Source organism: Sinocyclocheilus grahami, unplaced genomic scaffold, assembly GCF_001515645.1.
Source record: "Sinocyclocheilus grahami isolate Dianchi unplaced genomic scaffold, SAMN03320097.WGS_v1.1 scaffold183.1, whole genome shotgun sequence".
Lineage (NCBI taxonomy): Eukaryota > Metazoa > Chordata > Actinopteri > Cypriniformes > Cyprinidae > Sinocyclocheilus > Sinocyclocheilus grahami.
The window spans coordinates 830,316-902,404 of record NW_015505362.1 but is presented as its reverse complement, the minus strand read 5'-3'; the positions used below and the strand labels follow the sequence as shown (position 1 = coordinate 902,404).

Genomic DNA, 72,089 nt, shown 5'->3' with positions numbered 1-72,089 from the left:
AGGTAAAATAAGGCAAATCAAGGGCCACAGATGGCCCCTATAGTGCAAACAAACGCCTCCGGGTTCTTGATGTCTTATTTGGGGGAAACGCCCCCATTCTCCCCGGGTGCACCTGCCTTATGTTAAGTACATCCACCGCAAACATGTCCGTGTATCTTCAGGTCCATATTAAAGTGTGTGTGTGTGTGTGTGTGTGTGTCTGGCCTCACAGGTGTACTTCCCAAGTGCTCTCAAAGGAGAAAAAGCTCTTATCAGATATACCATCTTGCTTTATTGCATATGGCCTCTAAATTTTTGCAATCATAAAAGTAGATGAACGTAATGGTATATAATGAAATCAAGCAAGTGACTGGCCTCAATGAAATTTGGCATCATTGCAGAAAGATCAAAGAGAAATGCTTCATTGATTGCTGCCTAGTCACTAGCCTCCTCGGAGATAGAAATCTATCTAAAGAAAGTCTATGTGCTTTGATGTGAGGGTGTCTGGGTCTTACATCAGAGCCAAGGTCGACAACCTTGAAAGGCAAGCCTATTAAGAGAAAAGTAACAAACACGTCTCCCCGCTTTTACGGCAACGGGAGCGAGGGCATATTTCCTCTGACAAATAAACTTTCACTGTAAACCCCATCATAAATGCTGCACACATATTTTCTTGGCTCAAAACAATTCGTCCGCACGTATGAGACACATCTCGGCATATCAATTCATATCAAGATCAATGTTCGCACACTTATGTGAATGTGCTTGTGTTTGTGATGGAGAGAAAGGCTTGTTCGCACATCAAAGCGGCGGTGAAGCCTGGTCTTGCCATCGGATAAGGCCGGTAAACTACTCTCTGCTTTTAAAGATCCCAGTCTAACTCCGTTATTTATCTTCATGGGTTTTAAGCTTCGCTCTAGACCTCTGAGTCGCAGAGGAGCGGCTCTTTTAAAAAATAAAAACTCATTACTGCCAAATCTGAGCAGGCCTTATCCATCGGATAAGGCCGGTAAACTACTCTCTGCTTTTAAAGATCCCAGTCTAACTCCGTTATTTATCTTCATGGGTTTTAAGCTTCGCTCTAGACCTCTGAGTCGCAGAGGAGCGGCTCTTTTAAAAAATAAAAACTCATTACTGCCAAATCTGAGCAGGCCTTATCCATCGGATAAGGCCGGTAAACTACTCTCTGCTTTTAAAGATCCCAGTCTAACTCCGTTATTTATCTTCATGGGTTTTAAGCTTCGCTCTAGACCTCTGAGTCGCAGAGGAGCGGCTCTTTTAAAAAATAAAAACTCATTACTGCCAAATCTGAGCAGGCCTTATCCATCGGATAAGGCCGGTAAACTACTCTCTGCTTTTAAAGATCCCAGTCTAACTCCGTTATTTATCTTCATGGGTTTTAAGCTTCGCTCTAGACCTCTGAGTCGCAGAGGAGCGGCTCTTTTAAAAAATAAAAACTCATTACTGCCAAATCTGAGCATGTCTCTTGAATCTGCCCGGGTTGTTTGCTTGCAATGGATTTATCGCTCTTAGAATAATTAGCTAGACTGGGATGGAAAACTATGTCAGATTTTAAAATGTATCATATTCATTAGCTTTAGTGTTAGTAGCTTTTTTGTGAAATTTTCCAGGTGCTTCTAAATTTTTTGACAATGAAAGGAAAAGGAGATGCATATGCAATTAGCACGTATGGACAAAAGAAAGCATTGTAGTATTTATTTTGCATGCATTTCTTACTTCTATTTGTTTTGATATTCACTGAATAATGGTTTCATCTTACATATTCCACTTCCTTAACTTTTACATTGATGATTCTTTTAGTAGGAATAAATCCATTTACACTCTTAAAAATAAAGGTGCTTCAAAAGGTTCTTCAAGCGATGCCATAGAAGAACCATTTTTGGTTCCACAAAGAACCATTCAGTCAAAGGGTCTTTAAAGAACCATCTCTTTCTTACCTTTTTATAATCTCAAGAACCTTCTTTCGCCCCAAAGAACCTTTTGTGAAACAGAAAGGTTCTTCAGATGTTAAAGGTTCTTTATGGAACCATTTAGACAAAAAGGTTATTTTATGGCATCGTGAAGCACCTTTATTTTTAAGAGTATATTTGAAAAAAATAAATGAAATTTAATTGCCAAATGCTGAGTTGTTTGTATAATTCATTAAAATATAATTTACACTGTAAAACATGGCGCATTAACAATTTTCACTGAAAAAAAATGCTAGTAAACTTCACAATTCATTTCAAAGAAGCAATAAGTAACACAATGAATTAAACCTGACATTTTGAAGTAGTAAAATAATAAAATAAATAGTTTTTTATTTAAAAAACATTTTGTACCCTGTATTTTATTATAGAATTTATAGATAAATTATATAATTTTAATAAAAAAAATTTTTTATAAAGGTATGTCTGCACTTACTTTTAATTACTTTTCACTTCAACAACAATACATAAAAATATGGAAAAATATTTCATCTGTTTATTTTTTTGAAGTACTGCTGACAAAACGCATAATGTGACTCTTTAACCACACATTCTAGATGAGCAAACAGTCAATAACCAAACTACAACAAAAGGTCATTTGTTCACGAGTCAGACTAGCCTGGCTGGTTGCGCTGTATGTTTTCGACTCACTAAAAAGAACCGACTCATAAGAATGGAATAAAACAGTAAAAAAAAAAATAATTGTTTGCACAAATTTTCTATCCCAATATTGCTAGCACATTTGAATAACATCACATGAAATCTGCAAATCTAACAAAATCTAAAGTTGTTCCATGCAAATAAGTTGCTATAAACAATTAGTGAGCTCTTTTTGAGCAGGGCCGGAGCATAAAGCGGGTCTCAAAGACGCTGGGGTTTCCCCTCCACCCATCTGTGTCTGAACATGACTTCCTATGCCTGTGAATACTGTATTAATGTATGGCTAAGAGCGCAAGCCGCATATCCTGTGTAGTTTCCATACAGATGGAAATCTTTTTTTATGACCTCACTGCTAGTTAAATGCTAGACACAAGAATGAAATATGCCTTTGATAGAGATGGAGAATTGATTTACGACCTGACTTTTATCATCGCTCCCTCATAACCTGTTCACCCTCGAGCGCAGCTCTCGGTGCAGACGTCTCACAGGAGAGGAAACCACCTGCTTTGATTTACTGACAGCAGAAACAGGCCATCAAGTCAGATCTTCCCGAACATCTCAACACTTAGCCAAAATGAGTGAGGCTACTTGTGACATACTTGACGCTAATATGGATGGGATAAGATGGCTAACTGACCTCCCAGAGGACATTTTGAGTGATTCTGTATTGGTTGTAGCACCACACTCTTAAAAATAAATATATTTTATTGGCATCCATGAAGAACCTTTGCCACCTATGGAACCTTTACAAGGTTCTTTAGATTTTTGAAAACGGTTCTTCTATGGCATCGCTGTGAAATCCCTCTTTTGGAATCTTTAAGAGTGTGTGGAGGAGAATGAAAAAGTTAACTGCTTTTGTACGGCTAATATTAAAACACCCTGATGGCGCCAAAGCTGGTGCAAGCTGCATTGGAACTGAACGTATAGAAGGCCCTGTGGGCACTGCTATTGTTTCACGGCTATCTGCACTCCTACTCACTAGAGTGTGGGGGCACGCCGCACTGCACCATGGGATCTCTGATCACACAGCTGATAGACATCGCAGCACAGATTCCATTCGATTCCAAATTAAAACAGGCACTTCAAAGAGCACAGAAAGAAAAAATAGAGAACGAAGGCACCAAGAAAAAAGCACACTTTTGCAAAGTTATGGTGCAAAGCCCAATTCAGAGCACAAAATGCGTCAACTTTCTTTCTTGTTACCATATTTGCCAGTTATCAGAATTTACATTGTATTAATTTGAAATGATCTAAATTTAGCCATCCAAAACACACTGTCAAATATAAAAAATAAATGCTTATTTATAAGAAATATTTAATATTTTATTACACAGGTCTCTGGAGTGCTTCATTCAGATGGGTCAATCACGGAATTAAAAATTTCACAAACATTCTAAACTGAAATTCATATATTTCCATGATGTTTGCCGTCATTTACACTACCATTCAAAAGTCTGCTGTTGGTAAGTTATTTTGTTTGTTTGTTTTTAAGAGAAGACTTACCAAAATATAGTAAACCCGCAATATTGTGAATTATTATTACAATGCACAAAATGCGTCAACTTTCTTTCTTGTTACCATATTTGCCAGTTATCAGAATTTACATTGTATTAATTTGAAATGATCTAAATTTAGCCATCCAAAACACACTGTCAAATATAAAAAATAAATGCTTATTTATAAGAAATATTTAATATTTTATTACACAGGTCTCTGGAGTGCTTCATTCAGATGGGTCAATCACGGAATTAAAAATTTCACAAACATTCTAAACTGAAATTCATATATTTCCATGATGTTTGCCGTCATTTACACTACCATTCAAAAGTCTGCTGTTGGTAAGTTATTTTGTTTATTTGTTTTTAAGAGAAGACTTACCAAAATATAGTAAACCCGCAATATTGTGAATTATTATTACAATAAAAAAAAAAATTGTTTTCTATTTGAATATATTTTAAAATGTAATAAATTCCTGTGATCAAAGCTGAATTTTCAGCATCATTACTCCAGTCTTCAGTGACCTTCAGAAATCATTCTAATATGCTGATTTGCAACATTTTGTATTCTTATCAATGTTTAAAACAGTTTTGCTGCTTAATACTTTTGTGGAGACCATGACACTATTTTTTTCAGGATCCTTTGATTAATGTAATTGTTCAAAACACAATTACATTTGTAACATTATAAATGCTTTTACTGTCACTGTTGTTTCATGCATCTTCGCTGAGAAAATTGCTGAATAATTTGTGTCAAAAACCTTACTGCCCCCAATTTATTTATATGACAGTATATCTAGTTGAAAAACATAGCATAACCAGAACAGAATACTTTAATAATTCCACTTCATTAACCATTCGCATTAAATTATCATTCTCATACTCTGTTCTCACTTTTGCAAAACCAGTCCAAAAAAAGAGGGAAAAAATTCTCATTAGATTAGGCTATTTATTTATTCTTCAGTCAAGGCTGGAAAATTCATGATTGGATCCCTGGAGTTTGGCTGACCAGGTTATCAGGAAAAGATTAGCAAAACATTTCTCAAAACTAGAGGTAGAAAAGCGCTACGTGACCTTGTTGCGATCGTCCGGTGTGATTCCCTGGCCTCTTCTACAGTAAAACACACTGAGAGAGGCTTCCGAGAGGATGCTGCTGTGGATGATGGGGCAGAGACCCTACAGCAGCTGGCTGATTACATCGCTACATGAGTGTGGCTTCAAAGACTCCCCTGCCGCCCAGTTTGACCAGATAAGGGCACTCGGGCCACGGTTCAGCTCCTGGACAGGAACACACAGAGGGGTCAATGATAGGACCATGAGGGCCCTTATGCACAGGAAGACATCAGGGACGACACTAAGGAAAACAGATTCGCTCGCCCATACCATCTGTCTGACTGTAAATTATCATTCTCATACTCTATTCTCACTCCTGCAAAACCAGTCCAAAAAAGAGGGAAACAATTCTCAGGGCGGTTGTTTTGATATTCTATTTCTTGTTAGATTGTGCTATTTATTTATTTTTCGGTCAAGGCTGGAAAATTCATGATTGGATCCCTTGGAGTTTGGCTGACCAGGTTATCAGGAAAAGATTAGCAAAACATTTCTCAAAACTAGAGGCAGAAAAGCACTACGTGACCTTGTTGCGATCATTGAGTGCGATTCTTCTACAGTAAAACCACATTCAGCGAGGCTGTCTGAAAGGGCTTCCGAGAGGATGCTGCTGTGGATGATGGGGCAGAGACCCTACAGCAGCTGGCTGATTACATCGCTACATGAGTGTGGCTTCAAAGACTCCCCCGCCGCCCAGTTTGACCAGATAAGGGCACTCGGGCCACGGTTCAGCTCCTGGACAGGAACACACAGAGGGGTCAATGATAGGACCATGAGGGCCCTTATGCACAGGAAGACATCAGGGACGGCACTAAGGAAAACAGATTCGCTCGCCCATGTTAGAGCATTCTGGGGCTCCAGAGTTTTTTTCTGATTTGAAGCACAGTGTGGATACAGCTTTTCTGACACACAAAGTGTGTAATATGTTGAATGTACAGCATACATATGCTTCTAGAAAATTTTACTGAAACTGCTAAAGAAGGCAAAGGCCTGGTCACACCTTTTCTACAATAAATAATACAAGAATCTTTGCTTCAAAATATTCATGCAGAACCCAGAGCTGACTTTTTGTCATTTCCTATTCTCTATGTTAATGATTTTGTTCAGCATTCTAAAACATCAATAATTTATTAAATTAAAATGATGCATAACAAAATATTAGCCTAGAAGGTTTTGCAGAAATTTGCATGATAACATTTCAGTAGTTCACAGAAATATCAGGAAAGACTTGACTTGACTTGACTTGACTTGACTTGACTTGACTTGACTTGACTTTTGACTTGACTTGACTTGACTTGACTCTTGACTTGACTCTTGACTTGACATGACTTGACTTGACTTGACTCTTGACTTGACTTGACTTGACTTTTGACTTGACTTGACTTGACTTGACTTGACTCTTGACTTGACTCTTGACTTGACATGACTTGACTTGACTTGACTTGACTTGACTCTTGACTTGACTTGACTTGACTTTTGACTTGACTTGACTTGACTTGACTTGACTTGACTTGACTTGACTTGACTTGACTTGACTTGACTTGACTCTTGACTTGACTCTTGACTTGACATGACTTGACTTGACTTGACTCTTGACTTGACTTTTGACTTGACTTGACTTGGCTTTTGACTTGACTTGACTTGACTTGACTTTTGACTTGACTTGACTTGACTTGACTTGACTTGACTTGACTTGACTCTTGACTTGACTTTTGACTTGACTTGACTTGACTTGACTTGACTTGACTTGACTTTTGACTTGACTTTTGACTTGACTTGACTTGACTTGACTTGACTTGACTTTTGACTTGACTTGACTTGACTTGACTTGTTTTACACAAATAAATATAAATTATCAAAATTTGATAATTTAACGTATAAAAGACAGACAGAGAGAGAGAGAGAGAGAGAGAGAGAGAGAGATCTGGTGTTTTTCACAACTGGGTATGTAGAGGGTTTAAGGAAATTAAATGAAATTATTAAACATAACAAATGCATTTACATTAAACGTGCATTTAAATTAAATTAAACTGGTGCATTTAAACAAACATTTAAATTAAACAAAAATAATTTTATTAATTTACAATTATTGTGTAACCGACAGACAGAGAAAGCTAGACAGACAGAGGGATTCATAGAGGCTTAGTAATCCAATGCTGTCATTCCGCGGGTGTGAATCACGGCGCTCATGGTAAAGTTGCACTATGTCTAAATAACCCCTGCACTTCTGCTTCAGGCTGAGTGTCAGCACCTGGTAGAGCTCATATATCACAGACCACAGCCGAACGGTCGCAACCCTCTAGGCCTGGAGTATGGAGATCATCCCTCCTACGCTGGCTGGAGTATAAGGCTTCAATCACAGCCTATCTATCAAGAGATAAGAACTCCAATACAGGCCCGAGGAAGGTGGGCTTCTCATCCTGCTTGGAAAGCTTTTGGCAGGTAGAGTCTAAGTACAAATGGTAAGATGATTTTCTGTGCAAACAAGCTTCAATTCACCTAATGACAAAGATGAGAGGCGCCCACTACAAGGAAGAACAGACAGATTATACTCAAGAAAATGACATAGAGTCTGCCTGCAACAATGTCTGACATATGACCCTTCGAAATGACCATATACCAGTTTTTGGTCAAGATGAGGAAAAACTTGACACACAAAGAGAAGATTAGCTGTCATAATATATATGCATATTAGAGTCTTTTAAATCACGTCTTACAAGTCAATCTGAAGCTGTTTCAATCTGGCTGCATTTATTTGATCAAAAATATAGTAAAAACAGTAATATTGAAAAATAATATTACAATTTAAAATAACTGTTTTCTATTTGAATGCATTTTAAAATGTCATTAATTCCTTTGATGCAAAGCTGAATTTTCAGCGTCATTTTACTCCAGTCTTCAGTGTCAAATGATCCTTCTAATATGCTGATTTGCTGCTCAAGAAACATTTATTATTATGATCAATGTTAAAAACATTTGTGCTGCTTAATATTTTTGTGTAAAGTATAGTACATTTCTTTCAGGATTCTTTGAAGAATAGAAAGTTCAAATAAATAGCATTTATTTAAAATAATTACCTCATTGGTTATGAATAATCTTGTCTTTTGATTTGCACCCAAGTTATAAATAAAAATAGACACTAATAATAATAAGAGATGAAGTACTTTTAATTTGTAATGTACCACATGGTTATTGAAAGCTATGAAAGCTGCTATAAAAATAAAGTTAATTATTATAAGTAGCCTAGTAGTATTATATCTAAATCATTTTTATATAAACTATAAACTATATTTTTATGCTGAATTTTCAACAAAAGTAACTAATCATTATAAATAATACATTTATATAGTGTTTCCATGATATAAAAGTTTGGTCATCCCACTTAACTCAACTTCAGGAAGTTGTTCTTGCTCAGAATATGAACCTTTTTTGACACTTACTCAAAACCAGGCTCACCCAGCAACACAAATCCATACAAACACTTTTCCTAAGAAAAAACGTATCCGTCCTTGCATTTCGCTTGTATCATTTTGTTATTGCCTCATTACACTGCATTCAAAGAAAACAATAACATCTGATGAATGTAGAAATTACGACTTGGCTAGATCCACACACTACTTAATGGGAGGTGAAAGGGCTCTGAGTGATTTATAGATGCCCTAAGGATCTAACGTTTAATGATTAATGTTCAGTGTCTTTTGCGACTTATCTTCCTGTTTAAATATGACTCAGAGTTTGGGAGAGAAGTCCTCAGATCTTGACTTTGCAGGCACCGACCAGAGGCCCGCTCAGCTGCCAGCAATCCTGTTTTGTTTGGAAGAAGTCGCCCTTACATTAAAATAATGGGAAACAAATTGCCTGAGCATGTCCCCCCTTCAACCACGGGATTCCCTAATCCAAATCCACCAACGTGAAGAGAACCAGGGAAAAAGTGAATCACATGGTGAGCAATACAGAACTCTGAATAAGGATATGCATTTAATTATATATATATATGTTTTTTTTTCTTTTCTTTTTTTTATGTAGGCTACACACCCAAAACAAGCTGGGAACTTTCTGAATTTCTGCATTTATTTGTTTCTGAATTTATTTATCACTGTTTCATACAACAGTAAATCAAGACAGTGACCAACTTCACGCTGGTCCTCTTGGCAGCATAAAAAGCAAAACTGTTATTCAAATTTTAAATCAATTACATTCAGAAATTGAGCAATGTGACAATACTAAACCACTTCCATCCCGTTATAATCAACAAAGCGGCCTACACTGCACAATAAATCTCTTATTTACACTCTGTCTACGCCTTGTTCTAGTTTTGCAGCGCCACTCTCTTGCAGTGTATACTGGGTGTTACACTGTCTACGGCGCAAATGATTGGCGCCACGTCTATCGAATCTAAAATAATTCCAAATTACAGCCAATTCTTTTTGATTTGGTTCCAAAGATACTAGGTGATGTTTCTTAAAGGGCCAGTTCACCCAAAAATAAAACATCTGTCATTATTTACGTACCTTCATGTCATTAAACCTGCAAACCTGCATGACTTTCTTTGTTCTGTGGAGTACAAAAGAAGATTTTAAAAAAGCCTATTTTTCCCCCGTCCATACTTTGAAAGCAATGTTGTTACTGCGATGTTGTTATTGTTCACTAAAACTATTATAAATAAAAATAAAAATAGCTGAAATAAAGTCAAAAGGGTATGTTCAACATACAATGTTCAGAAAAGTGCAGACTAAGGATGCTCAAATCAAAGAACGTGTCCCTATGATTAAATAATCTTTACTTACCCAAAAAGTGCTTAAAACAGTAGAACTAACAGTCATATGACAAACCAATGATCAGATCAGTATAACCAATTACAGTGAAGAAGACTTGAGTGACATTGATTTTTACTCAACTACAAGGTATAAATGTTCATGCATCCTTCTGTTCAGGGAGTCTCTCTTGGTTATTGTGACCAGTGGGCTCCCAGCCGTGAATAAAACTTTCATTCCTGCAAAGAGCAACTTGGGAGTGGTGTCTGGTATACTGTATGCTGCGCAGCTGAGGAATAGAAGTACTAAAGATTCTATGCTCAAAAGACCACCGCAAAGACAGTGATAGTGCTGGAAGACTACAGAGCCGTCCTCGGGCTGAGGAAACAGCGTACAGCTGAGAAGGACGGTGAGAGTGCTATAGATGCTAAAGACCTGTGTGCTTATGTGTGATTGAGCTAGTGATAGTTGCTTCTTGACGGGACGCCATCACCATACTTCAGGGAAGTATTGGATTATATTGTAAATATTCGAGGAATTCAGGGAATTAGCTCGATACTGTAATACTTTGGATTGTATTGTAAGTATTCAGGGAATTAGCCTGAGATACTGTAGTTACTATATTAACAACTGTAGTTGTTTGAGTTGTCCGGTTCTGAAGTCAGATTAATATTGGGAATTTCCACGACAAACACCTACATGAAAATTACAAATGTTGCTTTGGCAGCTACTGAAATAAAAAAGTTTAGGTTGAAAAAAAAAAGTAAACAATTAAATAAAAATATTTTTTAAATGACAAAAACTAATAAAAATGACAAAAGCACATAGCAAAATGACTTAAAACTTGAAACTGAATATATAAAAATAAAAGATGATTCAAAATATTAATAAATACTATAATAGTATATACTGTAAATAATCCTAAAATACTGGCTCCCATGTGACCCTACAGAAGGGATGGATGGATGGATGATACTAATATAACACTGAATGTACTGTAAATCATTTGGGTGCAGTGTTTTTTGGGGCCCCATTTACTTTCATTATATAGACAAAAACAGTTACATGCATACATCTTCAGAACAACTTTTATTTTTTATTTTATTTTGAATTTTTTTGGTTGTTTTCGATTCAATTGTTTTTTTTTATTTTCGATTCCACACATCTGTGGATTAGACTGGGTTCTTATCATTATTGAAAGGCTTATATACTATTAACCTTTGAGTTACAGTTAACCATGATTAAAATTGTGTTTATTTTTCTGATGAATTGTGCATACCTACTTAGTGCTAGTTTGGCTGGTCATAGCCATACTGTTTACTGATAAACCTTTAGATTGCTGACCAGCATAGAGTTTGTGGTGAAGCAGGTTGACACAGAAGTTTTGCAGGTTAAGCTAGTTAAAAATCCTGGTAAGTTCACCAGCATCTGAAACGCAACATATGCCTCTGCTGGTCTCCTCAGCAGGGAAGTGGGGGAGATAGCGAAGGCTCCTGGCATGGGAACCCCAACATGAATAAATCACATCATAATCCCAGGCACCACAAAGAAAATAAAATGGGAAAGGAAAAATCAGGCCAAACATATGGCTCAAAGAGAGAGAAAGAGAGCAAGAGAGACCACAGTCACGCTGCTGGGGAACAATAGAAGCCTTTCACATGAACTCATACACGCATTGATGAGGAGAGTGACTATGGCAGAAGAGGAGATCCGCGTTCATCGGGGAGGTCTCGTCTTGTGAAGGGAGTCAGGAGTGTGTGTGTGTGTGTGTCGCTCGGGCGGGGTGTGTGTGTGTGTGTGTGAGGGATCTTCGAGTCCAGACATGAAAAGGAATTCTTTCATCATTGCTAATCTGCGAAACATAAACATTAGAGCATCCACACAGTCTGTGAATCTTTCTCTGTGTGCTTCGGGTCCTCCACCCTGTGGATTGTGGTTAGGGATGTGGGAGCTCGTGTTTGTAAGTGTGCGTGAGTAGCTCCGACTGTTTGTTTATGCTTCCCAGAGTCATTGTAAGTGCACAGATTGATATCCGCAAGGTCTCGAGGCGAGATTGGAGGAAACACAAGTAATTGTCAAGGAACGCAAAGTGCGCGACTGTGCAGGAACGCTTGCTGTCGGTCAATGTTTTTAAATGTGCTTTTTTTTTTTGTATTTGTGTTCTCAGGAGAACATTTCATTGCTCAGAAATTGCTCAGGTGAAATAGTCAAGTGTCCAAGTGAGTGCATCAGACAGCAAATATAATGCAAAATAATTATTGTTTCCAAATCCTTTTCACATACTCGCCGTAAGAAAATTAATCAGTAGAAAACAGAAAAGCTACTGGTGATTTTCTGACATTTTCTTTAACCCTAAAAAAACAACACAATGCAATGCAGAATTCAAAATATGGGTAAAACCCTTTCAATAAAACAGATCAAAATGGAAAATTTCTTCACATCAACTCACACATTGGGCCCTGCTTTACACTTTTCTTAAAGTGCTCCCACTGCTCCCCCTTGTCTGCCATTGGTCAGTTAAACAGATAGCCACGCCCTAAAATGTTATGGCCAACTAGCCGCTCCAAGAAATATCTGTAAATCCGTTTGGTGCTGCTAATGGCATATAAGCTACACACATCACCCTTTAGGTATCAACTTGGTTGCATGAAATTCTTTAGGATAATTAAAAATAGGCACAACTTCAATATGAATTTTAAAGTCACACTGAAGTCAGAAAGGTAGTAAGGACATCATTAAAATAGTCCATGTGACATCAGTGGTTCAACCGTAATGTTATGGTCTACAAGAATACTTTTTGTGAACAAAGAAAACAAAAATAACTGCATCAAATGCATCGTGTTACTCTCGTGAACGTGCGGTGAACACTGACACTGAAGAGAAGAAATTATTGAATAAAGTTGTTATTTTAGTTTTTTTGCACGCATAAAAGTATTTGAACCACTGATGTCACATAGACTATTTTAACAATGTCCTTACTACGTTTCTTGGTCTTAAGTTGCATTCAGCTGCGTAAGTCAGTTGCATTGCTGTCTATGGGAGGGTCAGAAAGCTCTCGCATTTCATCAAAAATATCTTAATTTGTGTTCCGAAGATGAACGAAGGTCTTACGGGTTTGGAACGACATGAGGGTGAGTAATTAATGACAGAATTTTTGGGTGAACTATCCCTTTAAGACTGCAGTAATGGGTACAGAAAATCCAGCTTTGTCATCACCGGAATAAATAAATGAATTTCATTTCATTAACTCATTTCTATATATCAAAATAATGTTTTAAAATTATATTTATAATAATATTTCACAATATTACCATTTTTACTGTACTTCTAATCAAATAAACATGATCATGAGAGACTTCTCATGACATTTAAACCCAAATGTTTGAACGGTAGTGACAAAATACATATCATATCAAAAATATTCTGTGAAAACAAGTCATAATATCACATGCAGTGTTACTTCCCAAGTAAATCTATCCTGTAGTGTAAAGATTTTTCAATATTTTAACTGGGAAATTAGGCATAAAGACTATAATGTTTTGCAACGTATGTGCGGTTCTTTGTGTGTAAACGCGTGCAGACGTGGAGGCCTGTAGCTACAGGTTTATGACTGCACACAGATAAGCCGGAGACAGACATTCAAATTCTGAAAATAACCGACAATTAGTCATATTTTCATGTCTAGCTCACTATTCGCTAATCATGTATAAAACACCATAATTGGGTTTAGGCAGCAAGAGCGGTGGAAGCGCATTACTAGTCACACTCTAGTAGTCACTCACTGCTCGAGTGGAAACTATCCATGAAGAATTATCCCTCCCTGAATGATACCATAATTAGTTTTTAAAGCACAAATTGAAGTGAAATGTTGTTGCATTGGCCTCAAAGATTATCTTGGATGCCCGAAACTTTCCATTTCGTTCCCCAATGCCTTTTCCCTCACATAAACACAGACGGTTCTGCTGCGAAGAAACTAGGCTGGGTTTTTTTTTTGGGGGGGGGGGCATTTAAGAAATAAACCCAGTCGGTTTACGCCAATGTACCGCCATAATCCAGTTTTCAACCCCTCTTCCTTTTCGGGCTCCTACTCGGTGGTCACCGTCATTCAGCTGCGTATCTGTGACAGATTAGACCAGATCAACCTGGATTACCTTCACCACATCAAGCCCCCCGACACTGACCATGCCAGGCCCGCATTTCCGTCTATCTGGCACATGCATGCGTTTTTAAAACCGCAAACGGAGATGCTTCCTCAAACTACAGGACAAAAGAAAGGCAAGTGGCACGTGGAATATAGAATGAGATAGAGCGAATGGTTGGTGGTGGAAGAAGCGAGATAATCCTGTTTCGTATGGGTTGTACGTGAGACCCTTTTTCACCGTGGTTATCGCCCCCCAAGAGTTTGCTGAGACTACAGGACGAAGGCTGCAGTTTAGCACGCTAATCCATCCCGAGCTGGGGCATTAAATCTGTCCCTCTATTCACACTTGCCGCTCCAAAGCCACTGTGTACAACATACTGAGCCCTGCGCTGTGTCATCTGCTGACTGCAGTGTTTAACTCCATTATGAGGGAGTATAATCTCGGCCACACAGTGAACATTCACTAAAGTCTTTACTTCCTAATCCAGGCCTGGAGATGTGAGTGTGATGTTTGGGAAGTCATATTCTGTGTTGTTTTAGGCTTTTTGTCATCTGAAGTTGACATTGTAACTTATTTGTTTTGTCAAATAAGGTCTTTATAAAATAGAAATATATAATAAATGATCCTCTGAGGGAAATTTGACCTGAAATACAATACAAACCAAGAGACGTCTGATTGACCCTCCTTTGTTCCCAGTTCCATCGCAATGCACAGCTCCCTCAAGTGGAGGACTGTGGAGTCGCATATAAAATGTAGAAATGAATCACTAATTAATAATGTTATAATTAATCTGCTAGTATGAAATGTGCTTAATGTCCTTACATGCACATATATACTATGGTTGCTGTCTCCGCCAAGCTTGAATTCATCATATAAAAGCATCTTCCTAAACAACAAAAAGTTCTGACTTTAGGGATTGAGTTGAATTAATGCAACAAAATGATTTGTTGACCTGAAAATACATTTAACACGTCTTTACTACTGCCCCTTTAGAGCTGCTTTACAATATAATTTGATATATTTGATTACATTTGCATTGTTGATTGTGTTGTTTTGCTGTTTATTACTATGCTGCCTTCAAAAAATCAGTATTTTATAAAGCAGTGTATAAAGGTGACTTGATATATAAGTCTTTAAAGGGATAATCATTTGCACACCCTCATGTCATTCCAAACCTATGTGCATTTCTTTCTTCTGCAGAACACAAAATAAAAACGTTGGCGAACAGTTTTATTTTTTTATCCATACAATGGAAGTCAATGGGAACCGACACAGTTCAAAATATCTACTTTTATATTTCCACAGATGAAAATCATACAGGTTTGGAACAACTTAAGGGTGAGTAAATGATGACAGATTTTCATTTCTGGGTGAACTATGCTTTTAAATTTGTTTAAAAAAGTTATCAATACTACAAATAATATTCACCTCGACATCTTAGCCAATCAAAACCATTGAATGGTTTTTACCATTATCAAAATATATGGCCAAAAGTTGCCATATAGCAAATACTATTTATTTCCTTCCATGGCCGACCATATCGCCTGAGCTCAATCTCAATGATCCCTATGATCTAGCATCTATGAATAAGAGATGAATGGAATATCGTCCCACAGGTAGAGTCGTGAACTCTTTATCAGACCCCCACCTCCCGCTCTGAAGCTACTGTGGCATCAGCTTCAAAGATAACTGAGCTGGAACCAAGGGATGATGCATTACTTTCAACATGTATCTATGAATATAGATATCAGGTCAAAGGTTTAAACATCTTAAGGAGTTTTTCGGTCTCTGCTTTGCTCACTGGTGCGCTCTATTCATTGTTAAGCTGTGTTGGAACAATATTATAAGTGTCATATAAAAATAAAAAAATTGAAAGATAAGTCAGTCATTACAACCAACCAAGTTGGGTCAAAATGTTTGACTAGGACCCACTCGGAAACATACCAGGGAACACTGTTATGATCAATCTTGTAAACAACTTTTGCTATTAATTTTTTCAATCAATTTTTTTCTTAGCAAAAATAGAGCAATAACATAATTAAAAATAACCAAAGGAAGTTTTTGAACACTAAATTAACAGAAAAAATAATGATATTTAATGATTTTTTAATTTATATGCACCGATATAACAGTAAAACAAAGCAGCGTTGTTTACTTACAAATGCTGTTCAGATGTCAGTAAGACTTTTTTTAAAAATAATTGAATACTTTTATTCAGCAATGATGCATTAACTGTATCAAATGTGACAATAAAGACATTTATAATGTTACAATAAATTTATATTCCGTGTTTATTTGAACTTTCTATTCATTCTTGAAAAAAAGTATCAGTTTCCACAAAAAAATTTAAAATTAAGCAACTGCTTATAACATTGATAAAAATAAGAAATCTTTCTCATAAGCACCAAATTAGCAAATTAGTATGATTTCGTTAAAGATCTTAACAACCCCAAAGGCCAAACTTTTGAATGGTAGTATATATTTTAACTAAAACATTTCATATATAAATGCCACCTGATGTTGCGTCAAAACATTTGAGAAGGACCCACCCGGAGAAAACTTAGGGAACACAATTATGGTCTTTGCTGGATCCAGTGTGGGTGTCTTTGGGACCCCTTGGAGCAGACACAAAGACAAGACGAGCCAGGGTTTATACCGACGCCACAACAACGGTGCAGCCTCATTGTTTTCTGCTCTTTTCATCTCGACTCACTCTCTCAAAATATTTAGAGGAATGCTCTGAATAACACGAAGTACTGAGAAACACTCGCTCTGTATATTGTTGAAAGGAACTCTGTCTGCAGAACTTTTCTTCAAAGTATATTTTGTTATGATATATTTAGCCCTTTATTTTGTTCCTGATGTATTCCCATTGCGAAACACAATATGAAGGATATCTCATTGTTCCAGAGACTCAGGTTGGAGATTGGCGGTCATCTGTCCATTTCTTTTTCCTGCTTTTCATGATTTGTACATGCTGAGATATTAAATTAACGGTGAATAATAACATAAAGCTTTTGTTACTTCTTAATTGCATAATTCACATTTAAGTACTAAGAAGGTTTGCTACATAACCTTTCTTAAAGGGATAGTTCAACCAAAAATTCAGTCATTATTTATTCACCCTCATCTCATTTCCAATCTGTATGGCTTTTTTGTCATCTGTGGAACACAATGGCATTTTGAATAACTGTGTTTGTTTTTACAATGAACGTTAATGGGGCCCAAAACAACATTGGACCCCATTAACTTTCTTTGTATGAACAAAAGAAAGCACAGTAAGCACTGATACATTTTCAAAATATCTTTTGGGTTTGGAAATACCAGAGAAAATGACAGTCATTTTTGGGTGGACTATCCCTTTAAGGCCCTGGAGTTGAAGTGTTATTATTGTATATATAACAAAACTAAACGATAGCTTTAACTAATTTATAAAATGCTCAAAGATAGAGAAGTGTTGTGATCAGTGACAGCCATCTGGGCACATTTGGGTAGGGCGTACGCTCCCTGTTATCTGTTCAATGGCATGTTCCTTGGGACGCTGCATTGATTAGGCCCTGAGGGGGCCCTGTAGTGCTGCTCCGTCACAGGAACCAAATGACTGACAGCTCTAATGAAGTGTATAATCATCAGGGCAGAAGCGTCAAAGCTGCCAAAACTTCAACCGCTCTACGTGATGACCAAAGGGTCTGTTCACTCTTCTGTGGATGCTCAAAAGTAAGTTGGTGCCCCACGGGACCACATGACTCTGTCCCATCTTGGAACATTATTCATGCAGTCTTTTGGTGCAAACCCTGTGATCAGATGGCAGTAGGACTGGGTGATATATATATATATATATATATATATATATAGCCATTTCAGACAAATACTACATAATAATCGAGATATATTTTGTGTTTATATATATATACACATGTACACACACACATATATTCTACCTTGTCACAAAATATATCTAGATTATTATGTAGTATTTTTCTGAAATGGCTTAAAATGGATTCTTTTCAATCAGAGGAAACATAATTTTAATCCAAACAACCATTGTTGCCAATCAGATCCCACATTTTTAAAGAAAGAAGTAAAATATATTTTTTCATTATTTAATTAAAATATATTTTAAAAAAATTTAATAAAAAATGAGTTAAAATATGTTGCAAAATGTAAAAAGCTAGTTAATATTTTCACAGTTTTTACTAAATGAACAATAATTAAATGTAATCGTTTTCTCTTATATAAACAACAATATTTATCACAATAGCCTAAAATGCACAGTGAAATGTGCAATATTAATACATATACTGTAGTACAATAAAACTTCAAAACGTATACAGTATAATAGACGCATTACAAGATTGACATATTTGCTTTTATTTTGGAAAGAAATGAATACTCCAATTCAGTAAGGATGCATTAAACTGATCAAAAGTGACAGTTATAATGTTACAGATTATTTCTAAATTCAAATAAATGCTGTTCTTTTGAACTTTCTATTCATCGAAGAATCCTGAAAAAAAATGAATCACGGTTTCCACAAAAACATTAAGCAGCACATTTCTAAAACTAGGAAATGTTTCTTGAGAAGCAAATCTTCGTTTTAAAATAAATTCAAATTCAAAACAGTTAAGCTGTACTAATGTTTCAAAATATTACAGTTTCTACTGTATTTTTGAATAAATACATTTAGGTGACAGCCTTGGTGATTGTAAGAGACATTTAAAAAAAATGTATCAACTCAAAGTTTTGAACAGTAACTTTAAAATGCAAACAAATTGATAAATCAGAGTTTTGAATCAATCCTTTGTAATGGACTATGAGAACGAATCCAACAAGGTTTTAATAAGAGACAATACAAATATCCGTCTTAATGCTATCACACTTAAGTTGCCAATCTAATCATATGTCTTTTTTAAACTTAATTGCCTAATAAAAAACACACAATCGACAGCAAAAGCTATACATTGAGCGTATCACCCAGGCCTAGATGGCTTTTGTTTCTCTACTCAAGAATACGTACAAAATCCTCCCAGATGTAGTTTTACCCATCATCCCCCGCAAGTGTATGTGTGGGCATCTAAGTCGAACATCACAACAACACAATAAGATGCCTTTTTAGCATTTGTTTTCCACCCATCAGTGCATTTTATTATGATAAGGCAGATCTCTTCCCCCCTGTGCTCAACAGAGGGGTACTGAAGAGCAGTGGAACCTCAGAAGGCTCATTCTCTCTTTGTTCTATTATTCACCAGCCCGGGCTTCAGAACTCACCCGCTTCTCAGCGGGTTTGGAGATCTGCTTTTACAGCATGCGAGAGACGGATCGGAATATACTCGGATAGATCAAGCAAGCAAAATGCAGAGTCTCCAGAGAGGTGTTTCCACCTTGGACCGGGACCCGCTCGCGAAGCTGTGCAGTTCTGTGCTCATAAAAGCAGAGCACCATTAATAAGTTGGAAACCGGTGCCACTCATTTATTGATATAATGTTCATCGTTACACCTAAAATCTTTTGATCTGAGATAAACCATTGTTATTGATCATTTACACCAAGTCACAAGGCACCAAAACTGTTTTAATTTCAGCATTTGAGAGTATCTGTTTACCAAGAATGCTCATTTGTACCAGCATAAACAGTTATTTGTGAGCTAAAGGCGCATGTTTGTTTTTCCTTTTAGACTCTTCAGTGTCCCACGGGCATAACATACTTTGGTAATAAGGACCAGACAAATGTTTAGCACAAGCAGCGTTCGAAGCTTTGATGTACTTTTAGATTAAGTGAAGTCTACAGTGATGTCTTCAAAAATACAAATATAAAGGGTGCAAAGTTAAACTATCTTCCCATCTGCTCTCTCCCCCAAAGCAGCGATCATTAAAGGCTCCGTATGTAGTGCTGTGGCAACTGGAGATTTGTATGGACCTTGTTGAAAACTTCTGATGAACCGTTCCCCGATGAGACGCAAGCTAAAGAAGACCTTCAGAGGGATATTTCTCTGACTTATTATATCCCAGCAGAAACTGTATTTCAGTGAAAAGCAAACTTTAAGCATTAGCTGCTTTGAGTCAAGATTGGTTTATTAATGATCTAAAGCCCTAGAGAACCGTGCTGATCAAACTTAGCATGCCGTATATAAGCATGAGACATATTTTTAAAAATAAGATCGTTTTTTGAAACTCCTGTGGTGGAGTTTTCAAGCTTTTCTTGTTCTGTTAATACAACAGGAGGGCTAATCCCTATTTACTGTAAATTACATTACGTCGTAAATAATTTAACACAAACAATTTACAGTTTTCAATATGTATTTTGACTGTTGAAAAAGCATGAAATGCCCAGTATATTCCTTTAAAGTTTGTCAAATTTAAGTTTAAATAGATTTTTTTTAATTTTCTGGAAAAAAAGAAAAAAGTTAGTGGTGCCTCAATGTTATAAATAAATATAACTGAAAAAATAAATAAATAAATCTCAGCTAGCTGCCAAGGCAATATTTGTCATTTTCATTTAGCTTAGCTGGATGTACCAAAATAACAAAAAATAATACTGAAATAAAAATGTACAAACAAAATATAGACATATACAGGGGCATAGTTTGTGGGGGGGATAGGGGGGATATAACTTTTACTAGAATTTATCATGTTTCATTGTAGGCTTATTTATTGTGTAAAATTTTGTCTAACTTACTGTAGATTTTATATTAAATAATCAGTTAAGGGAATAGATTTTTCCCTATAGATTTTTATTACAACTGTGGCATGTTGTAGCTATTGGTTCTAAATGTGCAGGCAATTGTTTCTTCATAACAAATGCTATATTGATTAATTAAGAAAAAAAGTCATTATTGGCCTGCATGATTAATAGGCTAGTCTTATTATAACAAATGCTAGTTAAGAACTATGGTACATGGCCTTCAGATATTCCAAAAGATGGTATAGATGTGGTAAATTTATAATAGATAATCTGTTAGGGGAATAGATTTTTCTCTGTAGATTTATATCACAACTGTAGCATGTTGTAGGTATTGTTTCTAAATGTGCAGGCTGTTGTTTTCATAAAAAATGCTATATAGATTAATAAAAAAAGTCATTATTGGCCTGGTAAGGATTAATAAGGTAGCCTTATTATAGCAAATGCGACAGTTAAGAACTATGGTACATTCTCATTAGTGCAAGTACAAGTCAGAATCAAGAGCCATGTGTAAAATGGGTTCTAATAATGAGTGATGGAAAATCCTGGCCTTCGGTTATTCCAAGAGATGGTATAGATTAAATCATTAAGAGCCTGATGAACTGTTAAGGAGTAAGAAATTAATAATATCAATATAAGAAAATATTAAGTTAGATTGACTTCCCATGGCAAGTTGAATTAGAATATTCTGTCGAACTATAAGTGCCTAAATAATATAAAATACATTATCTATATAGTATATATATATATATATATATATATATATATATATATATGTAAACAAGTAATTGTTAACTATGATGTTACTTTATTGCACCAACTTTGCATAGATGATAGCACAAAAGACCATTTCACAAAAATGAATATATAAGCAAACAAACAAATAAATATACCTTATGAGTGAGCTTTTTGTACTTCAACTGGTTGCGAAATCTGCATTTGAAAAATTTCGTCTTCATGCGAAATTTCCAATAGTGTGGAATTGACATTTCGTCCATGAAATTTCGCTAAACAACATTAAATGTGTCTGCTCCTAAAGTAAGATAAGTACTGCCTGATTTGCACTTGGTATGATCTAAAGTTAAGACAAAGAAAGAAACAGAGATGAAAACACCAGGATGGTGTTAAATCAGGACAGAGGCCTCGCCATTCCCTTCCAATGCTCAATTAACAGCCTCTGTCCGCTAGCTTCTTTTCCAAGTGGTGAATTATTTATCTTTGAATTGTTAATAAATAATAACAGAGGGCTCAGGGGACCCTGCCCGGTCAATTAGGCGATGAAGAGGGTGAGTCAAAGCAACGGGGGGTCGACGCATTATTAACATCAGCCCCATCTCTCACTTTCTTCATCTTCATTATATCGCTCGCCGTCAGACACAATAACGCCCCAATACAATGCCCGACTTCAAACAGCCTGACATATCCACTCCTCATTTTCTACTCACCTTCTTCTTTTGCTCCCTTTTTGTGTATTGCTAGTTTTTTGCTATCTTTATGCGTCATTATTCTTTGCCAGGTTGACTCCCTCTTCTGATGACAGCTGCTTGAGAGCTTTCTTTGGTGTTCTTCTGTTGAAATTCAAGGGATGGCTTAAATGTAATGAAAGTGTGGATGATAAGTGGATGGATGGATGTGCATGTGCATTAGACACAATTATTAGACATTAGCATGATTATATAGGTCTAATTCACTTTGTAAACAAGACAACTCCATCAGCAGCCATACATTGTGCTTATTTACCCAGGGTTGACAACTTTGGTTGCATGGCTGGAGTGAGATTTTGTCCTTTGAAATGTTACCATTTTTTTTTTTGTTTTTTTTTTGGAGAGCCTAAACTTAAAGGACTCTTTATTAAGATCTTGTTGAAGTTACTTGCATAAAGTATAATTTCTTGCATACATTTTATAATACATGAAAATGGGTTATATATTTAAAAAAAAAAAAAAAATACACACTTCCCTTAACCCTCTGAGGGCTGTTCGTCCATGTTGCACATTTTTTAAACACTTAAAATATTTTAAAGCCTATATTATGTTTTAACTCTACAGTTGTGCAGTAAAATTCACTTTAAAGAAAAAAATGTCTCCGGGTAGGGAAAAAAAAGACTTTTAAGATGAAAATGACATGAAATTATAACCAGTAGATGGCAGCAGAGGATCATTTGTCAGCTCAGTTGCCATTTCCACTCCCTAGCTTTTCACGTCTTACTTTTGCATTTATTATAAAATGACTATTTTTATAATTTTAGTACTTTTACTGTACTAAAGTATGAAGTATAGCAAGTGCAAGAAGTCACAAAGTCGTGTGCCATTTAAAGGGGTCCTATTATGCTCTTTTACAACATCTTGATTTTGTTTTGGGGGTGTACTAGAACAGGCTCTCATACTAGGTTGTTCGAAAAACACATTATTTTTCACATATTTTACATTATTACAACACCTCTCTCTCCAGTCTGGCATGAACGGCTCGAATAGTTCCTGTATCAAATGAAAGCTCGCCTTCTGAAATACGAAATGTGCTGTGATTGGTTAGCTGGGCCAGTGTGTGCTGTGATTGGTTAGCTGGGCCAGTGTGTGCTGTGATTGGTTAGCTGGGTCAGTGTGTGCTGTGATCGGTTAGCTGGGCCAGTGTGTGCTGTGATTGGCAGCACTCGGCGCCTGGTCGGGAAATATCATGCCCCTTACCCCTCACCGCCTGCGAGCTTCAGTGTAAATACTGCGTCAAAATCAAATCAATTTGAGCGCGATTTAAACCCGGAGGATTATAACCACTCTAAGTTTGTCTGTGTTGGGAAAGCTAGCACGTCTCCGACATAGTGATAACACTCGTTGCCTTCTCTAGTGCAGCTCAACCAGGTCTCGTCCCATTCGTCAGTATTTGTGATATCACAGATCCCGGAAAATATGGGTTGTAGTCCAAACGAGTCGTTCATTGAAGTTTTTGAAAAGTGATTTCTGTTAAATAAAATATCTCCTTTTGAAGGGGATTTTGAGCTTTGTAACTTTGCAGATCTTTTTTATGCTCAAACAGCAACATTACAGACTAACTACAGTTGAAAAAGTGAAAAAGCATAATAGGACCCCTTTAATAAATAAATAAGCCCAGACACCAACCATTAAGAAGGGTTAATTATTTACTTAACTTAACTACCAATTAAATAAGTTAATTATTATAATAATGGTATACTAATAATTGGTATAATAATTAAATAATGCATTAAGTATTTTATCTTTAACTGTAGGAGCTGCTAAATCCATTCAGCTAACACAGATTTATTACTGGTGTAGTTTTGTAAATTTAGTCCGAATCACTTGATACACAACTCTATTTTTTCATCGGCTTGTCCATCATAGCAGTCACTCGCGGAAAACATTTAGCGAATTCACTGGCGTATTTTTACATTCACGTTTGTCTTTCCTGAAACAGTAGGCTATACGTGGACGTTTAGTCCTAGACTAACAAGACAAACTAGACTTAGAAAAACTTTTCTTTAGATTTTGAATGGATTAGCCTATGTGAGAAACCGCGTTGCAAAATATAGAGGATACTGTACGTTTAAGAAGGTTGGTGTTTTATTTTTTATTCTTTTATTTTTTTGTGTATTTCATTAAATGATGAAGGTTAGGTCAATATTCATTAAATGAATGTTGAGAAATATATATGAGATTTTTAAAAAGCAGGTAGGCTAATATAACATATTGTCACCTGTCATCCGAATTTGAACGGAATTTGTGTCCTTGTGTGGGATCCCTTGACAAGCCGTGTCCTTAAAATGTATTCCGTTACAGTTACAAATTACTTCATTAAAAAAGTTTTCAGTAACGTAATCCAAGTACCACAATATAAGAGTAATGTAAAGCGCTCCTGTTCAAAGAGGAGACGGCAGAAAGCGCATCGTGTTTGATTTCTTTATTTTATAAAAGCACAACGTTTTGTTGATATTGTGAGTGCACACAAATAAATGTAGACCCTTTACAGTTCTGAATGATGTATTACTCTTACTTTTATGAGCAAAAGTGACGGCGTATGCACTGAAAAAAATGCAAGTGATGGCGCTGGCGTCTCTATGTCCTGCAAATTGCGCTTCAGCTTCCACTCTCCGCGCAAACTATTGGATATAGCGCACATTTATCTAGGTTTAACGTTTAAACATTGTTATATGCTTGAACTGTTTTATATCTATAGATTTTATTTTAGGCAAGTCGTGATGATTCGAAAAGGCTAAATTGATCAAACAAAAAAAAAAGGATTTGTTATATTGACACTCTTGTAGATTATGTATAATGCATCCACCAGAGTGCAGTGTAAGCATCATGTTCTCATAGAGTAGGTTGAATTCTAATGGACAGATTTAGAGTATCAGTGAAGTATGTGTTAAATATAAATTTAACCATATTCCGGTTAAAGACGTATTGTCATGACCTCTGTTTATGGCAAAATACTTTCTCTGTTCAGAAATCATGGTAGCCTACTTGGTGTAAGTAAGGAAGTAAGGTTTTCAAACATTTGTTTTTAGATCAATTTGATTTAATTAATGATATGTGTACTAATCAATTATATCTCTCTATGTTAATATCTCCATCAAAATTTCTTTTAGTAAATATGTTTCACTCATTTGTGTGGGAACAGTTTTGGAAAGTTCTTAGTCGTTATTGTATTATAAATAAAACTAAAAAGGCTCTCAGGATGTATCCTGTGAAATATATTATAAATTTTCTCTTTTTTTCATTCAAATTTTACCTCATTGTAAAATCGAAAAGGCTAAATTGATCAAACATAGGCTCACTGTCTGCCGCTGGCCGCTTGGTCGTTACTTTAAAAAACAAAAACTACAAAAGTTTTTCTAAATTAACTTAAAAAAAAACGAAATGAAATATAATCACTTTGCCATTACATACAAAACTGAACTATTTTAATAGCTGAAACAGTAGTATAAGCTGTTTTGGGAGAAGGGGAGGGCCGGTAATTCTGCTGTCGGACATGGGCCGGGCTTGGGCCTATATTTGAGGCCCGTGCAGGGCTCTACCGGGAACTATGACGAAACAGTGCTAAATATATAGCGTTATGTCAAAATACTAATTTATTTAATTTTAAATTAAACAAATGCAGTCCTGTTAGTATTTCCACTTTTTACAAAATGTAACTGTAATCTGAATACTTTGTTTTTTGATGTAACTGTAACGGATTACAGTTACTAGATTTTTGTATCCTGATTACTTAACGCCGTTACATGTATTCCGTTACTCCCCAACCCTGTATATATATATATATATATATTATGAATTTGTTTTTGTTGTTAGGAAAATTTTATAACTCAAAATCTAATTTTGCTCATTTTCAAAATGTCAAGTTTATTTAGAATCTGTAAAGGTTTTAAAATATCAAAAAGCCCTAAAACTGATCTCTGTTCAATTTATTTAACTTATGTTTGTGATGCCCTTCATCCTTTGTTGTTACAGTTTATTGTTATTGCTTTTCAAAATCATTGTGACATAGACGCGGGAACGTATTTTGAGCAGGGGGGCTAAGAAATAAAATGAGAGTGATGCGAGAACACTGACACTATGGCGTATCCAAATCTCAACTTTTGTTTCATTTGTTTAATAAAGTAAATAAATAAAGTGTTTGTCTTTACTGCTGCTGTGTTTTCATTTAAAAAAAAACAATGAAGCACAAAATAACCATTCGTTTTAAACCATGGAAACCCAAGTAGATAGTGTTTTGTCTTAATCATCTTATTCAAGAGTTATGCTAAAAGAAAAAAGAGGACTGGATTGAAACTATACTGACCCGACCAGAGATTAAAAAACAAACAAAAACAAGTAGCTAAAAAAGTAATTAGCCTACCATGAATGTGTCGGGGGAAATAGTAAAGAGATATTTGAATTATTATTATTATTAGTTATTATTATTATTATTATTATTATTATTATTATTAAACTACTGTTTTCTGAGTCAGTGTCGCAAAGACGAAGTTGACTATCCTGACTAGCCATCTCCTCTCCAAGAGTTTTTGTTTTCGATTTGAATTATTTCGTTTTAAAGTAATTTAAAGCTTTCTATAGATATATTTGTCATGTCTGTAAGGCAAATATTCGCTGAGTTTCGGTTAATTTTTGTGAAGTGCTCCTGTTCAGTACCGAGACGGCAGAATGCGCAACCTGTTTGTTTTCCTTATTTTACAAATGATATTGTGATATTGTGAGTGCACACAAATAAATGTAGACCCTTTACAGTTCTGAATGATGTATTACTCTTACTTTTATGTGACGGCGTTACGTCATATTTTAAGTCGTTTCCAATGCAAGTAATCGCGCTGGCGCCTCCATGTCCTGTAAAGCACACTTTAGCTGTCCGCACAAACGATTAGATATGCGTCTAATAGCGCACATTTATATAGGTAAAACATTTAAACTAACATTGAAATAAGCTTGAACTGTTTTATATCTATAGATTTTATTTTAGGCAAGTCGTGATGATTCGAAAAGGCTAAATTGATCAAACATAGGCTCACTGTCTGCCGCTGGCCGCTTGGTCGTTACTTTAAAAAACAAAAACTACAAAAGTTTTTCTAAATTAACTTAAAAAAAAACGAAATGAAATATAATCACTTTGCCATTACATACAAAACTGAACTATTTTAATAGCTGAAACAGTAGTATAAGCTGTTTTGGGAGAAGGGGAGGGCCGGTAATTCTGCTGTCGGACATGGGCCGGGCTTGGGCCTATATTTGAGGCCCGTGCAGGGCTCTACCGGGAACTATGACGAAACAGTGCTAAATATATAGCGTTATGTCAAAATACTAATTTATTTAATTTTAAATTAAACAAATGCAGTCCTGTTAGTATTTCCACTTTTTACAAAATGTAACTGTAATCTGAATACTTTGTTTTTTGATGTAACTGTAACGGATTACAGTTACTAGATTTTTGTATCCTGATTACTTAACGCCGTTACATGTATTCCGTTACTCCCCAACCCTGTATATATATATATATATATATTATGAATTTGTTTTTGTTGTTAGGAAAATTTTATAACTCAAAATCTAATTTTGCTCATTTTCAAAATGTCAAGTTTATTTAGAATCTGTAAAGGTTTTAAAATATCAAAAAGCCCTAAAACTGATCTCTGTTCAATTAATTTAACTTATGTTTGTGATGCCCTTCATCCTTTGTTGTTACAGTTTATTGTTATTGCTGTTTTTCTATTTGTGCTTGCAAAATGGAACAATTGTGAGATATCGCGAGAACTTGCTGAATATTGTAATTTTGAAATAAACATAAATAAATAAATAATATTAATTAATAAAAAAATCACATAATATGCTTATAAAAACAGGTTTATTTTGCTTGAAATGTGTTTGTGTAATATTGCATTTTGTTATGCCACAATGATATATTATTATATAATGCAATGACTCGGCCCACACTGTCTAATGTTTAACTTCATAGTTTATTATCACTGTATCAGATTTGGGAATCAGCTGTTTTGATGTAACAACATACTACAAAGATGATGATGAACTACATATATACATGTTCTTCTTTGATAAGGATTATGTATATAACAAGGCTTGCTCAGTAACCATGTATCACATTACAAACATTTGTGTAAATCTAAGTAACATCTTATTAATGCAAATTAATTCTAATTTAAAAAAAAAATCTATCACTCTCTCACACTCGATCAGTCATGTACAAACAGCCATGTACAAACACGCACAGTATTACATTCATTCATTGTAACGTTAGATATTGCACCACTTCATCAGTTCATCACTGAATGTCTAAAGTTTTGTCACTCCAGGCTAAAGACTTCCTCTTGGCGAGCTCCATCCAGGACGGCTGAGCTCCATCTGACCGTGGCTGCTGCTGCTGCTGCTGCTGCGGAGAGACGTCTGTTGGTGATGATGATGATGAGGTTGCTGGAGGCTCACATGTGACAGTAAGTGCTACTACAGAAGAACATACACAAACAACAATATTAATACCAAATGGTAAACTTTAAAACACAAAAAAATGTACAAACACTTAAAAATGAAAGTCAAAGTAGTGCTTTACCTTCTGTGTTGTTGTTAGGTGCTATGGGTCTTGCTGCTCTCTTTGTTGAGTCATCTTCTGCTGTACTGTTCCTGCCTTTGTCCTGCAAAGAGTAAATCATTCATCTTTTATTATTTCTTATATTATTCTGGATGCATCTTAATGATTATTTTATGATATATGATATGATATGATATGATATGATTATGATATGATATGATATGATATTATATGAAACATTACAAAGGAATGATGTAATTCAATATAATTACAATATAAATGGAATTTTAAATAGATATATCTACAACAATTACATACAACAGTTTAAGAAATGTCCAGGAAAAAAATGGCCCAATGTACTGTTTTTAATATGAAGGAATTTTCTGTATTGATTTTTCATTGTTGTGATTTAGGGTTAAAGGAAATATCTGTAAACTTAACAGAAAATGTCCTGGAAGAAAATTACCAGTGCCCTTTTTACCGATTTTTTCTTACAATGTAAATCTATAGAATATTTTATTTTATGTATACAGTGATGGCCAAAATTATTAGAACACTAGTGTTTTCACCAGCTAAAAATGGTTATTTCTATCTTTTGCTGTAGTGCAGGGTTCCTCAAATCTTACCCTGGAGGGCCAATGCGCTGCAGAGTTTAGCTCCAACCCTGATCAAACTCAGCTACCTGTGATTTTCTAATGATCCTGAAGACGCTGATTAGTATACTCAGGTGTGTTTGATTAGGGTTAGAGCTAAACTCTGCAGGAAAGTGGATCTCGTGGACCAGATTTGAGGATCCCTGCTGTAGTGTGTCAGTGGGAAATATCAGTTTACATGTCCAAACATTAATTTTGCCATTAATTTTAATAATCCAGTGAGATTTTTTCTGACAACAGCCAGTGCTCCACACAGAGATCTGATCTGATCATCATCAGTCTGTCTGAGATTACATGAAGAAACAGAACAAACTGAGACAGACTCAATCCAGAAGAACTGTGGCCACATCTCCAAGATGCTGCAAGAACCTCCTGCAAAGCTACAGCACTGTTAAAAGCTTTAGGCACTTGTGTAAAAATGCTGTAAAAAGAGGATGCAGTCAAAAATAATGTCATAAATAGATTTTCTTTATCAATTAACTTCTATTAACTAAATTAAATCAACATTTGGTGTGAGCATTCTTTGCGTTTAAAGCAGCTTTTGCCCTCTGTGCACTTGCGCAGAGTTTTTCTGGTAGCTTTGCAGGTAGGTCTCCTGAAGTATCAGTTCTTCTGGATTGAGTCTGTCTCAGTTTGTTCTGTCTCTTCATGTGATTCCAGACAGACCGGATGATGATCAGATCAGATCTCTGTGTGGAGCACTGGCTGTTGTCAGACAAAAATCTCACTGGATTATTACAATTAATGGCTAAATGAATGCTTGGAAATGTAAACTGATATTTCCCACTGACACACTACAGCAAAAGATAGAAATAACTAACTTAAAACCATTTTTAGCTGGTGAAAATACTAGTGTTCTAATAATTTTGGCCACCACTGTAGTTTTGAAGTTCAGAAGGCAGTATTTTATAATTGGTAGAGAATAAGCAAGTGTGTTTTGTACTCTCCAGCCATATGTTACCTGCCAGTCTTTTGTTCCTCCAGGTGCTGGTTTTGCTGGAGGTCTCGGTGAGGTCTGTAGGCAGGCTGTTTTCAGTGGATGAAGCGAGGTGCTCAGTAGCTGTGTTTTAGGCTGTAAGGCTGGTTTGGGAGGCTGTGCAGGAGGAGCTGTTGGAGATGTAGGGTGGACTGGTGACTGATTTGTGGCTAATCTGCCCAAGAATGGCTGGTAGGCTCTGGTCTTCTCTCTGGCTAGACTCATCCAGCCCGGCTCAGACACAGCCTCTTTACTTGCTCCTGTTGTGTTTTGGATAGATGGTCTTCCGTCTGTAAAACAGTAATCAGTGTTATTAAGGCATGCCCATCAACTAAGAAGAATCGTATGTTTCACTTTGGTTTTTATGTTATGTCTCTGAAATTATTGGTTTTGCATAATTCTTAGCAATAATTATACTTTTGGACAACAAATTCTGTTTACAATTTCCTCTGTTTTCTTTGACTGACATGGCTGTGCTGTTATTTGAATGAGGTTTTCCCACTGAAGTCTGTTGTTGCTGTATCAACAATTTCACAGAAAACCACTGCTTAAATGGCATGTATATGTGACCCTGGACCACAAAACCAGTCTTAAGTGTCAATTTTCTGAAATTGAGATTTATACATTACCTGAATGCTGAATAAAGCTTTCCATTGATGTAGGGTTTGTTAGGATAGGACAATATTTGGCCGAGATACAACTATTTGAAAATCTGGAATCTGAGGGTGCAAAAAAATCTAAATATTGAGAAAATCACCTTTAAAGTTGTCCAAATGAAGTTCTTAGCAATGCATATTACTAATCAAAAATTAAGTTTTGATATATTTACAGTAGGAAATTTACCAAATATCTTCATGGAACATGATCTTTACTTAATATCCTAATGATTTTTTGGCATAAAAGAAAAATCTATAATTTTGACCCATACAATGTATTTTTGGCTATTGCTACAAATATACCCCAGCGACTTAAGACTGGTTTTGTGCTCCAGGGTCACATATAAACAAACAGTGATTGGCTGCTGTACATGTTAGTCAGACTCTTCCTGTGCAAGTCAGCCATTCTTGTTCAGTATATAGTCAAAACTCTGATTAAGCAACTTTTATACTAGAAGATGCAAACAAAATGAGTCAAATTTAAAGCTACTTAAAATGCACTTTTTTGTTACTGTCATAAAAAAAATCAGAATGCTATTCATGTGAGAACATTTTTGAGGGATTCGTAAAACAAACTGGTTCATTCGATATTTAATTGGGTAGAGTTATTTTACCATCATTGAGAAACTGTTATAGGTTTTATTAATGTATTTTAATATGTTGTTATTTGACATTTTACGTTTTCATTTAGATTTTTGTCAAAGTTTGAATAATTTTGTTGTGCTTTTGTCTATTTTATCACTAGTTCCTCGAACTAAAAATTTTAATGAACCAATTCAACAAATATATAACAAAAAGAAGAAATTATTTACACTCACAGTCTTGGGCGGCAAGCGGAAAGTCCAGGCTCTGTGAATCTAGTTTTTTGGGAACACTGGGTTTACGCTTGGAATTGCTGTCACACATATTCCTAAAGGTTTCTGCTTTCCCAGCATGCTCTTCTGAGACTTCTGTCACTGTATTAGACTCTAAACTGTACCGTTTGGTTTCATCCTTGATTTTGGAAACCTCCGAGCGATATTTCAGTGACAGAGAGGTTGTGCGGAGCTGCACCCCAAAAGCACTCTTCCTGTCTTCAGGTTCCTCCGGTTTCTCTGTTTCCACATGTTCTGCAGCGCTGTCTGCCTTCCTAAGATTGGTTCCTGTTGTTGGTTTGGACATAATAGGTGGTGGTACTTCTCTACGAAAACTGCTTTTTCTCTCTTGCGTTTGATGGAGGAGATTCTGGAGCTCTGTTGGTTTTGTTTCTCTCACTTCATCGTTCTGCGACTCTAGATTGGGTTTGATGGGTTGGGTCTTGATTCCTGGACAATCTTTCAAATGACCCTCATTCTGCTTTGTCTCACTGGTTGTTCTGGAGCGATACTTTGCAGATGCAATTAAAAACTGGACTGATCCAGTGTTAGGTGCAATTTCGACTTCAGCTTCCCATGGTTTCGTTGAGGCCTCCTCAGCTCCTTTTGGAGACGGAGGGCTCCTTATTTCCATTTTGTGCTTTTTTAAGCGAGGCAGAGGTACAGGATGTGGTCTAAATGTTGCTTCCTCTTGGATGCTTTCCTTTTTCTCTGTGTCAGACACATGATTCTCACTTTGGATATCATTTCTATCATGTGTCTGGATAGGTGAATGGGCTCTCAATGACTCTATTTCTCTTGATGCTGCTGTAGATTCTGGAAGTCCTGAAAGTGACAGTGGACCTGAGGAGATCAAGCTAAAGTACATAGGCTGCAAATAAAGAGGGTTTGTGGTGACTTTCCCCTCAGTTTCAAGAGACTCTTCTGACTTCAGGATTTCAACACCCAGAGATGGGAAATTGATTTCAGTTCTGTTAGGGTTCTCCTCCTGGTCCTGTGCAGATTTTTCCGGAGTTGTCTCTGTAGGTTCTGGAGTGGTGGGTTTCTCTGTTAGCTCCAAATTCGGAGAGGAGTACAAGTAATGGTTTACTGTCTCAGTGGGCGTCATGGTTTCATCTTCTTCTTCAGACAGAACATTATCCAAATCACTGATGCTTTCTGAACGATGCCTGGGAGAAAGAGATACCTGGGAAAGAGAGATCAAACTATGTTCAAATATGTTGTTTAAAATGAGTGGTAACACTTTATTTTAAGGACCAATTCTCACTATTAACTACCATGCATATAACAAGTAAATAATTAGAAAACGAGCAATTCTAGTGTACACAGCATTATTAATTACAATGAGAGTGATCTTATTTTTTTCATTTACACGTTCAGTGTAAATGTTGTGTCACATGACTTTTATTTAAACTAATTTATGCTCTTTAAAATCTGATTATACATACAGCTTCATGTGAAGGCGATATGCATTTTATAACCTTCATCATCTTACCGTTGGCACTCGTTTTCCTCTTGTACTGGCTCGTTGGTTCCTTGGTTTGACTGACATGCGGTGACGGGCAGCTGAGTTATCCAACCTGGACATGAAACCTGCAGAGCTACTGAAGTCAGCTCCTGCAGTGGGCGTGGTCGAGGCTGAGGCGAGAGAGATGATTGGCTGAGGGGACAGTTTGGAGACTGGAGATAGAGGTCTTGATGATGGCTGGAAAGGATCACCCTGGATGACACCATATTTGTTGTGTTGAATTTGCAAACGATTGTTTTGAATGTTGTGCTATGTGATGACTATTATTATACGTGAATATTACCTGCTCCTCTTCTTCGCTTCCTGTTCCTGCTAAGCTCAGAGAGCTCAGATGTTTCTGAGATTCGGGATACTGTAAAAAAAAAAGGGCGTTCGGATTCCATTCATTTAAGATAATGTCACAGGTAAAGTACTAGATAGTGTATGTACTACATGTTTTACCTCACCTAAAGTCATATCTCTGATATTCATTTACCTTGTAAACTGCTCCATGCATGACTCGCTCGTGGAAGGACATCTCAGGTGGGCTGCAAGGTAAACCATCGTCCTCTGAAGTGGTTCCTGAGTCCTCTATGCATTTACCAGGAATCAGCATTGGAGGAGGACCTAGATGTAAGTTCTGCTGCTGTAGTTTCAACTGCCGAAACAAAATATAAACCGCATGGAATTGAACAAACAAAGCACACTGATGGAGCATAATAAGAGTAGCTCAAATAATCTGAAGCACAAAAAAAGATTTGCAAGCTTTTGGTCTCTTCACAAAGAACATTTCCTTACTTGTAATGCCTTAATTTTGCCATGAACGTTTTCTTGTGAAAGGACCCGGGTTGGTTCTGTGGACGGGGTCTGGTCTGTAATGAAGATGCTGTCATGGGAAAGCGCCCTGGAGCTCAGACCCTGCGTGAACCTGCGGATTCGAAAGGTTTGTTTTATTAGATGCCCTCATGGCTTATTACTTAAACTGATGCAAACTTACGAAAACTCGTCTTCAGAGTCGTAGCCTTCTCTTCTGCCCTCTGGAGCCGTGATGTCACTAGCAGACTGGCTTTGCTTAATCAGCCCTTCGCTTTCCTTTTTCTTCAGTTTCCCAAAGAGACGTGTCTTCAGCTGCTTAAAACGTGATTTCTTCCTTCCTGTCGAAGACACCAGAAATCAGCATGATTGGTTTGAATGGATCTCCGGAAATAGAGATTAAAGATGTCATGAGAAGGTCTGTTTGTGAAGTACAGTCAGATTTGGTTCTGTCTGATGTAATTTACCGCATTTGTGTTACTTGTGAGTTGTATTATTAATTATTCATTTAGTATTGGTGTCTTATATCATATGGCTGCTGTGTTACATTTAACCACAGGCGTTAACAGAGTTTCAGACAGTTGCTTAATGTCATGTTAAAAAAAAATGAAATCACAATAGAATAGAATGTCCAATAGAATGTCCACAAACCTGTGAGTTCCTCTCCATTTTTGTCCATTTCTCCAGAACTGGATTCCATGTTTTTATCTGCTGCTATACAGTAGATAAGAAAATAGCATATTATCATCAAAATAGACACTTAAAAAAGAAAGAAACAAAGAAATATATAAATCTCAGTGTGTGCAGACTGAACTAATGGCATTAAAAAACAGACTTTATCCAGAAGCTCGCTCCTTCGGGTGGAAGAGTGTCTGCTGAATGTCTTTGGTTTATAGCAGTAAAGATCACATGATCACAGTTAACTGATACACTCTGTTTGCACTTTAGTGCATCATTTCCTGTGTTCAAAGGTGATAAACCCTGTTCTAAGCATTTGTTAGATTCTTCTGCGATGCCCTTATAAGGAAAGAGCTGATTTGCTCCTGTTTTCAGTTTAAAGGTCCTTTATAAGGAGACAAGTGCTGAATTCAGAAAAGAATCCTACCATACTACTCTTAAAATGAGTATGCTAGTTGCTATATATGCTAGTATATATATATATACTGCCATTCAGAAGTTTGAGATCAGTAAGACTACTAAGTTTTCTTTTTACCTTTTTGTTTTTAAAGAATTCTCTTATGCTCATCAAGGCTGCATTTATTTGATCAAACATACAGAAAAATATCATATCGATATAATATTGTGTATTATTGCAATTTAAAATAATGTTATTCCATTTTAATATTTAATATACTTCAAAATAGAATTTATTCCTGTGATGCAAAGCTGAATTTTCAGCATCATTACTCCAGTCTTCAGTGTCACATGATCCTTCAGAAGAATCATTCTAATATGCTGATTTGTTATCAATAAATAAAAAGTTATAAAGAACAGCATTTATTCAAAACAGAAATCTTGTTATAATATACACAACTGTTCGAAAATTTGGTGTCAGTACTTTTTTCCTTTCTTTTTTGAAAGAAATTAACACTTTTATTTAGCAAGTATGTAAACAAAGTGCTAAAAAGTGATAGTAAAGACTTATATAGTTAGAAAACATTTCTATTTTGGATAAATGCCGTTTATAAGTTTTTATTCATCAAAGAGTCAAAGAAAAAAGTATCACAGGTTCCGAAACAATATTAAGCAGCACAACTGTTTCCAATACTGATAATAAATCAGCATATTAGAACGATTGCTAAAGGATCATGTGAATTACATCTTAAAGTATATTAAAATAGAAAATCTTTATTTTAAATTGCAATCATATTTCATAATAATACTGTTTCTTTTGAATTTTTGATCAAATAAATGCAGCCTTGGTGAGCATAAAATACCCCACATGAAAAAATACTATAGTAATTTATAGTAAATACTATAGTGTTTTCAAACCATACTATAATAAAGCGTATTATACTGTATATATTATAGAATTTACAACACATTATTAAAGAATGCTACAGCATTATTGAAACGGGGCTGACAAGACGTGAGACATGTGGATCCATCTGCAGGCTTTATTTAAGAGACGTGGTAAACAGGCAGGGTCAAAACACTGGCAAACAGGTATATGGCGGGCAAAACACAAGAATAGTCACAGGGCTAGCGTAGGTCACCGATCAGCAGACAGAATCACAGGGGGAAGACGAGAGGGCGAAATCCAAGAAAACAGGCAAAGATCAAAAACCGCAAAAACAGGCAAGGCAAGACTAGGAAACCACGGAGACTCGGAAAGGGGTACAGGCTAAATAATACTCAGCAGAGAAATGTGGTTAGAGTGGGAGTTATATAGTGAATGAGGTAATTAGAAACAGCTGTGTGCAATGAGTGCAAGCAGGGCAGTGTGCAAATTGTGCAAAGAATGATGGGAAATGTAGTCCGGGGTGCTATGCAACAGTTTGTGTAGTGTGAGAGTCAATGAAATGGAAAGGGTGACAGCTGGTGGTGAATAAACGGAAGTCCATGAACCGAATTCGTGACAATTATACAGTAGTACTAACATAGTAGTATAATACAATAGCATTAACTATAGTGAACTGATAAACTGTAATAAATACTGTAGTATTTATTAGTTTTTACTACAGTAAGCTGTAGTGTATTGTAGTATAATATACCCTATAGTTGTAGACAACTTAGTACAGTATTGGGTAAAGTAATTTGTTTATATTAGTTGTTATATTACCACAGCAACTATAGAATTACCACAACATATTAATTTCAAGTACTGTGGTTCAAAAACACTACAGTATTTACTCTAAATTACTATAGTATTTTTCATTCTTTAAAAAAAACATTAAAAACTTACGTTTGAATGGCAGCGTATAGCCTAGTGAATAGCCTAGCTGTAAATGTATACTACTAGTATTGTGTGCTACTACGTCACATTACCCAAACTATTGCTTACAAGATTGATGACGTAGATGAAAAGAGTCATGTGCTGATCGCTTTTCTTTTATATTGGCAAACACGAAGACGCACAGCATCTGCTTTCATCCTGTTGGGTTTGTCTTTCTTGCAAACCACAGATTGTGCAAACGTCTCCTGTGTCTTTTTATTGGCTTTGTGTTGTGATATAATCAGTGGCCTCTTGTAATACAAATAACTTTTAAGAGCAGAGAATAGGTAGTTCACTCGGGCACCAGTTGCCTAGAGATGCACAAGGGTGACGCGATTTTTAGTGAATATTAGATCGTGTCTACCTGCAACCAGGGAAACCGAGCCCTGGTCCAAGCTCTTAGAATTCATTAACCACACACACATGCCCTCAGTTCTCAGATTTATTCTTCAGAGTGTTTGTAAAACAGCAGCCTTGACATTTACTGTTGGTTTAGTTCATTACACTCCCAGTATCTCATCCACAGATTAAGTGGTAGCTAAGTACTGTAGCTCTGTGTGTTTGCTAGCATTGCTATGCAGAAGTTAAGTCATTTTCAGTGGTTTTAACACATTGCTAAAGCGTTCATGGTTAGTTACTGTGGGTGTGTGATGTTACGCCAAATTTTAATAGAATTTAATACCCTAATCCCAAGGAGGAGGAATAATAATAGTGATGCTAACAATGCTGATAAAAACAAACATCCGTTTGTTGTCTTTTTCATGGCTGTAACTTTATCCTGATGTGCGTGTGTCTAAAATCATATAATGAGCTGGTTCTATAAAAAACTTAAGCAATCAATTCCAAAAATGTTTTATGTACATGACCATGCATGACATGAGCATTAGCATACACACACACACCTGCTATTACTGTCCTCGCTCCTTAACCAAACAATCTAATGACAGAAATACCAATAATCCCTGTTGTTCATGCTGTCTAATATCATAGTCATAAAGCCATGTGGCTCTGAGCATGCAGAGGATTACAAAAGTGCTGTACCTTCATGTTACGCACTAGTGGTCATGATTAGAATCAGCACAATGCTAGACAATAGACTCTTGTTTAACTAAAAGATCAATATTATGTAATAGTAGAGGAAGGCTAGGGCATCAAGGGCCAGTTTTCTAAGTCATCTTCCTGCAGGTCATACTTATAAATATCAATGTGTTTTGCATATTAAGAGCAAAAAATATGGATGTATTGGCTGCTGAGTAATGGCTTTTGAAAATTCAGCTTTGTTAATGCAGGAATACATAATTTCTTTTACATATTTTTTAAGAAGAAAACTATTTAAAATTGTAAAAATACTTCATAATATTACTGTTTTTACTGTTTATATATATATATATATATATATATATCCATATATAAATAGTGCAGTTGTGTATGTACTGGGCTCTGAAGTCTTAAAGGGGTCATAGTGGTTGCCGCAAGCCCGCCGGCCACGCCGTTCTCAAGCTCGCCTGCCTGTGCTCACTCAAGCCCGCTGGCCGTTCCTCACTCTAGCCCCCGTGTGTGACGCTGTGTGTTTCGTTGTGAAAGCTAAACTACTTTGTTTGGCCTTTCAAAAGAGGACACGACTAGAAATCAGTGGTTAAGTTGTATTTACAACACTGTTCCAGAACACTTCAACCCAAATATTCAGATGTGTGCAGCGCATTTTATGGAGGACTGTTTCCTGATCCTGGTAGAGTAGACTACAATGCCGGCTGTTCTGACTCACAGACTGTAAGTACGTTTTCATATTTAAAGTATTTGCCACTGACGATTCAAACGCGAGTTTTGAGCAGTGTAGAGTAGCGCTTGTTGTTTGTCATTTCTCCGATCACATATGCAGACATGGTTTTATGTTTATGCGGCACGATGCAACGCAATGCGTAAAAAGACATAATTCATAATTATGTCCCCACAAGATGCAACAAATGCCTCGTTTATAATGGTTTTTTTTATGTTTTTGTCTTGTCGCTCCGGTCGGGACACGGCATCACAGTATGGTAAGGGGCGTAACATTTCCATCACACGCTTGAGGTATTCGGCCAATCACAACGCACTGGATAGCTGGCCAATCACATCACACCTTGCTTTTCAGAACGATGAGCTTTGTAAAAATCAAGCGTTTCAGAAAGGTGGGGCATAAAGGAGAAACAATAATGTACAGTATGTGAAAAATAATGTGTTTTTTTAACCTTAAACTGCAAAAACAAATTTCATTATTTCTGTAGAATTTATAAAAAAATTGAATATATAATATCATTATAATCATATAATATAATATATTGTAATTATATTAGAATATAACAACTTAAGTAAAAAGTTTATTTGAAAAATGCATTTGTGTAAAGACCATTTGCAGAATATGTTCATATGTCATAATGTTTCGTTTCAAAATTCTCAGGATTCTAAAACCTTTCAATCAGATTTTGGATTCACACTTTATTACTAGGGAAATACATTCCTAAATTTGGTTGTAAAATGAAAAATGAACAAAAACATTAAATAGAAACTTCTAAACTTACCAGAAGCTTTAAGTTGGTGCAGAATGATCTTCCTCGCCCGCCTGAGAGTTTCCTTTGTTTTCTTCTTTGGCTTTTTTTGTGGTGGTCTTCAGTCCTTGATAGTTTTAGATCACTGCCATCTGCAAATGACGTTCAAGAGGAGAGTATAGAATGGCAGAAAGAGTTAGGGAAAGAGAGAGAGAGAGAGAGAGAGAGAGCAGGAACAAAGAGTTTCGTAGTAACAGCAAGATGTGAGGGCATTAAATTAAATGTTGTAAAACTGACTGGGATCTTCTCATTGGTTACTTAAGGTATGGTGATTTTTTTTGTCTTTTTTGGAGTTTGACAACAATCCATTCCCATTCACTTTCAATGTACTGCTAAATTTAGCTTTCCACAGAAGAAAGAAACCCATAAAGGTTTGAACTGACACAAGGGTGAGTAAATGATGACAGAATTTTTATTTTTAGGTTAACTATTCCTTTAAATTATTTTCTGTCTATTTACATACACCTTCCTGACCTGGTCAACTCTTTGAACTCAAGGAAAGTCCCTCTAAAAACTCAATCTGTAGTAAAAGCTCTTACTAAAGCATCTTTTTCCTTTGCAGGAGTTAATAATTACTGTAGGCAGGTGGCTTTTCACCTAAATATTAAAGTGATCGTTGGCTTTAATAATTGCCATGAAAAAATGAAATTCCAGGTCATTTTCTGAAATGAGAAATGATCTGAACACCATATTGTAGGTAGAGCATTCATAGTGGTTTAGAATTTGAATAGGTTGAATTGAAACTAGGCTATGGCTTTTTACCAAGCTACAAATGTCTCCTAGAGACAAAAGCCTGAATCTTAAACCATTTCACTATTACACAGGTAAGTACTTGTACATTTTGTCCACAGTGTATACTGTATGCTTATGTTATAATATGTATTATGTATATACTGTTTACAGTATAATATATACTATCTATTCTATACAACTTATATTGTAGTGACATTTTAAGACAACACATTTACATTGTGTTATACTTTTACACTTGTGCCTATGATGTTTCTACAATAAAATTATTTTATTGATTTGAAAAATCTGAATTGGCCTCCTGGCTTGTCAGATTATAACTCACCGAAGCATCTCTGGGATGCAGTTAAACATTCACCTTCAACTACAGATCACCAGCGATTAGGATGATGTTGTGGACTGCTGTTCAGACTTTTGGCATGTCTTGTTAAATTAATTAAAAAGCTGGCATCAATTTTCTTCTCAGTCCAGATGCATGCCAACAAACAATGACATCCCACCCCCCTCTGTAGTTAGTTACTCTTGATTTGGCCAAGGTAAATTTAATAAAAAATGTAATTTAGTTCATAAGATGTTGTCCTGTTCTAGTATTGACATTGAAAACTGCTGGTTTAAGCATGCCAGGTGCTTTTTTGTATTTGCATATCTCAGTGGCCCAGAGTGCACTAAAACAGACACTGATTTAAAAACTAAGCAAAATGCTGAGATGCGTGTATAAAGTCCCAACACATTTATATTGAGTTTAATGCTGCTTTTGCATGCGTTTGGAATTATCATGAATATTCTAGTCATAAATTGTACATGAACGGGCTCTCAAGTTGTATTTCTGACTGGGAAACTGGGAAAAAGATTATTTTGATACCTGAGCTTCTAAATTGGACAGGCCAGAAACTTGTCAGAGGGAGAGAACTATTAGTCACTGTTAAGCTTTATTCATTTTCTCCACACCAAATGCATTGCTTTCTCATGCTGTTACAGTCGAGCATATTTACATATATAAATAACAGTTTGATGCATATTGTATGTATTTTACATTGTGAAACTGCATTTATTTGATCGAAACTCCAGAACCCAGACTGTCTAGAGCAACATTTATATTGCTGACAATGAATGGGGTGCTACATTTTATTCAAATTCGATTGGATGTTGAATAATGTTCAGTACACTTTGGTTAAAGACTTAGATTTCCAACAACCGCATAATTACAACTTCAAAAGAGGGAAAAGGGACATTTCTGATAGCACATGGAGGCTGTATGAGTTTTGATTTACGAAGACATACGTTTTGTGTGACATAATTTCCTTTCCATCTTGTTTGCCTCAGACAGGTTAGCTTACATTCAAACAGTGCAGGTGACACCGGAAGAGTTTCCCAGAAGACCTTTCCAAAAATAAGCTCTGAATCAACAGCTTACACAACTTGCGAATGTCAACAAGTTTTAATCGACCTTTCAGTCTGCTCCTAAAGACCCTAGATTAATCCTTTATAAGCAACCAAAGATGGAGACAACATTATGTAGCTGGCAGCCAGTTGTTTTGGCCTAATGTAAGCCAACACCCTGAGACTGCTCCAGTAATGCCATCTCTCTCACAGCGACGCACTTTCTCTGCCTTCGTTCTTTTAGACTCTACCTTCTCTTTTCTTCAGGTATGAATGCCTCAATTCAAGTACCATGTTACCCAGATGAAATGCAATCTGCCCTTCTTTGTAAACTGTACAGCCTGTGCTACATTCAGTTCATTCACTAAAATCCCCTGACAAACTTTTGTTATGCTTTTTTCAGGTTGTCTATGAGACATATAATAGCATAAGCACCTAACAAAAGTATGTTTTGATAATGATCCCATTAAGTATTTCTGAATGGTAAAAATGACCCTTTTAAAAACATTGTTTCTGGGTTATGCAAACATTAGTGACAATATTAAGAAAATGTTCCATTTTATAATTATGCAAACATTATGGGCACATTACTTTTGAATGTTCTCTGAATGTTCTGAAACAAGTACCCTGCTCTATAACTTTTTGCTAAAGTTCCATCATGTTATGAAAGTGAAAAGTCCGTAAATAATGAATGAATTGACATTTTTTTCAATTAAAATCATTTTTTGCTAATGTTTTGAGAATATTTTAAAGAGACGACTCTGAACACATTTTACAAGAAAAAATGTTTGTTTGTCAAATTTTGGGGAACTTTCCTGTTAGCTGGCAGCCTATAAAAGATAACAAATATAACATTGGGCAAAATAGTATGTTTTGGGTCTGGAGTGGCATTAGACATGCGGCGTAATGCAAACAGTGAAACGTCTCATTGCTGTTGTGGTCACTCTATATCTATAATCACTCTATAAGATTTATTCACTCACTTTTATCCTTGAAGTTCCATATGACTCTCTTTTCCTTTCATGACAGTTTGTTCTGCAAACATTAACTTCTCAACAGAGAGAGTGACTAATCTGCTTGAACATTAACTGTGTTTTGAAGATACTCTACCCCTCCTAAACGCTGCTTTCATCTTAAACGAACTGACCTTTGGATTACAATTAATGTGAGCTAGACACAGACTTCCCTTCCTAGAAAACATCCCACACCTGTTTTAACACAAATGCAGGAGATCAATCACAACATGATGCATTGATAAACAGCCATACCAAAGGAATTATACTGCATGTGCATTACATACATCTTAAATGAAAAATGAATAGGCCTATCTCTGTAGGTTGCTGGTATATATTGTTATAAAGTTATACACGTCAGTCATTAAAGTTAAAGTGCACTTCACAAGCCATGTACAGTAACCATGTGTCTTATAATCATCTACTACCTAATGCACACTACCATAACAAGTGCATGACATCATACAGTGAACATGCGTCTGATGCACAAAGAGTTATTCATTCGAAATCTCTATTTCACAGAGGCTTAAAATGATCGGAGGAACTTTTAAAGTCTCTGGGCCTACTCTCATTGCAAATATATTTTTTATCTTCTGAGGATGGCCTTTTGAAAGTTGTTTTTACAATACAAGAGTGCCTAAATTTGACTCATGAAGTAATACAAGATAGATAGAGAATTAAAGCAGCGTCATGTTATTGCCTTACCTCTGCGAAATGAAGATGCAGAAGTGCGCACCTGCGCTTAGATCATCAACAAAAAGCGCGCAGCTCTGAGACCCAATGACACCAGTGAGCGCACCTGATTGGCCACACCCACGTGATGACGACACACGTGGCGTGCTGAGGCGTACAGGTGCGCTTCTTCTAATGAGCATTATTACGCTGCTTGGTTTCCTTTTCTGCTTGTCGTTTATTTCTGCTTTTCAATTAACTGGAGCGATTATAAAGAGGAAGATTACCATTACCATTATCCTAGCAAAACAAGCAAACTGAAAAACAAATAAAACAAAACAGATCACAAGGATAAACAAAAAAATCAAAACGCAAAAATGATATTGATTCTAAGAAATCAATGACCAAAAAACAACGAAATAAATGATTAAGTACGTAGTTTAGCAGTAACTATTGAAAAAAACATCCCAGCACAGAAACATGGAGATGTTTATTCAAGAGATCTGGCAAGGTGTGGTAATACAAGTCTCTGGGCCTACTCTCATTGCAAATATATTTTTTATCTTCTGAGGATGGCCTTTTGAAAGTTGTTTTTACAATACAAGAGTGCCTAAATTTGACTCATGAAGTAATACAAGATAGATAGAGAATTAAAGCAGCGTCATGTTATTGCCTTACCTCTGCGAAATGAAGATGCAGAAGTGCGCACCTGCGCTTAGATCATCAACAAAAAGCGCGCAGCTCTGAGACCCAATGACACCAGTGAGCGCACCTGATTGGCCACACCCACGTGATGACGACACACGTGGCGTGCTGAGGCGTACAGGTGCGCTTCTTCTAATGAGCATTATTACGCTGCTTGGTTTCCTTTTCTGCTTGTCGTTTATTTCTGCTTTTCAATTAACTGGAGCGATTATAAAGAGGAAGATTACCATTACCATTATCCTAGCAAAACAAGCAAACTGAAAAACAAATAAAACAAAACAGATCACAAGGATAAACAAAAAAATCAAAACGCAAAAATGATATTGATTCTAAGAAATCAATGACCAAAAAACAACGAAATAAATGATTAAGTACGTAGTTTAGCAGTAACTATTGAAAAAAACATCCCAGCACAGAAACATGGAGATGTTTATTCAAGAGATCTGGCAAGGTGTGGTAATACAAAAAAAATTATATTAAAATGAATCAAGCCGAATCAAATTTTTTGTAGAAATAAAAAGCCATTATCATGAAACCCCTCCACAGCTTTACTGTGTGCGTGTCAATGCCAAACAATTTCAGCAAAACAGTCAAAATCACAGTAAACAATTGATTTATTGAAATACATGACCAATGTCACGGTAAATCTTATAAGATCTTATACAAGCCTATTGATTGTCTTCAGAATCAAAGACAAAAGCAGATCAAATCGATGAATGACGCCAGACAAAATATGGAAGATTACAGTATTGAGATCTTCTCAGTCATAAAGTTCCCTGAAAGTCAGACTCCTGTTAAAAAATGAACAGATACAAATATTACAAATTAACGAACAAACTGAATAAAACAAGCAGCATGGCCACTTGCTACTTATTTAAATCTAGAATGACAAATCTGCCACTGGCGAGCACCTGTCAGGGTAATGTGACACAAGCGGTGGGTCAGGTGTGCTGTGATGAGAGCGTTCTGGAGACAATGATCTGTGAGGACTCAGAGAGCGATGACGGGAAGTGGATGAGCAGCGCATAGTGGAGGAGAGGACGGGAGAAATAGCTGAGAGCCCTTGCCTGCGCAGCTCCTGTACTGCACGCTCCCTGATAAACACGGACAGGACATTCAAATCCTTAGTCTTTACTGTTCAAACCACATATAAACAAATATAGTCAATGCTGGAACTGGAACAACATGAGGATGAGTAAATGACAGGTTTTTCATTTTTAGCTGAACTGTCCCTTTAAGGTTTGCATCTCACCTCTCAAAGCGCTCAGTGGCTAGGTGTCTCTTGGTCATCTCAACATCTGCCTCCAGCTGGGTTGATCGTGTCCTCAGCTGAGCCATTTGCCTACTCTGAGAACTCCTAGAGACAGGGAAGAAGACAGTAAGTGGAAGACGAAAACAGAAAGAAAGAAAGACATGTGTACGTGCTAAACTCACACTTTGCTGTCAGCCATGCTGAGTTTGTCCTTGAGAATTTGTATTTCGGTCGGTCTTTCCTGAGAGGTGAGCTGCCTCTGTAACTCCTTTTCTCGTGAAGACACCAGCAAGCTCTCCAAAGTCTGAACAGACAGACGTTCACCGCTCAGCTGCTTCTGTAACAGCTCAATCTCAGAGCGGCATGATTCCAGATCACGCTGCACCTGTATGTACAGTACAAGCACATAGACATTTGTGTTAGTCATTTATTTACATTTCAGTTGAGTTTGTCCTTGTTTCATTTCTCGAAGGCAATTTGGTTTCCGCATAAAACCAACGTTAAATGCATAAAACCCTAAAACATTTAAGAAATGAAATATCTAATTTAAATTAAGTTCTTCCCAGAAATTGCTCAGAATTTAAAATCTTTACATTTATTTGCATCGAATCATTTAGCAGATGCTTTTAGGCTGATGTTCTAAGGGTCTCACCAATCTGAGAATCTGAGGCTGAGATTACCAAAATTTCAGGCGCAAAAGGTCCAGTGGTCTAATGGGTAAGGCATCAGCTGTTGGAGCTGGAAATTGTGGGTTTGAGTCCCTCCTGGGTTGTGTTTACATTGCTACAAATGCTGTATGATAGTTTGTTAACAAACTAGAACACTTTAGAATATATTACATCTTTCAGCAAAAAAGCCAAAGTTACTCAATTAGGAACTAGTTTGAATAAAAAAGGTCGAATTCCCATTGCAGCATCTGAAAAGTTGAAACATTAATCTCTGATGGTGGAGAATGTGAGTTCAAAGCATAACATTACAATAACAACTACAGCTATCCTTAGTCTTTCAGCAAAATCCATTTTACATTCGTTTGAGGTTGAGATTAGCTAAAAAGGTACATTCAAAAGCCCCAGTGGCCTCCAGAGTTGGGGATTGTGGGTTTGAGTCCCACCTGGGTCTTATTTTCAGTGCTACAAAATACCTGGGGGGTCCCCAGGACCAGGATTAAGAACCACTGTGTCAGTGTCTGATGTGGGTTTAAATACAGACTGTGGGTTCAAGTCCCACCTGGGTCATTTTAGCAGTTCTGCAAAAATTATACAGTGACTTGTGCTTTGTGTTACTACAAAAAGCCAAAACACAATTAAGAGCGAACATAAAACATGGTAGAGGCCTAATGGTTAAAGCAACTGCCTCCGGAGCTGGGGACTGTGGGTCTGAGTCCCACCTGGGTAGATCACGTGCCCACTCGTTTGGAACGCACTGTCAGTGACCTAACAGATAAGGCGTCAATCTCTAGAGCGGGGGATTGTAGGTTCAAGTCCCACTTGGGTCATGTTTACAGAACTGCAAATTCTACAGCAATATGTTTACAAAAAAACTTTGTGTCTCTACAAAAAGCCAGACTCAAGAAATAGTGAATATCAAACAAGCCAGTGGCTTAATGGAAAAAGCGAAGCTCCGAAGCTTGGGATTGTGGGTTCAAGCACCACCTAGATTGTGTTTGAAGTGCAGCACAAATTCTACAGTTGTGTTTAAAAAAAAAACTGTACTTTGTGTTTCTACAAAAAACCCAAACCCAATTAATAGTCAATACAACCCGAGTAAAAGGCCCAGTAACCTAATAGATGCTGCTTTTAGAGCTAGGGATTGTGGGTTTGCGTCTTACCTTGGTCATGTTTGCAGTGCTGCAAAAACTTCTATGGTAATTTGTCTATAAAAACGTAAAATATGCTTTGTCTTTCTACAAAAAAAAAGCTTCATTCTATAGTGCTGAATAGTGTGTTTTAATCCTGCATAATGTGTGTTTTCATTCCTACAGTTGTTGCCCTGGCATCAAGTAGGTAATATACAAAAAATCTACTTGTAATAAACCAATTTAAGCACTCACAGCTTCTTTGCTGACATCCAGTTTGACGCAGAGCTCCCGTGTTTTTTCCAGGTCAGTCTGCACCTGTGTGCGCTCAGTCTGGGCCTGACGCAGATCTTCCTCCATGTGAATCATCTTTCGGTTCAGCTGAGACAGCTGACTAGTACAACTCCGCTCTGCACTCAGTGCCTGGGCACAGCAACAAACCACAATTTATGAGAGACTTAGTTAACTAAAGCCAAGTGCACACTACCAGTCTGATGAACATTAGCGATGGACACACTATATGGGTTTGCTACAATATGGGCTTCGAAAACTTTATGAGCTTCGGTCTTGTAGTGAGCATTTGGGTTGCGTTGAGAATCTCCTGCATATTAACCAACACAGACATGATGGCCAAGTGACCTGTTGCAGGCTGCTCTCCAGGCTGTCTGCTCTTTCTTTGAGTCGAAGTATCTCTAAGTTAGAGTTGTGAAGCTCAAGACGGAGTTCGATGACAGTGGTTTCAGCGTGTCTGGCCTGTTCCTCCCAGCTTTCCATCTGAAGAGACGCTTTCCTTCGAGACTCTTGCAGTTCTCTGCACTCACGCTCCTAAAGAGCAACAAACAAGAACAATCAAGAACACTCTAAACAGGACATGCTTGTTGTCTGTTTTATCGCCCTTTTTTGTTTAAATGACTCCACCTTAGCAGACAACAGATCTTCAGTGCGTAAGATGTCAGCAATGTGAACTTGGACTTTTTTCTGCAAGTCTTCTATTTCCTCATTAGCTTCATCCAGCTTGAGCTGTAGAGTCTGAAAAGAAAGTTGGAGGTCTTGTTACCTTGTTTATTGCAATGAATTTACATAAAACAGTTTGCTACAGTACCTGAATTTCCAGACGTGCTTTGTCAAGGTCGTCCCTCAGCTGACCGTTCTCTTGTAATGTGGCGTCTTTGACTTTAATCGCTGTGCCCATCTCGCTTTCAGAGTCAGACAGCTTCCTCTTCAGAACATCCAGCTCTCTTTCTCTGCCAGCTATGGTCTCCCTCAGAGTTCTGCGGACAGGAAGTCACATCAACACCACTCATTTTCACAGTCACTCATAAATCATTTGAGGAAATGCAGCATGTTACATTTTAGGATGTAAGAGTCTCATTGCATACTAATACATCACATACTCATACATCCAAGCAGTCAAAACTACAAATGCACAGAGGAAACTACACTACCATTCAAAAGTAATTAATGAAATGAATTTTATTTAACAAGGATGCATTAAATTGATCAAAAGTGACAGTAAAGACATGTATAATGTTACAAAATATTTCAAATTTTTTCTAAATAACTACTGTTCTTTTGAACGTCTACTCAAAGAATCTTGAAAAATGTATTATGTTTCCACAAAAATATTAAGCAGCACAACTATTTTGAACAGAAATGTTTCTTGAGCAGCAAATCAGCATATTAGAAGGATTTCTGAAGGATCATGTGACACTGAAGACTGGAGTAATGACGCTGAAAATTCAGTTTTGCCATCGCAGGAATAAATTACATTACAAACAGTATTTAAATTGTAATAATATTTCACAATAAAACTGATTTTACTTCATTTTTGATTAAATAAATGCAGGCTTGATAAGCATAAGAGACTTCTTTCAACAACATAAAAAAAAAATCTGACCCCAAACATGTGAACGTTCACGTATATAAAAGAGAAATACACTACAAATAATAACCATGAGCTAGAGTCAAGAACAACTATGACTATATACTATTGTCTAATTATGATACATCAACATTAGCATGATTCTTATACCTGGATGGTGAACATAACACACTGTAAGGAAAAGAAAATAATACAATAAACTGTATTTTATACAGAACTTTGGTAAAGTTTATTTTAAAGGTCCCATGACATGCTGCTTTTTGGATGCTTTTATACAGGCCTAAGTGGTCCCTAGTACTGTATCTGAAGTCTCTTTCCCGAAATTCAGCCTTGGTGCAGAATTTCAGCCACTACGAGCCAGTCCCACAATGAGCTTTCCTTAGGACGTGCCATTTCTCTGTCTGTAGCTTTAAATGCTAATGAGAAGGAGAGAGGCGGGGCAAGGTGCTTCGCTCGTTTGCAAGCCATGATGTCTCTCGAGGAAAAAAAAATATTGCGCTCGTCTCGCACTGTAGTAGCTCATTTTCTCATGGGCGGGCTAAATTCTCTGGGTGGGCAAAGCAGAGAAAGGGGAGGTAACCTTTCCCCGTATAACGACATAAAGGGAAGCTTCCAGATTGGGCCATCTGAGCTTTCATTTTCTCAAAGGCGAAGCAGGATTCCCAGGGCTCGGTTTACACCTATCGCCATTTCTAGCCACTGGGGGACCATAGGCAGGCTAGGGGAACTCATATTAATATTAAAAAACCTCATAAAGTGACATTTTCATGCCATGGGACCTTTAAAGAATTGTTCACCACACTCTTCAAATTCACTACACATGACTGTCAGTTAATCTGTAAAAATGAATAGAGAACTTACATTAGAGTTGTCTCAAGATTCTCGGTTCTCAGTTTTAAGCTCCTAATGGTTTTCTCCTTATAAAAAAGAAAGAAAGAAAATAACACATATCACCAAGTGTACTAACTAACTGGAAAGCAAGCAAATCTAATATACAAAGAAAAAATATGTGTTTTAGTGTGTAAATGTAGGTAGTACCTTCTCATCTAGCTGGTCACTTGCTGAGCTGAGCAGATCTGCCTTTTTCTCCAGTTGTTCCTGCAGCGAGTCTCTGTGCTGGTCCAGCTCTGAGACCGTACACAGCAGCGTGTTCACTTCCTCTTGCATAGCACTCACCTGCATCAGGAGAGAGTCTGAAGCACACGAAGGAAAAGTGATGCAATGATACATAAATATCCTTTAAACACTAAAATGATTGCAGCTGTCCAACTGATTAATTCAAAACATTTAACATATGACACACTACCATTCAAATGTTTGGGCTCAGAAAGATTTCGTAATGCTTTTGAAAGAAGTCTCTTATACTCAATAATAATTAATATTTTTCAGCAGCCATTACTCCAGTCTTCAGTGTCACATGATCCTTTTATGAAAAACATTTCTTTTAGGATTCTTTAATGAATAGAACGTTTAAAAGAACAGCATTTCTTCACTGTCACTTTTGATCAATTTAATGCATCCTTGATTAATTAAAGCATTCATTTCTCTACAAAAATCTTAATGACCCTAAACTTTTGAATGGCATTGCATATTTTTGTTCTTCTTATAGCTTTGCATAATTTCACCTAAGACATCTTTTGATTAATAAATGAAACAGATTAAATATCAGTACTATCTAGTTTTATTACCATTCTTTTCATCCAGCATTTTATTTCTCTCATGAGTGTTTTGTAGCTCTCCAATCCTGCTGGTTAGTCTTCGCTGATTCTCACACAGAGAGATTTCCAACTGATTATTTGCCAGTCTGGTATATACATACACAAAAAAAGAAATCGATAATAAAAGTATCAAACAAAAAAAAACTGTTAGCATTGAAATATGGACACATCTTGTTGTTTTTGGTGTACCTGAGGCTGCTGCACTCATTTCTGAGGCGGCTGAGCTCTTCCTCACTGGCACTGAGTTTTCGCTCAAGTACTTGAACTTCCTCCTCCAGACCCATCATGGTCTCCCTCATTTGAGCGTGCCTGCTTCTCTGTTCTCCTCGCTCCTGCTCCAGCTGGGACACCCACAAAACAATGACACTAGTCCATAACAATAACTGTGCATGCAAATAACTACAGTTTATAGTATAGTATAGTATGATACAATATAGCATTGTGCAGTATAGTGTTTGGCATGATTTACTGTAGGATAGCCCTGAAGAAAACGGTATTACTCGTAATACACTTAAGTTTCAACTCACGTATCCATTTTGACTCTTGAAATGCATTATAAATAAAGAAATACAAATTGAAACAAATGAGACCACTGCTGATATACAGAAAGTATAAATAGCATAAATAAATGTGGACAGCAGTTCAGACATGTATTTTGTTATTGGTAGATTTAGATAAAAAAATATAAACATACAAGGCTGTTTAATATAATTCTAAAAATGTCTGTATTCAGGTCATGGTACACATGTCATTTTTCTGTGAAATCTCGAGGAAGGCTTCGGGCTTTTGAAAAATATATTAAATATATAATTTAGAAATATTTTGGCTTAGACTGGGCCTCTGAGGTGATTTTCCTCCTGGATAATGAGCTCTGTAAAAGCCTGATGCATCAGATATAGCATTCAACAAAAATGCACATGCAAAATTGTTTTATTTATTTATATCTAAAGGTTCAGTAACTGTTCTATTTCAAAATAAGATTTTTCAGACTATGTTTTACAAGCCTAAGTCTCCATTTGTTCTCGATTGAATGTTATTGTTGTCTAAAAGCAATAACTGAGATCTCATTTGTGATCTTGCTTTCTTGTGGACTATAGTAAGCATGGTATGTTCAATCTACAGCTGTCGTCACTGTTCCATAGCAGTCTATAAATACAGAGCTCTTACTGTGAGTACAGCAACCTGCAGGTCCTCCACCCTCTGCTCCAGGTGAGCTCTCTCGCTGATGGCTGTCTCCTGAGAGATCTGAGGCGACGTGCAGTTCAAAGGGAACACACATACACTCAGCGGGCTAAAAAAAGCACACCTTGCTCCTGGTATTATCGCTCTGCTCCCCAGTGAGATGACTCAATTTATCATTGTACTCTAGTGTGTAAGTGATTTTCCTTTAGTAGTCCTAAATAACATCTTCATAAGATGGATACAAGCAAACACAATGCACACACATGTTCAGCCAGTGTACTTGAGATCAGGCTGTTTCTCGTACCTTGAGTCTCTCTCTCAGGCTGTCTCTCTCTGTGGTCATGCGGTGGAGGTCTGCTGTGGCCTCATCTCGCTCGGCCTCCACTCGTTTAAGGATACTCTGTGCAGTCACACTGCTCTTGGGCCCTCGTGCGGCCTTTGACATCATGACCTCCCGTCGTAGAGCTGCTATCTCCTCTTGAGCCTGCAGGGGGAGTCAGGGCACATCTGAGGCCACATTGTTTAGTGAAATACTGGCAATATATTTATTAGTCAGTGCTTTTCTTCTGTGTAATAAAATGTTAAAAATTAAGTGTGTTTGCAAAATTAAATAATTATGTATTTATATTAGATATATTTATATAAAATATCCAAATATATAATTATTTGTTGACACAAATGTGATGCATGTACTAAAAAAAGCTAAAATATTCAATTAATATTGTTTTATTAATTTCATATTTTAATTTATATTAAATTAAATCATTGTTTTACTGTACACTGTTTTTGTAATGAAGCCAAAATAATTTAGTCAAATATTATCTGGCAAATAATACAACTAATAAATATATAGGCTATATTTACATTTACATTTAGTCATTTAGCAGACGAGGACAATGGAAGCAATCAATAAAAAATAAAAATACAAATATTATTTTATTAATTTATATTTTTAATTCATATACAATTAAATAATTGTTTTTACTGCATACTGTTATTGTAATGAATACAAAATGATTCAAATAGAATCTGGCAAATAATACTAATAAAATATAGAAACATAATCATTTGACCAAAAGGATGCAAAATGTGATGCAAAAATATTGTGTTAAATGAATACATTGTTGGTTGTCTTAATTTAATAATTTATTTAATATAAAATAAAATAATTGTTTCTAACCGTATATTGTTATTGTAGTGGAGCCAAAAACAAATGTTATCTGGCAAATAATACTACTAATATTTATATTATGTATTTACATAAAATATATACATATACTTTTTTGATCAAAACAAATCAAATCAAACAGCTTATTTGATCAAAACATAGACATTAAAAATACATTGTGCTAAATAATAAATTAAATAATATTTTAATCATTAAAGAATCATTTTGTAAAATCTTTTATTGTCTGTACCTGCAGGTTAAATATCAGTCACACTCAGACAGTCAATACTCAGAATTAACCATGTGGACTTCTTTGTTTTATTCTATGTGTGTCATCCCAAAACGAACACAACAACCTGAAGAATTCTGGGAGGTTCGGCGCTGTCTACCTGCTGGTAGTGCGTTCTGGTCTTGTCCCGTTCAGCTGTGAGCACTTTAACATTGACCTGGATCTCTGAGAGGTGCCGCTCGTGTTTCTCCATCATGTTTTGTAGCTCATCTCTTTCTCGTAACACCCTCATTAGCTCTGAATCGTACGTGCCACCCTTTAAAAAGAGAGACATAAAAAAGAATTAGCAGAATGAAAAGAAACTAGTCTCACTGATATGACTGCACCGATGGCTTAGTAGTACTTTAACAGGTGAGTGTCTGGTGGGACTGCGCTGGGTAGATGCCCCCTTGACGGGGCTGGTAGAGCGACGAGCCCTCAGCATCCTTCTCAGTGCCTCGGCCACGTCAGCTGGATCAGATCATTGAGAAATGGAGAAATGATCTAGTAATATTAAGGAAAATGTGACATTGGAGACTAAAATATTATTGTTGCATTTCTGGCCTACAGCTCACCTAAACCTGTTCAGGCTTTCTGATCCAGTTTTGACGGTTTATGGTGCCACCTGCTGGATCCACTGTGTTACTACAATCTAATCGAATTAAAATTCAATGAAACAAAGCAAATCTTTGGAGCATCTCTGGAGCATCTGTGCTCAGTTGACTAAATGTTTTAGCAGTCATTAGTTTGTGCTCTAGTTTGGGTCTATGTATGAAAGCAAAGTCACTTAATTCACAATAAGAAATCTTAATAAGAAATGTTGATGGGTATCGATAGCTATACATTTCAATAAAGCATCACGACATGTTTATACCGAAACGTCTTGATTCGACTCACTAAAAACAAGTTTTCTCAAGCAAAATGTATAAAAATAAACCACAGCGCCGACAGGTTGTCATGGCAACTGAGATACTAGGTTTGCACGTCACTGAAAATGCGTCCCGCGCAACAACTATACTTGAATTCCTTTTTAAGAACATAACATAAAATTATATTGCATTTTAACATTTAATGATAATTGATAATTGTTGGCAAGCCACAACATCCACTAAAAGTAGGCTGCTTTGCACTGACACCAATATGTTTGTATTACACCTGCACATAAAATCCTTCACACGAAATAACTGTAAATTCGAACCTCGCATTGACGAAAAGCTGCAAATACATTCTGCTTTCATGAAAGACAACGCAGAAGACAAAGCATTGTTTGTGTAAGTTAGCTTGTGTTACCTCTTGTAGTGGTTCTGGCAAAGGAAAACGAGCGTGTTGAAGTAAATCTCAACACGTTAAAGCTCTTTAGCCGGAGGGATAAACGTCAGCATTGACCAATCACAACACAGCATTGACCTGTCAGTCAAGATAGTCAGAGAGGCGGCGACCAATCAGAGCTCAAGCTCCCTCCGTTTGCGTCCGTTGCCTTGACTACAAGTTGTGAACGCTCACGTTCAGTAGTTTTTAAGTTGAAGAGATGAAGCAACGAAGCGGAACCAAGTGAAATAAATATAAACTAAAACAAAACAAAACTATATGTGACTCTGGAGCACAAAAGCAGTCTTAAGTCGCTGGGGTATATTTGTAGCAATAGCCAACAATACAGTGTATGGGTCAAAATTATAGATTTTTCTTTTATGCCAAAAAATCATTAGGATATTAAGTAAAGATCATGTTCCATGAAGATATTTGGTAAGTTTCCTACCGTAAATATATCAAAACTTAATTTTTGATTAGTAATATGCATTGCTAAGAACTTCATTTGGACAACTTTAAAGGCGATTTTCTCAATATTTAGATTTTTTTCACCCTCAGATTCCAGATTTTCAAATAGTTGTATCTCAGCCAAATATTGTCCTATCATAACTAATTGTCCTTATTTATTCAACTTTCAGATGTATGAATGTATAAATAATAATAAATAAAAAAACCTTTATGACTGGCTTTGTGGTCCAGGGTCACAATTTGTGGGAAAATATCAATATAATTGTGTATGAACAAAAAGACTATACATAGTTATTAGTCTTCTGTTAATTGTGTTCAAAATTAAAAACTATACACTGTAAAAACGTTTTTTTTTTTTTAAAGCCGTAAATAAAAGTTATTGGAGTACGTTTTCCAAGAAAACAATAGCTCAGTTCTTCCACTTCAGAAGTTCACGTTTAATTAAATGTGTTACTTCTCGTTACATTGTAACCGTTTGTGAAACATACCAGCAATTTCTGAATAAAAGCTCTTTTTTTCCAGTGTATTTGCGTGTAATTTAAAGGGATAGTTCACCCAAAAATGAAAATGTGATGTTTATCTGCTTACCCCCGGGCCATCCAAGATAAAGGTGGCTTTAGCCCTATTCGCACGGGATTAGTATTACCTGGTGACCTCCAGTCATTTGTAATAATTGCGGAGGTTGTCTGTGATCTTAATCCCATGCGAATCGGCCATGTGTGTAATTTGTAAAGTATAAATTCCCCCGCAAAAGACCTACCATATTTCGCCGAACACCGAGGTCCTATGATAATATTAGTCCTGTGCAAATTGGCATTTCTGTGATTTGGCCATCATTTGGAGGGTCGTATATAATTTTTCGAGGTTTTTGTTTCCTGTGCGCTAGTAAATTCGAGTAAAATCACAGGCTTCACTTATCCCGTGCGAATGCACCACACGAAATTCAGATGTGGGGGGGTAATTTCAAAAATCACACAAGGTCCCCAGATAGTACTAATTCCGTGCGAATAGGGCTTTTGTTTCCTCAGTAGAACACATATGATGATTTTTAACTTTAACCGTTGCAGTCTATCAGTCGTATAATGCATGGCAATGGTAACAAAATCTATGAGAGTAAAAAAATCATGCACAGACAAATCCAAATTAAACCCTGCGGCTCGTGACGACACATTGATGTCCTAACACACGAAACGATCGGTTTGTGCCAGAAACTGAACAGTATCCGGTGCGTGAGGTGTGTACACGCTCTGGCGTAGTTTACGCAAGCGCCGGAAGTGATCTCTCGTGCGTATACGTCACTCATTGTTTACACAGTGCACGGTCATTGTAGGTACGACGGCTAATCAAAATGGTACTTACTTGCGCTTATCCGGATTGTTCAAACCGACTTAAAACTAAAAGATTACGTTCTCTCGCGCGAACTCATTCGGGAGTGGCGACTTTCCACTTATTCCCAACTTCTGAGCCTGCTTGCCTGAAGTTATGGTTGACTGCTCTTCGGCTGGATATCAACACACCTATTAACGTAAACTACGCCAGAGCACGTACACACCTCACGTAATGAATGCAGTGCGCGCGCACAAAGACAGATGGACATAGTGGTGTATTAGAGGTAAAATATTATATAAATACTGTTCGGTTTCTGGCACAAACCGATCGTTTCGTGTTTTAGGACATCAATGTGTCGTCACGAGCCGCAGGGTTTAATTTGGATTTGTCTGTGCATGTTTTTTTTACTCTCATAGATTTTGTTTTCATTGCCATGCATTATATGACTGACAGACGGCAACGGTTAAAGTTAAAAATCACCATATGTGTTCTACTGAAGAAACAAAGTCACCTACATCTTGGATGCCCCGGGGGTAAGCAAGCAGATAAACATCAAATTTTCATTTTTGGGTGAACTATCCCTTTAAGGCTCGTGGACGCGCACAGCGAGCGACGCCAATCCGCTGGATTAGAGGAGGCGCGCGCACGCACGCACGCACGCGCAGGAGGCGCATAGTTTCTCCAAACAAAAACTGTTGTGCGTTTTCACGCGTTTGGAGAGGTTTCGCTTTTAATGCAGGAGCGGAGGATGTACGATCTGTGAGGACTGTGATTGTACCGGAGATACAAACATTTGATCAGCCTCTTGTCAGAGTTGATTTAAAGACAAAGAGAAACAACTAGCTGTTTTTACGGATCAGATCCATGAAACTCCGAGGAACAGCAACAACCTCATGGTTTACCTCGAAAGGATGTATTCATCAAGATCGCCTTTACACCATTGCACGCAGTAGATTAATGCATTTTAATGATTTATTTTTATTTTGAAAATACGATTTTCTGGACTTCAGCTCTCAGAGCAAAGAATAGCTCGAATCAAGAATCGTCTTTGTCTGTGCATTATTGCATTGGCATACTGATCACTAAATGACTGCTAGTGTAACACACCAAGCTCTCCAATTATAACGTGCAAAGACGAACATGTCAACACTGTTTCCCGATTAGACAAGAGACTGAATAGTATTGGATTGCAATGGGAATGCAATAGCAGTTGCATTGATTTGCGATTGTTTAGACATTCATTGAAAGAAATCTCCCTTTGTCAACCGACCAGAGAAAGAGACGTGTGGGAACTGGCCATGTCCTTCTTTAATTTCCGAAAAATCTTTAAATTGGGCGCAGAGAAGAAGAAGAAACACTATGATCACGTGCACAGGGACACAAATCCGGAGGAAATCTGGGAGATTGTGGGAGAACTGGGGGATGGAGCCTTCGGAAAGGTGTTCAAGGTACTGTATAAACAAAGAAGTTGATGAATCTTCTCTTGCTGTAAGAGTTGGTATCTGTTTTATGCGATTGTTGGACCCCAATGGTTTTCTTATGAATGGAATATAGGGTTACCTACATGTAATGCACTTATAATGGAATTGCTCTATTGATATCTATCTATCTATCTATCTTGTAATAAAAACAAACAAGCAAGCCCTGTCCAGATTTAAAAAGTAACGCAAAAGTAACGTAATGCATTACTTTCCATAAAAAGTAACTAAGTAACGAAAGTAGTTACTTTTTTCTGGAGTAACTCAATATTGTAATGCATTACTTTTAAAAGTTACTTTCCCCAACACTGGTTATAAGGCTTAATGGTTCTTAGTTTGTTAGTGGCATAGGGTGATTTGGAGATTAAGTGTAAGGCGGCCATAATGTCTATATACAGTCAAACACCGGCGTTAGTACTTCTTCATGCTTCCAACAAGTATGATGGCGATGGTTTGTAAATAGTAGTATTATAGTCAGCTCGCTAATGATTATTTGGATTGAGGTCCTGGGGTTTTAGGACAGTGGGTTTTGTTGATTTACAGCCGTCACAGTGAGGTTTTGTGTGTTGTTGGAGCTCCACCACTATGGGCACTAAACAGACAGAATAATGACTGTTTTCAGACAAGTTTCCCACTTTTTCAGTCTACCATGGTTTGGACAAATATATTCACCAGCCATAAATATGTTAAAGAAAAGATTGTTTCTTTTTAGACTGTGGCTTTAGCACCCTTAAAAATTAGACTGTGTAAATTTTTTTTTTACAAAATATTTGCTTAAATTAGAAACACTTGATTTTTTTTAAAATAATTTTTAAAGCTCACTTTCAATACTATTAATATTTTTTGTCGTTGTATTAATTTATATTTTATGAAAAATTTGTATTTGCATTACAAATTGTATATGTATTTTTGTTTTATTGAATGTAAGTTTTACATGGTCAAAGTTTGAATTCTGAAAATGAAATGTCTTGATAACATGTCAAATACATCAAAAACAACTAAGGCTGTGCAATTAATCGCATTTGCGATTGTCAAGCGCATCTCGTCAGTAAAGCCGGTCCCGTGATTAGTAGTAAATCTCCATCACCTGCTTTCAGATGGAGCGGCATTTAATACACAGAGCCGTGGTTCACTGACAAGCTAGGCGATATCGTGTTCATAATTGAATGCGATATATCTGCGATTATGAACGCGATATTGCGTAGCTTGTCAGTGAACTACGGCTCTGTGTAGTGCATGCCGCTCCATCTGAAAGCAGGTGATGGAGATTTACTACTAATCACGGAACCGGCTTTACTGACGAGATGCGCATGACAATCGCATGCGATTAATTGCACAGCCCTAAAAGCAATTGCATCACACATAATGGCAAAATGCAATCAAAAACCACTGCACATTCACAATCATCCTGCAATAAACCGCAGACTTTGACCTGGTTAATTTTTCACTACTGAATCACGTTAGCTTCTAAATACTTTAGATAACCACTCACTTACAGAAGCCGTACATTGGATCGAATTGTTCTGTGACCTTCATTGCTCTGCACTGCAGAAAGACTCATTACTGTGAATGACACTGAATAGGATTTCTGTTGAAGGGTGGACTTCGTCACGCTGACTGCATGAGTCTAATTAATAGTTTTTTTTCCTCCAAAGTGCTTGTTTTGCTAGTTATTAAAAGAGATCTACACATAGTCTACACATGTATTTTTGTATGTCATGCCTCAAACATTTATGTCTGATTCATCAGGTAGTTTAACATCAGAATGTGTACAATAAACAATAACCTAATAAAAATCAACATAATTTGATACCATTAATACAGATTTTCATTCTCATCACTAACAAAATATTTGTTGAAATGAAGTCTTGCTCTTTTTTTAATGTTATATTGTACACACCCTAAACTGGTTTACTTGTATGATTGATATTTTAGAGGGCTATGTATAAATAAACTTGAAATATAACTTTCTTTTTATTCAGGCTCAAAACAAGCAGACAGGCATTTTTGCTGCTGCAAAGGTGATTGACACCAAAACTGAAGATGAGCTGGAGGACTACATGGTGGAGATCGACATCTTGGCATCATGTGATCATCACAATATTGTCAAGCTGCTTGACGCGTTTTACTACGAGAGCAAGCTGTGGGTGAGTGTGGATTTAGTTTGTTTCATTGTTTCCTTGTTGCACAGATTTTGTTTTGATTGTGTTTTCCACAGCAATTTTACTTTTAAAAAAGATTATTAGGCCCATCTTGTTTAATGTTAATCTGCTTCATATTGCATGGTGACTAGATCATCATCACCCTTGTTTTCTACAAGAAAAGACATTGGACAAAGGAATAGTAGACAATCCTGCTTGATTTCTTATAGACTCGAGCCATTTCCTTCCGACGCAGTGGAAGTTTACAACAAGGTTGAAGTGGCCTCAGACAGCTTTCCGGTCACTTCAGTCCAGCTTCACTTCAGTATGTTCTTTAGAAACTTGGAGTTTCAAATAATAATAACATGCACAAATTTTTATCCTTCATTTTGACTCTGTCCCAAATGGCACATTTCATGTGCACTTTCGGTCTTGAGGACTTACAATGGCCACTGTGTGCACGTGTCCGCTGTTTTGGTTCTGCTGATTTTCAGCATCATTACTCCAGTCTTCAGTGTCACATGATCCTTCAGAAATCATCCTAATATGCTAGAAACATTTCTGATTATTATCAGCTGTTGTGCTGCTTAACATTTGTCGAAACCATGATTTGTTTCAGGTTTTGAGGAATAGAAAGCTCAAAAGAACAGCATTTATTTGAAACATCAAATAATATAAAATAAATTTAAAGTGTCATTGCTAAAAGAAAATGTGTTAATTTCTTGGGAAAAAATCTTATTGATGCCAAATTTTTGAATGGTAGTGTAATATACTGGGGCTGCAAAACGATTAATCATGATTAATCATTCAAAATAAAAGTTTATGTTCACATACTATATGTGTGTGTACTGTGTGCATTTATTATGCATATATAATTTTTTTAATATATCTGTATATATATATATATATATATATATATATATATATATATTTATACTTGTATCTAATTTATAATATCTTTAAATCTAACATATTTTTCCTTAATATGTATGTGTGTGTATTAATATATACTTAATAAATATACACAGTGCTCACACATATATTATGTGAACAAAAACTTTTAATTTGAATGTGATTAACCATTTTGCAGCCCTATAATACACAATTTAAATGATTTTTCTAGTGCTTAATTGACAGTGTCATACTGCCAAACATTTTAAGGGCCATCAAATTATTTTAGTTTGATTTGAAAGTGAATATGACCTGGACATGGTCTTCAGATGTTTCATGAGATTTACCAGAAAAGCAAGTCTAGAATCAAAGTCAAAGCATTTTCTCACAGTGAGCTCAGGCATTGTTAGTTTACCTCTCCTCTCAGTCAGTGCCTGTTTTCTTCATCTGCCTCATTGTGCACTGAACAGTATGTACTGGGAGAGGTGTGCATATTTTACTCTGATCCTGCTGAGAACCAGGAAATGGACTGATATTAACCTCACCCATTTTCGTATGAAGATATAGGAGGGCTTTGATTTAGCTGTGATTCAAGGAATGTTTGAACTGGATTATTCATCAGCCATTTAGAGTTTAAAGGAACACACCACTATTTTTGAAAATAGGCTGCGCAATGATATTACGCAGCGCCTGAAAATAGTCCCCAGCTAAGTAACTTCCAATAAGCCTATTTCAGGCGCTGCGTAATATCATTGCGCCTGCTGCACCCATGGTACGGCAGCAAAGTTCCTTGATTATTACGCCGGAGTGAGAGTATAGTTCCTAGCCATATCGGCCTAGAAAATCGTAAATTTTCATTTTCCGTCGGTCTTGGTACACGATATAACTACAAAAGAGTCAAGTTTTAAATAGGAAAAATATCGAAACTCTTTGGTAATTTTTGAGCGATATGCTAACGGTCTAATCAGATTCAATGATTTATGCTAAGCTACAGCTAAAAGTGCTACCGCCAGACCCGGAGATCGACTGAATGGATTCGAAAACGGTAAAACTCAACTGTTTAACTCTAGGGGAGTTGGAAAATTAGCCTATTTTCAAAAATAGTGGAGTGTTCCTTTAAACAGCATAAATAACACATCGGTATTAATAAATCTGTTCAGTATTCCGTGTGAAGTAGTGCCCTCTAAATTTGAATATAGATAGCATCAATTTCAGATGCCACTTGGTTTGATATTTTGCAATCTGCAATGACATTTAGACATTTTTAAGTGTCCACATACAAATTAAGGCCTCTCAATGTTGTATAACTGAGGCTTAATAGTGCATTCTGTTATCCAGACAGTCCTATATTTCCAGAGTTGTAAAAAGTCTCATCTTGTGCTTTGAGTATGGCCATTGTAGTTCTGAGACTGAATGACCGCACTGTGTGGGCTATTGTGTTCTCATTGCTTTCAGTCTAAACCAACATCTCACCCACAATGACACAGCGCTCAAGAGAATGAATAACGCTGACTGTTCGGAGTGCTGAGGGTCAGACAGTAACACTGTTTTAAAGCTTCATGTGTTTCTTAGCTGAAGCCATTTGTACTTTTATTTAAAAATCTGAGCTCATTTTGGAGTCTAACATCATACATTTATAGTCAGCAAGCAAGTAGCCTAATCCATGATTATTTAGTTTGCGACTCGAGTCAAGTCATGTGACTCGAGTCCCCCACCTCTGTGTTAAAGCAATCAGTTCAGTTCAGTTTAGATTTGTTTTGTTTTGTAGAATGAGGGTCAGGAAATTAATACTTTTATTTATCAAGGATGCATTAAATTAATCAAAAGTGACAGTAAAGACTTTTATAATGTTACAAAAGATTTCTATTGCAAATAAATGCTGTTTTTTACTTTCTATTCACCAAAGAATCCTTAAAAAAAAGTATCACTATTTTTACAAAGATATAAACAGTACAACTTTTCATAATACAATATTGTGAAATATTGATAATAATAATAATAATAAATGTTTCTTGAGCAGCAAACCCGCATATTAGTATGATTTCTGAAGGATCATGTGACACTGAATACTGTAGTAATGATGCTGAAAATCAGCTTTGCATCACAGGAATAAATTGCATTAATTATTATTAAAATATATTAAAATAGAAAACAATTTTAAATGGTAATAATATTTCTCAATATTACTATATTTTTGATCAAATAAATGCACAAAAGAGACTTTTAAACTAAATTAAATCTAACTGACCCGAAACTTTTGAATTGCAGTGAAAGCTGACATTTCCATCATGGGATTCGTAAAATGTTTGTTGGTGATGCTTGTATATCACAATATCTACTTTTTATTGAAACGCCATTTAAAAAATAAAACAGAAAAAATAATCGTCCTTAAAACAAGTTTCCAAATTAAAGGTAGACCTGTCTACCAAAATGAATTTGCTTCATTTGGACTGAAATTAGCTTTCAGTTCAGTTAGTGAGTCAAATGTTGATTCAGTAACTGCTTGGGCTGATTCTGTGAGTCAAGTACTCATCAAACTGATTCAAACTGGTAACTCCTGAATTTTGGGATGATTCATTGCAAGAACTCAATGATTCATTGCAATACTCAATGTTAGGAAACAGAAATATTCTAGTAATAGTATATGGAAATGATCTTAAATCTTTTTGTAAGTGTATTTGTGTGTGTAAGCGTTTCCTTCTTGATACGTGTGTGTGTGTGTGTGTGTGTGTGTGTGTAGAGCTGGAAAGGCCTCTGACGGAGCCGCAGATCAGGGTGGTTTGTAAGCAGTCTCTGGATGCTCTGCAGTATCTGCATGAGAACAAGGTGATCCACAGAGACCTGAAGGCTGGAAACATCCTGCTCACCCTCGACGGAGATGTCAAACTGGGTGAGAGAGACTACAAAGAGGAACTGAGGAGGGTCATTTACATGACAGACTAAACCGCAGCTAAAATAAACTTTACGTCAGTGACCAGATGTAAATTATTCTGTGATGCTGGGTTGTAAAAATTCTGAATGTCATTGCATTAGACAATAAAATATCAAGACAAGCACTGTTTATTTTATGTAAAGGTGGCACAAGCATGTTCCCAAAAAGAACATTTTCTGTTTTTCAGCGGACTTTGGAGTGTCTGCCAAGAACACAAAGACCATCCAGCGAAGAGACACCTTCATTGGAACCCCTTACTGGCAAGTTAGAGTTTCATAAAATGAAGCTACTTGTACTTACACACATTGACGTTGCTGACACATTGATATCACTCTCTTTTATTCAGGATGGCTCCAGAGGTCGTGATGTGTGAGACGTCTAAGGACAGGCCGTATGACTATAAGGCTGATATTTGGTCTCTAGGAATCACTCTGATCGAGCTGGCCCAGATCGAACCACCCAACCATGAGATGAACCCAATGAGAGTTCTGCTCAAGATCGCCAAAGCTGAACCGCCTACTCTCCAGCAGCCTTCAAAATGGTACAAAACCCAGTGAATTATATGAATAGTATGACACAGACTGCTGTTTTTTTTATTTTTTTACTATATGTGACCTGTTGGAAAATGAGCCCATTTTCAAAAATAGTGGAGTGTTCCTTTAAGTCGCTGGGGTATATTTGTAGCAACAGCCAAAAATACAGTGTATGGGTCAAAATTATTGATTTTTTTTTATGCCAAAACTTATTAGGATATTAAGTAAAGATCATGTTCCATGAACATATTTTGTAAATTTCCTACCGTAAATATATCAAAACTTAATTTTTGATTAGTAATATGCATTGCTAAGAACTTCATTTGGACAACTTTAATTTAACGATTTTATCAATATTTAGATTTTTTTTTTGCTCCCTCAGATTCCAGATTTTCAAATAGTTGTGTCTCAGCCAAATATTGTCCTTTCCTAACAAACCATACATCAATGGAAAGCTTTATTATTCAGATGATGTTTAAATCTTTTTTAAAAAATTTACCTTTATGACTGGTTTTGAGGTCCAGGGTCACGTATATTAAAATTTTTGGTTACACTTTACTGAAATTCTTTATATAATATGCATTATAGAAGTAGTTTTAATGCATTAATTATGCCTTGTAATGCACTTTACAATGCATTGTATGATCTCATGAATAATTGTAACCACAGTTATAATAAATTATAATATTTATTTGTTCATTGTTACAACTTGTATTGTTTTATAATGCAATAAAAACATGACAAACAAACCTTTAAATGTTATAATGCAGTTTAATTTTGATTAAAATTATTTATGAAAAGATGTAATGCATTACAACAATCATTATAAATGCCTTTAGAATGCATTATACATAAAGGCTTTAAGTAAATGTTACCACATTTTTATTTTACTGAGCCAGCAGATTTCAAAATGGTATTTTACAAAAGCTTTTTTATTTGAAAATAATAATAATCATTTTAGTAAAAGTAAATTGATGTTTTTTATTATTTTTAATAATTACATTTTATTATTTATTATTATTTTATTTTTTTAACTTAATTTCTTTCTTTTTTTTCATTGTATTTGACCTATTTTAATACTTAAAAAGTAATATTAAATATTAGTGTTTTCAGTGATTAACTTTAAGTAAGCTATTAATGACAGCGACAATAATCTAAATGTAGAAATAGGGCAAGTGAGCCTCCGCAATTAAATATACAGTAAATTAAAATTAATTAAAAAATTGTGCATGTATGTATTATTTCATATTAATTAAAAAATTGTGTTTATATGCGTGTGTGTGAATGTGCATGTGTATATACGCGATCAATGAAAGTCACTATTGGAAACAATGATTTCTCATGATCTCAAAAATTAAATGCTTAAATGACTGAAATTAGTTTTGTAGACAAATATGATTATGCAATATAATTTTTTTTATTTTATGCATTTATTTTATTATTATTTATTTTCAATTTATTTTTTTATTTTTTTTACCCGTACTTCCGTTTGGTTTATTTAGTTGTAATGACTTCTCTCTGCATCCTTCTGCAGGTCTCCTAAGTTTAAAGACTTCCTGAAACATGCGCTGGATAAGAACGTGGACAACAGGTGGAGCACAGCACAACTTCTTCAGGTGAATTGACATGTCCCACCTTTATTTCAACACTTATAATCTAAGACCACATCTACACAAACTTGACCTAACCTGAGTCAGTAAAGCAGCAGTCTCTCAGCATAAAAGCCCTGCTCTGCTGCTCGTCCGCCTGCTGCTCCAGGTGGCCTTTCTTGCCACATGAATCAGCAGCTGTTCATTTAGAAGTTTGTCTGTGTCAGGCACTTTCTGCACCAGCCTTCATCTTAAGAACTGACGTCAGCAAAGGAGATTTTCTTTCCAAGGCTTTAAGTAGGCCAGCCCTAGCACTGACGGCGAGCATATACACACACGCTTACTTACAAGCGCTAAACGCTGCAGTTAGAGGCTGAATGGGGTTGAAAATACAGAACTCCAGTTTTCCTCTAATTAAGGTGATCATATCAAAGAAGCTGCACATTCTCAGACCAGCTATAGACTGTCTGCATCAGGTCTCAAAGCCAAGAAAGGTAAGAAATGGAGACTTGGATCCTCATGGGACATTGATTTTGTTGTGCTCGTTTTCCTCTTGTCTGTTGAACACTTGAGTTTCAGGCATTTCCTGTTTGGCCTATCTTATGACAATGCAATAAATCTTAATGGTCCTAAATTAGGCCTTATTTTCTTAATGCCAAATAGTGATGCACATTGTATCATTATCATATTGGTTATCATACTAGATGTGGTTCTTGTCCACCTTACCATGTTGGTTTAATTGTGGAGGCTCATTTTTATTTATTTTTGCATTTAAATTTGGCTGTCAAAGTTAATTTTTAAAAACACTAATAATTTAATGGCACTGTTTATTTATTTATACTTGGCCACCAGTTCCAACAGGCTTCAAAATGATATGAGACGAAGGTTGATTCATGTCAAATATATTTTCTCGTTTGCTTTTTTTTTTACCTTGGCATTTGGCTGAATTTGTTTCTCAAGATCTTTGAAAACACTAATAATTTAATAGTATTGTTAGATGTAATCTTTTGCAAATCTCAAAATGCATATTCATTTTTCATATTGCACAATACAATTTTGTACAGTAAAATGTACTATGTACATATGTAATATATATATATATATATATATATATATATAATAAAAAAATATTTTATTGTTATGTATTTATTTAATATTTTCTGAAAATTGTCAATAATAGATTAAATTAAAACTTGTACATTAAATATGTTGGACGATGCTTGCTTTAAAGAATTTATCTGGAACAGAGTAATCTGACTTTTTCTGAATGTTGAGATTAATACCGTCTTGTTAATATTTGCATGTATAATTTTAATGTTTATTGTAGTAAAAGTAGTTTCCTTCATCTGTGCAGCACCCGTTTGTGAGTAGTGTGACTGACAGCCGACCCCTGCGGGAGCTCATCGCTGAGGCCAACGCGGAGGTCACAGAGGAGATAGAGGACCTGAAGGAGGAAGAGGAGGAAGAAGATCATGAAGGAAACCTGGTAAGAGATTATAGGAACTGCTAACAAATTTAGAACACTTTTCAGAGATAGATTAAATCTAGTGTAGACTACTAAGTCTGGATGAATATTCAGCGTACTGTTGGCCTGTAGAATGTCCTGAGGTACCCTTTGCATTTATTACATAGCAGTATGTTTCTATTTTTCCTTCTTCAGTATTGTGCTAAAATGTTTAAAACGATCTTTCCCTCAGCTGCTTCCTGGACACAAACGCGCACCATCTGACGCTAGCGTTGGAAGCTCTGAAGACGAGAAGCTTCCGCAGTCACCATCCACGTTGGCGTCTGTTCCTGAGAAGATTGAAGAGGCCTCTACACCCAAACTTCCAGATGGTAATGTTACAACTGGAATAAAGAAGGAAGAACCACCTCTGAAGGTGAGTGAGAACCACATTGAGGATGTAGAAGAACCTGGATCTAAGCAACAAGCTGTGGAAGTATCTCCAAAGGAATCTCAAGAACCTAAAGCTGAAGAGAAGCCTGTAGAACCAGAGACTCCTGCTGATACAATAGTCCAAACGGAGGAGCAAAGAGCCAAACCTGATGGAGAGAAACTGGAAGAGGAAAAGGAGGTGGTGGGCAATGGTGAACTCATAAAGGAAGTGTCTGCATCGGACATTTCTTCATTGGAGACACCAACAGAACCTGTTAAACAAGCTGTGCCTGATGAACCTATTCCAACATCTCCATTGAAAGAAGAAGAGAGTGTTGAGGGAAAGGAGAAACCTGAACTGGTGGAGAAACAAAGCCCAGTGAAGACCAGGTATGTGAAGAAGGAGGACTCAGACTCTGGGATCAGTTCTTCAGCTGACAACAGCAGCATAGACCTGAACTTATCCATCTCCAGCTTTATTAGCAAATCCAAGGAGCCAGGAACCGTCTCTCAGCAGGTGAGAAACAACTTCTGTCATTACACTAGTTTTGGGATCTAGCAAAAATTGAACATTTTCAGTGGAGCCTCTGATTTAAATTTTAGTGTTGTTACACCTGGTTTGATTCTTATTTTATTTTTTATTTTTTAAAGGGCACCTATTATGCCCCTTTTTACAAGATGTAATATTGGTCTTGGGTGTCTCCAGAATGTGTCTGTGAAGTTTCAGCCCAAAATACCCAACAGATCATTTATTATAACAGCTGGAAAATGTCATTTTTGGGGTGTGTCTAAAAAAAAAAGAGCTGTTTTGGAGTGTATCGCTTTAAATGCAAATTAGCTGCATATTCCCGCCCCGTCTCCAGAAGAGGGCGTCGCGTATATGTCTCTCTGCATTGCATATCTGCAGCAATAAACAGACGGTAGAAGCAGCATAACTGAGAGCGAGAGAACCGGTGTAGTGCCGAAATTTGTACCCTGCCAGATAATGCATCCCCTAGTATTGGTAGGTTTAGGAGTAGGTGTGGGGGAGGAGTTAGGATTAGGGGTGGGGTTGGGATTAGGCAATCAGGTAGGGACTTCAACGAGGGGGTGCATAATCTGGGGGGCATCCAGACCCCCCTACAAGGGTCACATTCCGAACTATGTCACCTTTTTGACCTCTTGTGAGTTTGCAGGTATGTATATAATGTGACGTCACATTGCATGAGAATCAAAACGGCAGGCCTAGTGAGACTGACTTGGTTTAAAGGGGATTAAAAAATGAGGAGTGGGTGAATTTTTATTATTGTAGGGTGGTTGTGTTCTCACATTTATGTCTAAACACCATGTAAAAGTGGATTTTGCATAATAGGGGCCCTTTAAATCAGTTCAAACAGTTCAGTGAATCAGTTCAAAACTTTGATTAAATTATTTGCTCATGTTGTCTCAAAAATGTTCCCAGTGTGGCATTTTTCTTTTATTAAAATGTTTTAATATTACAAATATAATAGATTGAAAAAAAATATTGTGAATTGTTAATTTAGTAAAAATTTTATGAAAAAAAAGTATTTCTTAATGGGGGCAAGTTGTAAAATTGTAAACCTTTTAAAAAAAAAATTTCAGGCTTTATTGACTTATTTATTTATTAACTGAGTTTTAAGTTAATTTTGTGAAAATTGTTAAAAATGACATGCCAATTATTTATTTGTTTGTTTGTTTGTTAATGGGTTCAAGTTTAAACATTTAATCACGGACAATGACACCAAAAGCGAGGAGATGAGATTCCTCAGGTGAGACATCAGCTGCTTAACTGCTCTGAGATGATTTGCATGTTTGCTTCATGTTTGCATCATATTTGCATTCATTGGTAATGACTTTAGAAATTTTATGATAAAAGCTTCTGCCTCTTCTGCTTGTAACAACATCACTTTTGGTAAATGTACACAGACTGCTAGTGGCCTTAAGTGTTCAATCATCTTTCATGGCAAGACGGAATAAAAGAGGTGATGTGCTGTTTTTTTTAAAAACTACAAAGCGACAAATAGTTTCCTGTGCAGTGTTTATAAGTGCAGTTTTCCAACACCAGATGTGCTAAAGGGAAAACAAGCGTGATACTTCCTGTTCCTGCCTGGACGAGCATCCTGTTAGACTGGATAGTGCCATTTCTAAAAAAAAAAACTCTGCCGTTTTCATACTTAAGCAATTTTAAATCAGCATTTGTAGGTGGATTTATTTGATTGCATAAAAAGCTAAAAATGTCATATAAAGGTAATTTAAATACTGCACATTCTTAAAAATAAAGGTTCCAAAAGGAAATGTTTCCCCCAAAAAATACCATTTTAACATTTTAAAATCTTGTTCCACTTATATAAAGAACTTTTTATGGAATGGAAAGGTTCCGTGGTACTTCATGGAATGATAGATACAAATAAAGAACCTTTATTTTTTTTTATTGTTTGATCAGTGTAAAATGTGTTTCAGGCGTCAGGAGCTGAGGGAACTGAGACTTCTTCAGAAAGAGGAGCAGAGAGCCCAACAGCAGCTCAGCAACAAACTCCAGCAGCAGAGAGAGCAGATCTACAAACGCTTTGACCAGGAAGTCACGGTGAGCAAGAACAAACAAAGATATTAAAGAGATAGTTCACCCAAAAATGAAAATGCTGTCATTAATTACTCACCCTCATGTCGTTCCAAACCCACAAGACCTTCGTTCATCTTCGGAACACAAATTATATTTTTGATGCATTCCGTGAGTTCTCTGTCACCTCCCATAGACAGCAATGTAATTACCACGATCAAGGTCCAGAAACGTAGTAAGGACAACGTTAAAATAATCCATGTGACATCAGGGGTTCAACCGTAATTTTACAAAGCTACGAGAATACTTTTTGTGCGCAAAGAAAACAAAAATAACGACTTTATTCAATAATTCGTCTCCTCCGCGTCATTTTGGAGAGTATCACATACGTATGCAACGTATGTACGCGAATGCGCTGTTTACGTATTTTACGCTTTGATCTGAACGTAAACGATGTATCCGCGTACATATGTTGCATACGTTGTTTACGTATGTGATACTCTCCAAAATGGTGCTATGGGGTGATGCGGAGGAGAAGAATTGTTGAATAAAGTAATTATTTACGTTTTATTTGCTCACAAAAAGTATTCTCGTAGCTTCGTAAAATTACGGTTGAACCACTGATGTCACATGAATTATTTTAACGGTGTCCTTACTACGTTTCTGTGCCTTGATTGTGTTAGGACCCATGCTGTCTATGGGAGGGTCAGAGAGCTCTTGGAATGCATCAAAAATATCTTAATTTGGTTAGGTTTTACGGGTTTGGAATGACATGAGGGTGAGTAATAAATGACAGAATTAACATTTTTGGGTGAACTATCCTTTTAAGATCTGAATCACTGTTTCATTGCTGGAACTGGATCATATTAAAACAAGTACAATCAAACAACTATTCACTGGGATCACTCTTAAAATGGCACCCTGAAACCATGCACTGTTGCCACATAAGAAACCAAAAGCCTGTCAAGATACTCTGTTGGTGTGATTTTCAGGTGTTTATTACACTAATAGCCTTAGTTAGAATAATCAAACATTGTTTGCACTCCTGAGACTAATGGTGACACCAAAACCAGAAACACTGGCAAGAACCTTACTGAGTTACGTCACATGCTCAGCAGTGTCGTTATATTTAGGGTGCGTAATCTGTGTCTGATTATTAAGGGACGGTCAGTATTTTAAGCTACATTACCTGGAACCGATTTCTGTCTGTGTCTTCTGACTGTCTTCTCCCTACTTATTTCTATTTGTCTCAGTATTTTGAGTGGCTCTGTAGGAGCAATACTTGTAGATATGCTTTATAATTTCTGTTTTCTCGTCTTGTCAGAGTAAGAAGCGTCAGTATGATACGGAGGTGGAGAATATGGAGCGGCAGCA

The 72,089-nt window shown here is 36.4% G+C and overlaps 3 protein-coding genes across 11 annotated transcripts in view; 1 reads left to right on the top strand and 2 right to left on the bottom strand.

The window, feature by feature from the left end:
* Window positions 1–28,298: 28,298 nt before the first annotated feature.
* LOC107594469 (uncharacterized protein KIAA1211-like) lies at window positions 28,299–43,715 on the bottom strand. Of its 3 annotated transcripts, XM_016284524.1 has the most exons (13): window positions 43,677–43,715; window positions 39,802–39,920; window positions 36,128–36,129; window positions 34,960–35,022; window positions 34,493–34,649; window positions 34,294–34,423; window positions 33,992–34,153; window positions 33,800–33,868; window positions 33,484–33,708; window positions 31,953–33,174; window positions 30,464–30,768; window positions 28,871–28,952; window positions 28,299–28,764 (listed from the first exon to the last, which is right to left on the bottom strand). In XM_016284524.1, exons 4-13 carry the CDS (start codon window positions 35,006–35,008, stop codon window positions 28,586–28,588), a joined length of 2,580 nt encoding a protein of 859 aa, XP_016140010.1. In that variant the 5' UTR covers window positions 35,009–35,022; window positions 36,128–36,129; window positions 39,802–39,920; window positions 43,677–43,715; the 3' UTR covers window positions 28,299–28,585. The 3 variants fall into 3 exon arrangements, with proteins under 3 accessions (XP_016140010.1, XP_016140013.1, XP_016140012.1); XM_016284527.1 differs by lacking the exon at window positions 36,128–36,129; XM_016284526.1 differs by lacking the exon at window positions 36,128–36,129 and having other exon boundaries at window positions 34,960–35,019.
* A 1,141-nt stretch (window positions 43,716–44,856) lies between these two features.
* LOC107594426 (testis-specific gene 10 protein) lies at window positions 44,857–54,980 on the bottom strand. Of its 7 annotated transcripts, none has more exons than XM_016284470.1 (20): window positions 54,904–54,968; window positions 54,189–54,265; window positions 53,978–54,084; window positions 53,735–53,890; window positions 52,482–52,661; window positions 52,163–52,240; window positions 51,523–51,537; window positions 51,185–51,336; window positions 50,966–51,081; window positions 50,316–50,470; window positions 50,139–50,194; window positions 49,428–49,448; window positions 48,498–48,666; window positions 48,314–48,424; window positions 48,035–48,220; window positions 47,651–47,818; window positions 45,783–45,985; window positions 45,601–45,705; window positions 45,260–45,442; window positions 44,857–45,139 (listed from the first exon to the last, which is right to left on the bottom strand). In XM_016284470.1, the coding sequence occupies exons 3-20, from the start codon at window positions 54,056–54,058 to the stop codon at window positions 45,109–45,111; spliced, it is 2,166 nt and encodes a 721-aa protein (XP_016139956.1). In that variant the 5' UTR covers window positions 54,059–54,084; window positions 54,189–54,265; window positions 54,904–54,968; the 3' UTR covers window positions 44,857–45,108. The 7 variants fall into 7 exon arrangements, with proteins under 7 accessions (XP_016139956.1, XP_016139957.1, XP_016139955.1 ...); XM_016284471.1 differs by lacking the exon at window positions 54,904–54,968 and adding an exon at window positions 54,812–54,895; XM_016284469.1 differs by lacking the exon at window positions 54,189–54,265 and having other exon boundaries at window positions 44,858–45,139; window positions 53,978–54,117; window positions 54,904–54,980.
* Window positions 54,981–57,374: 2,394 nt separating this feature from the next.
* Window positions 57,375–72,089, top strand: part of LOC107594449 (serine/threonine-protein kinase 10-like) — a 24,743-nt gene continuing 10,028 nt past the window's right edge. The window contains exons 1-11 of the mRNA XM_016284504.1: window positions 57,375–58,166; window positions 60,179–60,349; window positions 63,920–64,118; window positions 64,348–64,420; window positions 64,507–64,701; window positions 66,228–66,309; window positions 67,637–67,768; window positions 67,980–68,675; window positions 69,872–69,927; window positions 70,619–70,742; window positions 72,040–72,089. The exon at window positions 72,040–72,089 is cut by the window's right edge and continues 130 nt beyond it. Of these exons, the coding sequence (XP_016139990.1) occupies window positions 58,017–58,166; window positions 60,179–60,349; window positions 63,920–64,118; window positions 64,348–64,420; window positions 64,507–64,701; window positions 66,228–66,309; window positions 67,637–67,768; window positions 67,980–68,675; window positions 69,872–69,927; window positions 70,619–70,742; window positions 72,040–72,089 (1,928 nt within the window). The 5' untranslated portion in view covers window positions 57,375–58,016. The remainder of the gene's footprint in view (window positions 58,167–60,178; window positions 60,350–63,919; window positions 64,119–64,347; window positions 64,421–64,506; window positions 64,702–66,227; window positions 66,310–67,636; window positions 67,769–67,979; window positions 68,676–69,871; window positions 69,928–70,618; window positions 70,743–72,039) is intronic.

What these genes read in the sequence shown, in the direction of transcription:
- LOC107594426 (XM_016284469.1), bottom strand. Translation starts at nt 54,058, where the DNA reads ATGCTGAGGGCTCGTCGCTCTACCAGCCCCGTCAAGGGGGCATCTACC. An exon ending in AATGAGTGCAGCAGCCTCAG is followed by an intron (nt 51,082 to 51,184) that starts GTACACCAAAAA and finishes TGTATATACCAG; the next exon opens with ACTGGCAAATAATCAGTTGG. An exon ending in GCCACTGAGCGCTTTGAGAG is followed by an intron (nt 45,443 to 45,600) that starts GTGAGATGCAAA and finishes CGTGTTTATCAG; the next exon opens with GGAGCGTGCAGTACAGGAGC.
- LOC107594469 (XM_016284524.1), bottom strand. Translation starts at nt 35,008, where the DNA reads ATGGAATCCAGTTCTGGAGAAATGGACAAAAATGGAGAGGAACTCACA. An exon ending in GACTCTGAAGACGAGTTTTC is followed by an intron (nt 34,424 to 34,492) that starts GTAAGTTTGCAT and finishes TCGAATCCGCAG; the next exon opens with GTTCACGCAGGGTCTGAGCT. An exon ending in GAGGAAAACGAGTGCCAACG is followed by an intron (nt 33,175 to 33,483) that starts GTAAGATGATGA and finishes TCTCTTTCCCAG; the next exon opens with GTATCTCTTTCTCCCAGGCA.